This window comes from Staurois parvus, unplaced genomic scaffold, assembly GCF_062004578.1.
Source record: "Staurois parvus isolate SC_StPar_1 unplaced genomic scaffold, SC_StPar_1.0 ptg001076l, whole genome shotgun sequence".
Lineage (NCBI taxonomy): Eukaryota > Metazoa > Chordata > Amphibia > Anura > Ranidae > Staurois > Staurois parvus.
The window spans coordinates 185138-256133 of NW_028318872.1; the positions used below are offsets into that span (position 1 = coordinate 185138).

At 47.3% G+C, this 70996-nt stretch overlaps 3 protein-coding genes and 1 pseudogene across 4 annotated transcripts; 3 read left to right on the top strand and 1 right to left on the bottom strand.

Moving 5' to 3' along the window:
- Positions 1-9531: 9531 nt before the first annotated feature.
- LOC149440530 (uncharacterized) lies at positions 9532-12764 on the top strand. The gene has a single exon (XM_089658478.1). The coding sequence runs from the start codon at positions 10151-10153 to the stop codon at positions 11927-11929; it is 1779 nt and encodes a 592-aa protein (XP_089514604.1). The 5' UTR covers positions 9532-10150; the 3' UTR covers positions 11930-12764.
- An 11653-nt stretch (positions 12765-24417) lies between these two features.
- On the top strand, positions 24418-33388 carry LOC149440531 (NACHT, LRR and PYD domains-containing protein 3-like). Its single transcript, XM_089658481.1, has 4 exons — positions 24418-24466; positions 24554-24823; positions 28815-28850; positions 31674-33388. The coding sequence occupies exons 1-4, from the start codon at positions 24445-24447 to the stop codon at positions 33386-33388; spliced, it is 2043 nt and encodes a 680-aa protein (XP_089514607.1). The 5' UTR covers positions 24418-24444.
- A 94-nt stretch (positions 33389-33482) lies between these two features.
- On the top strand, positions 33483-46234 carry LOC149440532 (ribonuclease inhibitor-like). Of its 2 annotated transcripts, none has more exons than XM_089658479.1 (4): positions 33483-34949; positions 38436-38633; positions 44345-44427; positions 44531-46234. In XM_089658479.1, exons 1-3 carry the CDS (start codon positions 34726-34728, stop codon positions 44385-44387), a joined length of 465 nt encoding a protein of 154 aa, XP_089514605.1. In that variant the 5' UTR covers positions 33483-34725; the 3' UTR covers positions 44388-44427; positions 44531-46234. The 2 variants fall into 2 exon arrangements, with proteins under 2 accessions (XP_089514605.1, XP_089514606.1); XM_089658480.1 differs by having other exon boundaries at positions 44563-46234.
- Positions 46235-60470: 14236 nt separating this feature from the next.
- On the bottom strand, positions 60471-62882 carry LOC149440533 (E3 ubiquitin/ISG15 ligase TRIM25-like; annotated as a pseudogene).
- Positions 62883-70996: the final 8114 nt, after the last annotated feature.

The window sequence follows — 70996 nt, forward strand, 5'->3', positions numbered from 1 at the left end:
GAAGGTGGTCTGTACTGGGTGTTGGGTTGGGGGGGGTCTGTACTGGAGATGGTGGTTGTGCTGAGAAGGTGGTCTGTACTGGGTGTTGGGCTGGGGGGGTCTGTACTGGAGATGGTGGTTGTGCTGAGAAGGTGGTCTCTACTGGGTGTTGGGCCGGGTGGAGGTCTGTACTGGAGATGGGGGTTGTGCTGAGAAGGTGGTCTGTACTGGGTGTTGGGCTGGGGGGGTCTGTACTGGAGATGGGGGTTGTGCTGAGAAGGTGGTCTGTACTGGGTGTTGGGCCGGGAGGGGGTCTGTACTGGAGATGGGGGTTGTGCTGAGAAGGTGGTCTGTACTGGGTGTTGGGCTGGGGGGGGGTCTGTACTGGAGATGGGGGTTGTGCTGAGAAGGTGGTCTGTACTGGGTGTTGGGTTGGGGGGAGGTCTGTACTGGAGATGGGGGTTGTGCTGAGAAGTTGGTCTGTACTAGGATATTGGGCTGGGGGGGTCTGTACTGGAGATGGGGGTTGTGCTGAGAAGGTGGTCTGTACTGGCTGTTGGGCCGGGAGAAGGTCTGTACTGGAGATGGGGGTTGTGCTGAGAAGGTGGTCTGTACTGGGTGTTGGGCTGGAAGGGGGGTCTGTACTGGAGATGGGGGTTGTGCTGAGAAGGTGGTCTGTACTGGCTGTTGGGCCGGGAGAAGGTCTGTACTGGAGATGGGGGTTGTGCTGAGAAGGTGGTCTGTACTGGGTGTTGGGCTGGGGGGGGGGGGTCTGTACTGGAGATGGGGGTTGTGCTGAGAAGGTGGTCTGTACTGGGTGTTGGGTTGGGGGGGGTCTGTACTGGAGATGGGGGTTGTGCTGAGAAGGTGGTCTGTACTGGGTGTTGGGTTGGGGGGGGTCTGTACTGGAGATGGTGGTTGTGCTGAGAAGGTGGTCTGTACTGGGTGTTGGGCTGGGGGGGTCTGTACTGGAGATGGTGGTTGTGCTGAGAAGGTGGTCTCTACTGGGTGTTGGGCCGGGTGGAGGTCTGTACTGGAGATGGGGGTTGTGCTGAGAAGGTGGTCTGTACTGGGTGTTGGGCTGGGGGGGTCTGTACTGGAGATGGGGGTTGTGCTGAGAAGGTGGTCTGTACTGGGTGTTGGGCCGGGAGGGGGTCTGTACTGGAGATGGGGGTTGTGCTGAGAAGGTGGTCTGTACTGGGTGTTGGGCTGGGGGGGGGTCTGTACTGGAGATGGGGGTTGTGCTGAGGAGGTGGTCTGTACTGGGTGTTGGGCTGGGGGGGGGGGTCTGTACTGGAGATGGGGGTTGTGCTGAGAAGGTGGTCTGTACTGGGTGTTGGGCTGGTGGGGGGTCTGTACTGGAGATGGGGGTTGTACTGAGGAGGTGGTCTGTACTGGGTGTTGGGCTGGGGGGGGTCTGTACTGGAGATGGGGGTTGTGCTGAGAAGGTGGTCTGTACTGGGTGTTGGGTTGGGGGGGGGGTCTGTACTGGAGATGGGGGTTGTGCTGAGAAGGTGGTCTGTACTGGGTGTTGGGCCGGGAGGGGGGTCTGTACTGGAGATGGGGGTTGTGCTGAGAAGGTGGTCTGTACTGGGTGTTGGGCTGGGAGGGGGGTCTGTACTGGAGATGGCGGTTGTGCTGAGAAGGTGGTCTGTACTGGGTGTTGGGTTGGGGGGGGTCTGTACTGGAGATGGTGGTTGTGCTGAGAAGGTGGTCTGTACTGGGTGTTGGGCTGGAAGGGGGGTCTGTACTGGAGATGGGGGTTGAGCTGAGAAGGTGGTCTGTACTGGCTGTTGGGCCGGGAGAAGGTCTGTACTGGAGATGGGGGTTGTGCTGAGAAGGTGGTCTGTACTGGGTGTTGGGTTGGGGGGGGTCTGTACTGGAGATGGGGGTTGTGCTGAGAAGGTGGTCTGTACTGGGTGTTGGGCCGGGAGGGGGGTCTGTACTGGAGATGGGGGTTGTGCTGAGAAGGTGGTCTGTACTGGGTGTTGGGCTGGGAGGGGGGTCTGTACTGGAGATGGCGGTTGTGCTGAGAAGGTGGTCTGTACTGGGTGTTGGGTTAGGGGGGGTCTGTACTGGAGATGGTGGTTGTGCTGAGAAGGTGGTCTGTACTGGGTGTTGGGCTGGGGGGGTCTGTACTGGAGATGGTGGTTGTGCTGAGAAGGTGGTCTCTACTGGGTGTTGGGCCGGGTGGAGGTCTGTACTGGAGATGGGGGTTGTGCTGAGAAGGTGGTCTGTACTGGGTGTTGGGCTGGGGGGGTCTGTACTGGAGATGGGGGTTGTGCTGAGAAGGTGGTCTGTACTGGGTGTTGGGCCAGGAGGGGGTCTGTACTGGAGATGGGGGTTGTGCTGAGAAGGTGGTCTGTACTGGGTGTTGGGCTGGGGGGGGGTCTGTACTGGAGATGGGGGTTGTGCTGAGGAGGTGGTCTGTACTGGGTGTTGGGCTGGGGGGGGGTCTGTACTGGAGATGGGGGTTGTGCTGAGAAGGTGGTCTGTACTGGGTGTTGGGCTGGTGGGGGGTCTGTACTGGAGATGGGGGTTGTACTGAGGAGGTGGTCTGTACTGGGTGTTGGGCTGGGGGGGGGTCTGTACTGGAGATGGGGGTTGTGCTGAGAAGGTGGTCTGTACTGGGTGTTGGGTTGGGGGGGGGGTCTGTACTGGAGATGGGGGTTGTGCTGAGAAGGTGGTCTGTACTGGGTGTTGGGCCGGGAGGGGGGTCTGTACTGGAGATGGGGGTTGTGCTGAGAAGGTGGTCTGTACTGGGTGTTGGGCTGGGAGGGGGGTCTGTACTGGAGATAGCGGTTGTGCTGAGAAGGTGGTCTGTACTGGGTGTTGGGCTGGGGGGGGTCTGTACTGGAGATGGTGGTTGTGCTGAGAAGGTGGTCTCTACTGGGTGTTGGGCCGGGTGGAGGTCTGTACTGGAGATGGGGGTTGTGCTGAGAAGGTGGTCTGTACTAGGTGTTGGGCCGGGAGGGGGGTCTGTACTGGAGATGGGGGTTGTGCTGAGAAGGTGGTCTGTACTGGGTGTTGGGCTGGGGGGGGGGGGGTCTGTACTGCAGATGGAGGTTGTGCTGAGAAGGTGGTCTGTACTGGGTGTTGGGCTGGGTGGGGGGTCTGTACTGGAGATGGGGGTTGTACTGAGGAGGTGGTCTGTACTGGGTGTTGGGCTGGGGGGGGGGGGTCTTTACTGGAGATGGGGGTTGTGCTGAGAAGGTGGTCTGTACTGGGTGTTGGGCAGAGAGGGGGGTCTGTACTGGAGATGGGGGTTGTACTGGGGAGGTGGTCTGTACTGGGTGTTGGGCTGGGGGGGGGGTCTGTACTGGAGATGGGGGTTGTGCTGAGAAGGTGGTCTGTACTGGGTGTTGGGCAGGGAGGGGGTCTGTACTGGAGATGGGGGTTGTACTGAGGAGGTGGACTGGTAAGGGTGTCTGTGCTTAGGTGACTTTTAAGGCTGTGGGGGGGGGGGGGGGGGAATTTGTATTGAAAGGGGAACTGGGGCTGTTGGGGCAATTTTTACTGGGAGGTGTGGGTAAGATTTGCCTAATCATGACTCTTTACCCTCGTGTTTTTATCCACTGCCCTATCTGTGTTTTGCACTCCTGACCTCTGCACCTATGTTGGTTTTTTTATGGGGTCTCCACTAAAATCCATTCCAGAAATAGTTGGTGGGGTGGGGGGGTTCTCATGCTACTTTTTTTTACACTATTGCTGCTGTTTTACATTCAGCTGTCAGGTGAATATGGTTGTTAGGACTAGGGATGAACCAGGGGCAAACTGACAACTCATGGGGCCCCTGGGCAATAGGGGATCATGGGGCCCCTGTGTCCTCACCCACACTCAAACCTTACCCAAAAAAGCCTATGAAAGGTACCAGGGGCATCTCATGGGGCCCCCTAATGACCCTGGGCCCTTGGGCATTGCCCGAGTGCCCGAATGGTCAGTCCGCCCCTGGGATGAACTAAACTAATGGAATGACGTTTGGCTGTTTGGGCATTCAGATGAGCCTGGTATGGATTTTAAGGGGGTACCCCACACAAAGAACAGAAAATGTGTGATGCCCTTCGGAAATTCATACCAGACTTTATGAGTCTGTTATGGATCTTAAGGCGGATCTCATGCAAAAATAGTGCATGGGGGTCCCCCTAAAAATCCATACCAGACCCTTAATCTGAACATGCAGCCTGGCTGACCAGGAAAGGGGAGGAGGGAGCATGCATACCCCTCCTGGACCATACCAAGTTATATGCCCTCAACAAGGGGATGTACCTTGCCACCAGCCCACCAGTTTCAGTGTCACTAGACCAGCCTATGCTAGCAACAGTGTTCCTCATCACTTCCACACCAGTCATAGAGTCACCACTGCATGCCAGCGACAGTAGTTCATGATCACCACGGTACAAGGTCCCGTGTCACCAAACCAGTGGTCACCAGTAACTGTGTTTCTGACTGCTGCCACGCTAGTTCCCAGTGTCAGCAGACCAGTGCCACCAGTAACATTGTTCCTGATCGCTGCCTCACCAGTCATAGAGTCACCACGCCACTGCATGCCAGTGACAGTAGTTCATGATCACCACGGTACAAGTGCCCGTGTCACCAAACCAGTGTTCACCAGTAACTGTGTTTCTGACTGCTGCCACGCTAGTTCCCAGTGTCAGCAGACCAGTGCCACCAGTAACATCGTTCCTGATCGCTGCCTCACCAGAGCCAATAAAGCCCATTACAGTACATTGGTTTTGATTCAATTGGTTGGTCTGTTTGATACACGAGATACAATGTCCACTTCATAATCCTAGTCCAAACATGGAAACAATCCCTCACATGTGGTGTCCTCATACTCGGGAGGAGTAGCAGGATGTGTTTCAGGGTGAAATTCTAAGTATGAGCATGCCGTGTGTGAGAAATATCTTACTAAATTGGCAACTCTGTGTAAAAAAATTAATTTTTATTTTCTTTCTTTTTTTTCAAAAGCCTTGCGGCAAAAAAAATGAGGTTCTCAAAAGTCTCGCCATACCTATTTAAAAAAAAATACCTCGGGGTGTTTACTTTCCAAAATATTGTCATTTTGCGGGTGTTTCTGCTGTCCTGGTGCTCCAGGTACTCCAAAAAATGTGATTGGTAGGTCAGGAAATTAGTAACTTATGCCCCTGCAACACCTGAAGGTGCTCCTTGGATTTTAGGCCCCGTATGCACTTAGTCTGTGAAAATGTCCCACACATCTGGTATCCCCATACTTGGGGGAAGTAGCAGAATGTGTTTTTGGGTTTCAGTTTAAATATACCTATGAGGTATATTAGAAAGATCTTAAAGCGGAGCTCCACCCAAAAGGGGAAGTTCCACTTTAAACCTTTGTCCCCCGCTCCCCATTAAGGTGTCACGTACCTGGTGATGGAGGCCAATGGAGAGAGGGTTTCCCTTGCGGCTAAGTTCCGGACTCCCCTGAGAGTGGGACAGCGGGAGTCAGGCCCAAAGTTGCACAGGTCGCTGAAGGGAAATGTATGTCTTTTAGGTCTGTCATTTTGTTTTTCCCACTCCATTTTGTACTAACATGTTGATTAATTGTTTTGTATTATAACCAGAATGAGTTAATGAAAATATGCTATGTCAGTTATGTATTACAGAACTATACTCACAACATTCTTCTATTTTTTATCTTAGCTTAGCCTTGGTAGAGACGGTGATAGTATTCAACTATTTCTTTGTATTAACAAGCACCTGTTTCTGTTATGATACAATTAAATGTCAAATATTTCTGTTCCATGAGAAAATAATTGTTTGTTACTTATAACTAATTACAATGCCTGAGAAAGATCATGTTCATAGCCTTGAAAAGTATCTAGCGAGATTCTATTGTATGTAGCAGATAAGTTTTTATGTAATATTATAGACATTCCTTATTCTTGAAAACGTTAACACTATATTGTACTATAAAAGAGAGCTTTCGTTGTGGAATAAATTAGAAGTTTTTTGGTTACTGACAAGACGGTGTCATGTGTGATTACTTGTAACCAATGCTTCTCCAGGCCTGAGGAGACAGAACGAGTGACAGAGAATTAAGACCAGGGGTCTAAGGGTCAACAGAACCAACAGTTTTGGGGGCTCGCCCGGGATATCGGTATCATCCGCTCAGTGACCATCCACTTGTCCGGTAAGTAGAATTATTTTCTATATAACCTGTACAAGTTGGATACAAGGAAACTGGGAGGCTCTGATTAGTCCGATATCCATTTAAGCCAAAATGTGTTCAGGGAACACAACACTCCGGGAGTGTTAGAAAAATAGTCTCAGGGAGACTAAGAAATCTCAGGGAGATTGCCAATAAAGTGTTCAGGGAACACAACACTCCGGGAGTGTTAGAAAAATAGTCTCAGGGAGACTAAACAATCTCAGGGAGATTGCCTATAGTCACTCATTCTGTGTCTAAAGTTTATTATTTTCCACATATAGAAGTATAAGATAATTTGTTTTGTATGAGTAGTAAATCTGAGGTGGTAAGTGTACAGACCGAAATCACTGAAGACCTATTGTCAGAAGGTGTAAGACGCACCACCCTCTCAGCTAGACCTTATTGGTTGTTGACCTGAGAAAGGTGAACGCATGGTGACACCAACTGGGAGGTCTATGTAATGACATGTACATTGTGTAAATGTGGGTTGCTGATACATTATAAAGGTCGTGATAGTAATAATCACGTTATTGTAGATGTTGTAAATAGACCTTATAATCAAGGTGAAGTATATACCAGAAGGGGTCAGTTGTATAAAATTAATTGTCATATACCAGTGCCGCATATGTTTATAGGCCAAACGTTGGGACAATTAAGATCCTTTGAAAGAAGGTATTATCTGTAAATGACTTGTAAATATTGTGTCTGTGGGGTGATTTTTCAGAAAGACAGTCAGGGAAAGGACTCTGATCTCATTTTGACAGTATCCAACTTGAGAGATTGATTTTACCTATCACTGTGTGTATGTGTATGTCTGTTGTTTTTTCTGAGATGAAGTCAATCTCCCCGACGCGTCCGTACCTGAAACTGACTATAAAGACTGATAGCCAGGGGCTATGGACAACCTTTCATTGAGTCTCCGGGAGACTCAGATAAGGAAAGGTGATTTATGTAGACGGGGTCTACATTTGAAATACCTAGACAGGGTCTAGGTTAATTACAGAGTCTTAACTAGTCTGTTGGGGGTAATCAATTTTCTTTTCTTTGTTTCTATTATCAAATGTATAGAGTAATAAGATAATTTGTTTATGCAAATAAGTGAACCTGGTTGGTAAGTGAACGGGTCAAAGTTATTGAAATAGAGTCAATATTTAAGTTCTTATTGTCTATCTTTTGTTGAGAGTGATAAGTGGTTATGTGTCACTAGACCCGCTCCGTACTGTCAGCTCCGTACTGTCAGAATATATCCTTCCTTCTCCAAAGAGGATGTGAATTTTTTATTGCAGCACAGCAGCAAATCCAATCCACAGCCTCATCCACTGTCCCAGTCCAGGACGCTGTGGAAGATCAACCTAAACCCCCACCCAAGGAATTCCTGATTCCACACAGAATGAGGAAACTTTTTTTTTTTTCCTGCTGAAGGATTAAAAGAGATATCAGGGTCCTTATTAGTAGACTTGGCAAATAAAGCAGGAATAGATAAAATTTTCAGTCCTGGAAGGGCAGGTAGAACCAGATACAAACCAAGCAATATCCATTTCTCACTGTAGGAGACACATTAATAATTAAATGTTTAGAAATAGAGGACATTGACTGTGTTACAAAACATTGTTCTGTTGGTGTTTGACATTCTTTTTTTACAGCCATACCGTCTGATGTTTCAATAATTGATTTAGCAAATGCATTTTTTAGCGTCTTTATTGATGCAGAGACACAGCCCATTTTTGCTTTCTGTTTAATGCCTCAGGGTTTTTGTAGATTTTTCTGTAATCTACACAACTGTTCTCCAAGCCACTCTGAGGGAATGGACACCGGACTATGGGTCAGTCCTGCTGCAGTACGCAGATGTCATCTGTCTCTGCAGTCTCACTAAGGGGGCCGGCCTGAGGGATGGGGAGAGTTTGTTGAAATGTTTCTTTGAAAGTGAATAAGAAAAAAACTACAATGGTGTAAAATAAGTGTTGAATATCTGGGTTTTGTGTTTACAAAAGGAGGAAAGGAAAGTCAGTCCAAAGAGAGCTGTGGCTCTCCTGAAACTTGCCCGCCCACAAACCAAGAAAGACATGCTCACCTTTCTTGGAGCCATTGGTTACTGCCGCCAGTGGATATCTGACTGTTCCTATTATGATAAGTCACAACCCAGCAAATGTCAGAAATTGTTAAGTGGTCAGATGACATGGTTGATGCATATGTGTATTTGAAAAATGTAATGATAACTGCCCCAGGCCTTAGCCTTCCTGATTATGTAAATATGTTTCATGTGTATGCAAGGGACAATTGTAAGACCATGGCTGGTGTACTCGCCCAAGAGCATGGAGGCAGACTTCGCCCTGTAGTTTTTTTTCTCAAAAATGGTGCCAGTTCAGGTCCAAGGCATGCCTGCGTGTCTCAGAGTGTTGGCATTTTACATTATGACTGTGGAGATGTCTGTGTTATTCACCTTAGGACACCCCATGATATTGCACACTACACATAATGTAGCTATTTTATTAAGAAATATACACACTCAGCACATGTCCTCCCAACAATTCAGCGGATATGAGGTTATTTTGATGAGCAACCCCATGTTGCATATCAAGTATAACAACTCAGGTCCAGCCATGATCCTAAATGCACTGTTGGGTCTCAAATTGTCAAACGATCTGGGACCCAAGGCTCATGACTTCCTCAAATCCATTAAGGCTAATATTTCATCCAGACTAGATTTATTAAAGATTCCAATCCCAAATGCTGATGTTGTTTTCATAGATGGCTCCTGCATTAGGCCAAATGACCAATCTTTTTTCAATCAGCCCAGGCTGATGAATTGTTTTCACTAAAGCATGTGAACTGTACAAAGATCAGTCTGTCACTATTTACACGGATTCTAATATGCCTATGGAACAGTGTATGACCATGGTGTATTATGGTTTCTCAGAGGCTACATAGGAGCGGAAGGGAAAAAGATTGCCCATTCCCAACTATTAGCCAATTTGCTCAAGGTTCTCACACTTCCCAAGGAACTTGCTGTCATACACTGCAGAGCACATACCAAAGGGGACGATGATATAACAAAAGGTAACGCTCTAGCAGATTATGAAGAAAAAAGGTAGCTCAGTAATAATTTGTTTTACTGCAGATGCCCACTTTATGCCCCATCCTCCCAGATGATTTTTAATTGATCACAACTTTGTAGCAGTCAGTTTTCACAAAGGAGTTCGAAGACTGGTGCTACCCTATTTTACAGAAGAATCCAAGGACTGGATTAATCTGCAAAGAGGGGAACCATGCATCCCACGGTGCACACCCTGATATACATTGCACACCCTGATATACATTGCACACCCTGATATACATTGCACAATACCATGGGATAGGACATATAGGATGGAAGATTTTTTTATATCACAGAAGTGGTGGAGTTAGTACAAGATTTTGTGAAAAGATGCATCACATGTATCAGGAGTAACCCAAACAACCCAAATAAAGCCATGCATCAATACCTGCCTTACCCCACAACACTTTTTTACACATCTTCAAATTGACTTTACACACATACCCCAACAACAGGGAGGACAACAACCAGCTTGTGTGGTCACAGATGTGTGTTTCCCCAATGGCAAGAAATGTATCCCACAAAAAGAGAACGATGTTATCCGCAAGTTTCTGTTTTTTTTTACAGGAAAATACCCACCCATTCCAGGCCAGAAATCGTATTGTGGTGAAACAGCTGATGAGAAACAAGAAATAGCAGGAATTCGCCTATGGACCAGAAACTACGGTCGTAGCAGTAACCAGAACAGCAGTTCTCACTGAACATAGTTCCATCTGGATCCATGCTTCCAGAGCAAAGCTGGTCGAGAAAGGCCCAGGACCAGACCCAAGAAGCAAGCAAGGAGGTACTAACGGGGGCAGAAAGCCCTGACCTCGAACAGGACAAGGTGCTGTTTATTAAAGGAGGTGAAGCAGGTGATACAAATCCTCGAAGAGTGAGTGAAGCTGGTAACAAAGCCTCTGAAAATAATCAAGATGAGCATTCTATTAGCCAAGGACTCTGGCAAACTATGGATTCTGCTGGGAGTGATTACATTTTTAGTGTTTACCCCAATATGGACAGTGACTAACTGTATATACTCCCCAGAGGATTTGGGTGCTGTTCAGGTTATATGTGGTCACAACAACAATGATAAAAACACCTCAGAAAAACACATATTTGATAAAAACACCTCAGAAAACGCACACCCAATACACACTAGGACCAAAAGAGAAACCAATGTACCAGCACAGAAACCAAAGGTTGCTATTACCAGAGAGGGGAAGATTATTACATTGTGGTTTGACTCTTCTAATACCTATGTTGCTACCTTTTCTTTCACCTATGACGACCTGACAGAAAAAGGGGATGAAGAGAGTAGCAGGAAAAGGGCACATAAGAGGGAGGGAATAGGTTACATTTGTGTAACTGATGATTATTGGGGGAGTAACTGTGATTATTGGGGAGCAGTGGGATGGAACATAGGAACTGACTGGGGATACAAACCTGACACAGCCATAAATAAGAAGGACAAGAACGGAAAATCCCTCATAAACAGAATGACTCTTACCAAGCCCAATGCCAAATATACGCTTACCATAGAAAATCCCAGCCCTAGTGATTCGGGAATGTATGTATTTGGGTTATACTGGGGAGGAGGTATATCAGGCACAAGGGGGAAATTTAGGATACAAGACATGCATAATAACAATGATTACAATCCCCTGAAGCCACATATCAGTTCTATTAGGGATATGATTGCCATTGCTGATCCTTCTTTTGAAGATACCGTAGCAGCGGAGACGGGATTTTCAGATGTAAATCTTTGGTTAGAATGGATGAGGTACAGTGCCCTGCAGTACAACAAGTCTAATTGTTATGTCTGTGGAGCAGCCAGACCCCATGTGGGAACAGTGCCACTAAACCTTCCTGAAGATGTTGAAGAATGTTTTCTAAGTCTTTTTACAGGAGCACATGACAAGAATGCTTCCTGTGAAACCTGGAAAGCAAAGTATCCCATAATTACAAAAAACCCCAAACCAGGCGAAGGTTTGCAAATTTACCCAGGGAATTATACCTGCTATAGAGGAGTGGCAAGGAAAAGAAGTTTTGGAAATTTTACAAAAGGTTTTTGTCACACATACAGCAACATCTCATCTAGGCTTTTACAGAATCAGACACAATCTTTAGGTGATATCTACTGGATTTGTGGTGATGGTATGATCAGGTCTAGATTGGAGAAGGAGTGGTCTGGTGAGTGTGCTTTGGCCAAAGCTATTATGCCCCTACATATTTTTAGTGAAATTCCTTCTGAGATCCCTGAAGATGTAACAGGAGGTACTCAGAGGTACAAGAGGGAGGCCCCGATGGGTAGTTTTGACCCACATGTGTATATAGACGCCATAGGGGTTCCAAGAGGGGTCCCAGATGAGTTTAAGGCCAGGGACCAGGTCAAAGCAGGTTTTGAGTCAATCATTCCAATCATCACCGTCAACAAGAATGTTGATTGGATAAATTATATATATTACAATCAACAGAGGTTTGTCAACTACACCAGGGATGCATTGAAGGGGATAGCGGAGCAGTTGCAGGCTGATTCCACCATGACCTTTCAAAATCGTATGGTCTTAGATATGATGCTTGCAGAAAAGGGTGGTGTGTGTGCAATGATAGAAGGAACAGGTACTTGTTGTACCTACATCCCAGACAACACTGGGCCAAATGGCAAGGTCACTATGGCTATAAAAAACTGTCTGATCTGTCGGAAGAGTTGAAAAGGAATTCAGGGATCACTGATCCATGGGATCAATATTTTGGATGGCTCAAGGGATGGAAGCAGATGCTAGCACAAATAGGAGTGATTATTGTAGTCACCCTGATACTTCTAGCCCTGATAGTGTGCTGTGTGATTCCGTGTATTAAGAAGCTTATGAACAAAGGAATAGGTATGACTATGTATGAAGAAGTGATCCAAGAACAAACTGCCCCACTGAACCCAAAACCCAAAGAGTACAATAGTTATCTAGCCAAATACAGAGAGAAGCAGAAAAAGAACTATGTTGTATAAGGGAGAATAAAAATCATATATGTAAATAATGATTTTAAGAGGGGATTGAAGGGAAATGTATGTCTTTTAGGTCTGTCATTTTGTTTTCCCCACTCCATTTTGTACTAACATGTTGATTAATTGTTTTGTATTATAACCAGAATGAGTTAATGAAAATATGCTATGTCAGTTATGTATTACAGAACTATACTCACAACATTCTTCTATTTTTTATCTTAGCTTAGCCTTGGTAGAGACGGTGATAGTATTCAACTATTTCTTTGTATTAACAAGCACCTGTTTCTGTCATGATACAATTAAATGTCAAATATTTCTGTTCCATGAGAGAATAATTGTTTGTTACTTATAACTAATTACAATGCCTGAGAAAGATCATGTTCATAGCCTTGAAAAGTATCTAGCGAGATTCTATTGTATGTAGCAGATAAGTTTTTATGTAATATTATAGACATTCCTTATTCTTGAAAACGTTAACACTATATTGTACTATAAAAGAGAGCTTTCGTTGTGGAATAAATTAGAAGTTTTTTGGTTACTGACAAGACGGTGTCATGTGTGATTACTTGTAACCAATGCTTCTCCAGGCCTGAGGAGACAGAACGAGTGACAGAGAATTAAGACCAGGGGTCTAAAGGGTCAACAGAACCAACAGTCGCCTGTAGGAGTGCTGGTTGGTGGTCCACTCAGAAGCACAGCTGGTGCACAGAGATAGGTCTGCAGACAGGAGGCGCCTGTACGTGGTATGCAAGCCCTTCTGGGATTTAGATGTTTACTGGGTAGTCGGTTCAAGCCAAGGTCAGGTACCAGGTGGGAATCAGAGCAGACGTAGCCAGATGGGATAGCCAAGGTCATACACAGAGGGGTGAGAGAGAGAGAGTATCCGTAAGCCAGGCCGAGGTCAGATCAGGGATAAATCAGAGTAGACAGGTCCAGGAGCAAGCCGAGTCGGTAACAGGAAATAACGGGTCAAAGTCACAGGAAACAGGAACAGGGCACGGGGAGCTAGAGATCATCAAGCAACCAGAGGAAGTGATGAGCCTCCTTATAAAGGCCATCTGGCACCAAACTGAGGCTGATGTGTACTTCTGCGGCCATGCAGAGTACTGGCAGAAATGCCAGATCTTCCAGAACCTCTGCTGTGGACAGGACCCTGACATAAGGATTGGCACCTTTGGGGAGCGGGTACCTGAATTTGACAGGTACCCACTCCCACTTCTGCTGCGATCACCTAGGTGATCGGAAGTGGAAGTTGTCCTCCCCCCCTCCCTCCACGTAGTCTTCTGGGACACGTGATAGGTCCCAGAAGACTACGGGGCCATTCACAAAGCCACAAGCTGTCACAGCCGGTGCCCACACTGAAGATGCCATTGCCAGGGAGAAAAGACGGCCAGTGAAACCAGCTGTCAGGGATGCGGGTGTGACCAGAGGTGTGTGGACTGACACAGGGAAACGCAGGCTTCAGATATGGTATAAATAAGACAATTTATTAAGACTAACAATACAAACATAAACGCAGCGCACCAAACCCCAAGCTAACACAAATACATACAACAAGGTGAAACAAACCCAAACCTAAACTGATATAGATACACAGGAACATACACATATAGAGCACAACGTAGTCAGGCAGGCCGGGTCAATAACTATCGGGCAGGTAGGTACAGGAGGAGCAGGCAGAGAGAATGGTCGGGGTCACAATCCAGGGATTAAACAGGAGAAGTCAGCAGAGGTCAGGATCAGGCAGAGTCGGCAACAAGTCAGGCAGGAACAGGAACAGGAATGCAGGTTACAAGGTACAGGGGCCCATGGAAAAACACACACCAAGGCACAGGCTGCAGGTCTGGCCATCCCTTAAATACACCACCTGCAATCAGCCCCAGGTGATGGCTAATTGCCGAAGTGAACCTCTGGTTGTTGAGAGCACCCGCTGGCCAGCCCTGGTACTGCAGCCCACAAGGCAGGTGAGTCCCACCACTATTGGCAAGTCCATTCCTGACACCAGCCATGGTGAGGACACCGCTAGACCGAGGGAAAGGTAAGTGGCTGTATTTTAGTTTTTGTAGCTACTTCCTTTTCTTTTTTTTTTCTTTTTAGGTGGAACTCCACTTTAAGTGACAACTGTAAAAAAAATACATTTTCACTTCACATTTTCCAAAAACTTGTGGTAAAAAAGAAACTTTCGAAAAGAGTCATTATGTCTTTCAGAAAATACCTTGAAGTGTTTGCTTTTCAAAAAATGTGGACATTTGGGGGGTGTTTCAGGGCCTCCGAAACTAGAAATCAGATGTGTAATTTATGCTCCCTGAAAGCATAAAGGTGCTCCTTGGATTTTGGGCCTCTCTATGCATCTAGGCTATGAAGTCTCACACGTGGTATCCCCAAACCCGGGAGACGCAGCAGAATGTGTATCCATAGCTATGCCTGTGCTATGTGTGAGACCTAACCTGTTAAAATAACAACTCTGTGAAAAAAAAACACATTTTATCTCATTTCTATATTTTGCAAAAGATAATGACAAGAAAATTACAACTTCAAAACACCCTCCATGCTAAATACTAGTACGATAATTCCCTTGGACTGTCTACTTTCCAAAAAGGGTCATTTTGGGGGTGTTTGTTTCCAAAAGATCATTTGGGGGGGTATTTGTACTGTCTTTTTGGATTTATATCCCATAGTTTGTAGACTTTATAACTTTCCTACAGACTAAATAATATCATCTGATTTGGGTTATTTTTACCAAAGAAAGACATTTAACCGAAAATTATGAAGAAAGGTTATTTATTTGCAAAATTTTATAACAAAAACAAAGAAAAACTTGTTTTTTTTTCAAAGGTTTCAGTCTATTTCCTTTATGTAACAAAACCCCCAGCGGTGATTTATTACCACCAAAGGAAAGCTCTATATGTTTAAAAATTGTTTTTAAAAAGTTTCATTTAGGTACGGTGTTGCGTGACTGAGTAGTTGTCATTCAAAGTGTGACAGCGCTGAAATCTGAGAAATGGATTGGCCTGGAAGGGGGGTGTAGAGTTCTGGTTGAAGACTTTGACCTTTAGCCTAGAAAGTGGCCATTTTCTATTATATCTCCCATTGATTTACGCTTCTTTAAGGTTCCACATCAAAACTTCTTTCTGTTCAGACTGATCCCGGGGCAGTTTGGCTCCTCCCTACTCACCGGCAGATGTATAAATCCATGGGTGGTCCATATAGTGAACTTGGTGGTTCACTTTAAGGTCAATGTAAATGAGAAGGGGGCGCTCCCTGAGTCTGGAGGAAAGGCAGCGTAATCTCCGTACACAGGAAGACTTCTTCACTTTAGGTTCCTCCTTTCGATGTGTCGATTCTTAATTTTCAGAGTTCCCATATCAGTTGGTTGGTTTGCCGTGGTCGGTGTTTGCAGGCACCTTGTTGACGGTAAGTGGGTGAACCTCTCATGGGGTCTTCACAACAACACCGGGAGGATCTCAGACATTGGATGAGGGTAGTATATACATAAGGTAACCATTTGATACATCGAATCCTGGAGGGTTAACACATCGACCACAAGATTGGGACATACATGGTGTGCTTCTACGGGGAACACAGAATGAAGAACAATAATAGATTGCAACATTCTGTGCCAAGGGACCCAGCTTCATCTACAATCCAAAAATACACACATGGGTAAAATCTCTTCTGAGTCTGCAGGGTATGACCATGGTTGGACGTTAGAGTGTAAGCTCCTCTGGTACAGAGACTGATGGGACTGTGGGGGAGGGGACATTAGAGTGTAAGCTCCTCTGGTACAGAGACTGATGGGACTGTGTGGGAGGGGACATTAGAGTGTAAGCTCCTCTGGTACAGAGACTGATGGGACTGCGGGGGAGGGGACATTAGAGTGTAAGGTCCTCCGGTACAGAGACTGATGGGACTGTGGGGGAGGGGGCATTAGAGTGTAAGCTCCTCTGTACAGAGACTGATGGGACTGTGTGGGAGGGGACATTAGAGTGTAAGCTCCTCTGGTACAGAGACTGATGTGACTGTGGGGGAGGGGACATTAGAGTGTAAGCTCCTCTGGTACAGAGACTGATGGGACTGTGGGGGAGGGGACATTAGAGTGTAAGCTCCTCTGTACAGAGACTGATGGGACTGTGGGGGAGGGGACATTAGAGTGTAAGCTCCTTTGGTACAGAGACTGATGTGACTTGCTCAGTGATCTCTGTACAACACTGCGGTATATGTCAGATCTATATAAATGTATAATAATAACAATGTGTGACTGTGGGGGAGGGGACATTAGAGTGTAAGCTCCTCTGGTACGGAGACTGATGGGACTGTGGGGGAGGGGACATTAGAGTGTAAGCTCCTCTGGTACGGAGACTGATGGGACTGTGGGGGAGGGGACATTGGAGCGTAAGCTCCTATGGTACAGATACTGATGTGACTGTGGGGGGAGGGGACATTAGAGTGTAAGCTCCTCTGGTACAGAGACTGATGTGACTGTGGGGGAGGGGACATTAGAGTGTAAGCTCCTCTGGTACAGAGACTGATGGGATTGTGGGGGAGGGGACATTAGAGTGTAAGCTCCTCCGGTACAGAGACTGATGTGGCTGTGGGGGAGGGGACATTAGAGTGTAAGCTCCTCTGTACAGAGACTGATGTGACTGTGGGGGAGGGGACATTGGAGTGTAAGCTCCTCCGGTACAGAGACTGATGGGACTGTGGGGGAGGGGACATTAGAGTGTAAGCTCCTCTGGTACAGAGACTGATGTGGCTGTGGGGGAGGGGACATTAGAGTGTCAGCTCCTCCGGTACAGAGACTGATGTGGCTGTGGGGGAGGGGACATTAGAGTGTAAGCTCCTCCGGTACAGAGACTGATGTGGCTGGCTCAGTGTTCTTTGTACAGCGCTGCGGTATATGTCAGAGCTATATCAATGTATAATAACGTGTAACCTTTCCTTTGACATACCCGATGGGTGCTGACCATCATTTTAAATTTGAGGCTCTGATGTGCTACTTACCTGCACTTAGGTAAAGTAAGTTGCTCCATGAGCACCAGTGGAGGATTACCCATCGGCCCTACATTGCTGAAAGGGACAAAAAAGAACTGCTAGGAAAGGGTTTAGGATCTCCCACAACGCCTAGAGCAGGGGTGTCAAACTCAATTTCCCTGTGGGCCACATCAGCATTATGGTTGCCCTCTAAGGTCCAGTTGTATCTGTCAAACTAGATGTCAAGAGCCCAAGAAGAAGTTGGGGGCGTAGCTAGGAATCAGAAAGTTCAGGGTCTGGAGTAGGACCAGAGGAGTGCTGGAGTCAGCTACTGAAGTCTGCTGAATGCTGAGACCAGGGGAGGCGGAGATGAGGGGGTGCTGCGGTTGCACAGAGAGGCGCAGGATTTGTCAAAGGAGTTCCTTCCTCCTCTGTGCTGCCGACTGTTAAATCAAGGTGTGGGCAGAGACAAAGGGGGTGCTGCAGCTTTAAGAGAGGTCCTAGGGTCACATGATTTGGTCCGGCGGGCTGCTTTTGGCCCCTGGGCCTTGTGTTTGACACCTGTGACCTAGAGCAATGGATACAAGTGGATGAAATCATTGCTCTAGGAAAATGTGCCCCATTGTCAGCCCTCCACATCCCATAGATCAGTGGTCCTCAACCTTCCTAATGCCGCGACCCCGTAATACAGTTCCTCATGTTGTGGGGACCCCCAACCATGAAATTATTTTTGTTGCTACTTCATAACTGTAATTGTGCTACTATTATCAATCGTAATGTCAATATCTGATATGCAGGATGGATTCTCATTGTTACAAATTGAATAATCCCAAAAACTATATATAATTATATATTGTGAAATATTTATTTATAATTACAAATAATTACAATTTCTACACAGTAGCTGCTCTTTACACGCGTGTGACTGGTCCACATAAGTACATCATGGCGCCAACCCTGTCACATACACCTGTAATTGTACGGGGTGTATGTGATGGGGTTGGCGCGATGATGTCATCACGCCGGGTACTCGTATGTGGGCGTATCTGCATGTGGGAGGACCCGCCTGGAGATGGATAGAGGATCGCTGTCTCGGTTCCTAAGACCATCGAAAATATGTGTTTTCCGATGGTCTTAGGCGACCCCTGTGAAAGGGTCATCCAACCCCAAAGGGGCCGCAACCCACAGGTTGAGAACCACTGCCATAGAGGAACTGCGGATTTATGGTCATGTGACTGTATAGACAATGGTGGGAGGGGGGTGTCAGCATTTAAAAGGATGTGATTGTCACCTGAACTTCCACTTCATAAAATTCATAACAGCCACGGATGAAGGGATACATTTCCATGCACAGGAATTTGCTTTTCCACTTGTTTTTTGCACCACTTGTTTACCAATAAATAGATTATTTGGACCGTTTTGTGGTAAATTTCTGTAGCGCTACCCCCTTAGGAGCCGCTTGTATTTTTGCCCAGGTTTCCTCCTTTCTTTGCCCCGCAGCCAGGCACAGACAATTTCCTCAGCCAGGTACACACACACTTGCTCGTTGTCTTCAATGTCCAGTCTCGGGGAGGTTTGTTTTTGGAGTTTTTATTGCAGATCTGGGGATGGGGATGGGGATAGGGACTGGGGATAGGGGTGGGGATGGGGATAGGGACTGGGGATAGGGGTGGGGATGGGGATAGGGACTGGGGATCGGGATGGGGATAGGGACTGGGGATCAGGATGGGGATAGGGACTGGGGATCGGGATGGGGATAGGGACTGGGGATTGGGATGGGGAATGGGATGGGGATAGGGACTGGGGATTGGGATGGGGATCGGGATGGGGAATTTTAGTAGGATACTCCGACATTAGAACTCTTCACACTGAGGACATCTAGCTGACCTCAGAGCAGAAAGCAGATGGCAGACTTCTTTTTAAAGTGTAGCAACAACGAGGAGTGAGCAAAGTCCCTTTCAGCAGTAGTAGTAGTTGCAGGGCTGAGCTGCTCAGGTACAGGCCTGTTACTGTAGACTGTGGCAGTCCAAAGTGATAGAACTGAGCAGTCCTTTGCAGTATCAAGAGTTGGACAAGCTCTTCAGAACACCAATTCCCTTTCCTCAGACCTACGCTGACTATTAAGTACCAGAGGGGTAGCAACGCTCGCAGAGTCGCCAAGATCTCTCAGTGTCTGTACTCCAAAGGCCCGGACAGAATGGTTACATAGTTAGTCTGGCTGAAAAAAAGACAAAAGTCCATCCAGTTTAACCATTAAAAAAAAAAAAAAGTTATAATCTTACACCCACAGTTGATCCAGAGGAAGGCAGAAACCCAGCAATGCACGATCCAATTTGCTCCTGCAGGGGAAAAGTTCCTTCCTGACCCCCCGAGAGGCAATCGGATATTCCCTGGATCCACGTTCCCTATAAATGTTATATCCAGTTATATTCTGTGTATCCAAGAAAGGATCCAGGACTTTCCTACAGCAATCCACTGAGCTGGCCACAACCAACTCTGGAGGGAGTCTAATGCAGGCCATAGATGGGTCGAAAATCGGCCGATTTTTCGGCCGAAAATAAAATCGGCCGATTTTCGGATCATTAGTGGGCTATTTGTTTGGCCGTTTTTCTGTATTTTGGCCGTTTTTTTTTCGGTAAAGTTGGAAAAAAAATCGGCCGATTTTGCCGATCGGCCGATTTTCGCGGCAATAATGGGCAAATCGGCCGATTTTTTACCAATAAAAAATCTGCGCATGAGCAGTGACCTGCAAGGGGAAGACAAAAAGAAGAAGAAGAGGGTGAAGATGATGAAGAGAAAGAAGTAGAAGAGGAAGAAGAGGATGATGATGATGAAGAGGAAGAAGAAGTAGAAGAAGTAGAAGAAGAGGATGATGATGATAAAGAGGAAGAAGAAGTAGAAGAAGAAGAAGAGGATGATGATGATGAAGAGGAAGAAGAAGAAGAGGATGATGATGATGATGAAGAGGAAGAAGAAGTAGTAGTAGAAGAAGAAGAGGATGATGATGAAGAGGAAGAAGAAGTAGAAGAAGAAGAAGAGGATGAAGATGATGAAGAGGAAGAAGTAGAAGAAGAAGAAGAGGATGATGATGAAGAAGAAGAAGTAGAAGAAGAAGAAGAAGAGGATGATGAAGAGGAAGTAGAAGAAGAAGAAGAGGATGATGAAGAGGAAGAAGAAGAAGAAGAGGATGATGATAAAGAAGAAGAAGAAGAGGATGATGATGACGAAGAAGAAGAAGAGGATGATGAAGAAAAAGAAGAAGAAGAGGATGATGATGATGATGAAGCAGGAGAAGAAGAAGGATGAAAAATTAGAGGAATTCCAGTACGGCAAAAAGTGTCCCTGCAGAGAGCTCCGCTATTTCTTTGACAGTTCTTTGACATTTACAGCGGTTGCAACATTGTATCTATTTGTTTCCAAATAAAAACATCTGTATCCTAAATGGATACAAATAGATACAATGTTGCAACCGCTGTAAATGTCAAAGAACTGTCAAAGAAATAGCGGAGCTCTCTGCAGGGACACTTTTTGCCGGCTATAGAAGGGATGAAAATCGGCCGTTTTTTTTTACCATTGATGGTAACGTCGGCCGCTTGAACGACCGATTTTTCGTTTTTTAAAAGAAAAATCTGCCGTTTTTCTCCCCGTCTATGGCCTGCATAAGGGTTGCCTCCTTCCATTCTTCCAAGCGAAACCCTCCAGTGATACCAGAGAGATCTTTGGCAGACGGCTCCCCTCAGTCAGCGTACTGTAGAGCCAAGGTCACTCTCTCTAACTTCAGGCCCTCAGGTCGCCCACCTGAGGCCGCATGGCAGCAAGTGCCAGGTGAGGTAGCATGCCTCCAGCCTGACTTGGTGCAATCCTCTCCAGGGAAAGATACTGAACACATGCACTTACAGAACATAAATACCACTCCCAGCATGCAATGGGGCCACCCTCCCCTGCAATTGGCCAGGCCTGTATCCATATTCATGCTGTTCCTTTGCCTAGCCCCTCCCCATGATATGGAAGGTTCTCATAGCTTCCTGTAGGCAGGAGGAACTCAGACAAACTCAAACAGCGCCAGAGCATCATGAGCAGACCTGACTAATCAATCACAGCATTCTGTTAGGCAGACTATCACACCTACTTTACCTGACAGCCTCTCTGGTAAGCAGAGAAACACCGCTATACTTCTAACTATACAAATCCTAGGAGGGGCTACACTTCCATAACAGAAACCTTGTGCTTTGATGGAAAATGCCAACTGAATGGGCCAATGGGCTTTCACCTTTTAGCTAAAGGCCAATTTCAACAGTCTTTTGTGCACTTAGAACCGTTTCTCTTCCCTATACAAATCTATGGGAAGTCTGGATGTCTGATGTCTGTTGGTCGGTGGTGGCGGCAGGGCACCCTGCCTAGGGCAGCACATGAACTAAATACACCTCTGATGCCACCCACTCATGTTGTAGACTATTTGGATTAGGTGAATGTATTCCAGATATGTCACCCATGTCCTACAAAGGACCACCAGACAGGACACTCCTATGGTTCAAATGTCTACTCGATACGGGGCTCCTATGGTTCATAGGATCGCCATACCAATTTTCTTAAATGGTGGTGGTTCAGTGAACAGCCCACCCTACCAAACAGACTGCTGGAGTGCACCTCGCTGGATTGGACTTGCTGATCATTAAATACATTATTGTAGTTCAGAATTCTGGGAGATTCCCATTTTGACATGGCTTCATTTATGCAATATAAAAAATATAACAGGGAAGGCAGCTAAATTGCCCCTCCCACTCCCACCCCCAATTCAAAGTCTTCCATTTCCAAGAGCAAAAATACCTAGGGCGATTCTTCAAACAATGGATTCTTCATCTCAGGATGTACTTCATTAGGAAGCTGAATTCATCTGTCTTCTTCACCAGTTATTTTCCCTTCCTGAACTTCGCTTGTGCTGCACTTATTTTCTTACCCATCAGAAAAAAAGTTGCTAAAAAAATTGCTAAGGTCAAAAAATCCCCTCCCAGGCTCCTGCACCACAACCTTCCTGTCAGGAATGGACTTGCCAATAATGGTGGGACTCACCTGCCTTGAGGGCTGCAGTACCAGGGTTGGCCAGCGGGTGCTCTCAGCAATCAGAGACTCACCCCTGCAGTCAGCCAAACACCTGAAGCTGATTGCAGGGGTTGTATTTAAGGAATGGCCAGACCTGCAGTCGGTGCCTTGGTGTGTGTTTTTCCATGGGCCCCTGTATCTTGTAACCTGCATTCCTGTTCGTGTTCCTGTTCCTGCCTGACTTGTTGCCGACCCAGCCTGATCCTGACCTCTGCTGACTTCTCCTGTTCTGATCCCTGGCTTGTGACCCTGACCATTCTCTCCGCCTGCTCCTCTTGTACCTACCTGCCCGATAGTTATCAACCTGGCCTGCCTGACTACGTTGTGCTCTATATGTGTATGTACCGGTTTATCTATATCAGTTTAGGTTTGGGTTTGTTTCACCTTGTATGTATTTGTGTTAGCTTGGGGTTTGGTGCACTGCGCTTATGTTTGTATTGTTAGTCTCAATAAATTATATTATTTACTATATCTGAAGCCTGCGTTTCCCTGCGTCCGTCCACACACTTCTGGTCACACCCGCATCCCTGACACTTCCTCACTTCTCACACCTGAACTCTCCCACTGCTGAGCAGGCTCAGTCACTCTTAAGGGCTGTCCTCACCCCATGCCAAGCCTCCTGCTTGGGGATTGGTCAGGATCCCTTAAGAGTGCAAACCAGCTCCTCCCCACCCCACTGCTTCTAGAATCTTCTCCAAAATTCTAGAGCATGGGGAAGTATCAAGGAACTGGTCTGCAGAGCCTCCCAGCCCTGACCCAAATTTGACCCTGCTGGCTATTTCCCAAGGCTGGTAACCAGCCTCCTGACTACAAAATGATCAGCTAGCTCCCCCTAGCTAACTAGAAGGATGTTACATAGAGATGATGGATCCACTCATTGTACCTGGACATTAGGGATGTGCCGAACACACATGGGCTTCAGAGGTTTGGCAGAACATATGAAAAGTTCAGGTATTACATCTGAACCCCGTTAAAGTCAGTGAGAGCCCAATGTGTCAAAATAGTTGCTAAAAATGCTGCATACATAATCCCTCAAAAAATGAAAAACATTGACATAGAAATGTTTCCAATGTGAAATAGATAATAAAAAATATTATAATAATATAGCAAACAATATACACGATCGTCTTGAACTAATATAATCCATCTCCACAATGTGATCCTTTCATCCCAAAAGATTTATACCCTAAAAAAAAATCTTCCTTTTTTCATCTATGGCGCACCTTCACCAACAATGACACCGGTTGTGTTCTCACCTGAAATGTTTGACCTCGCAACTACGTTTGGTCAAAAAAATGGCTTGCGTCCTTTAAGTGGACATATATTGATGGTATGACTTCTACCAAGATTCTCCTTCACTGTTGACTCAGCTCCTTTCTTCTCCCACGTTCAAAAAAATACCCAGGCAAAGCCAATAGTGCTTTATCGTGTAAAAACTGGAATTTTATTAAAATATGAAAGAGCCACTCACATGACACAGGAGCTCCATGGCACCCAATATAGCACGCGTAAAAATATATATACACAACGTAGCTGACACCCTCTGGCTGTACAAGATCTCTCCGGACTCCTCTACGTGAACTTTCCCCGAAGCGGGTCAGTTGACTGTGAGCGTCGTGACGTCACCGAAGCCCCTCCCCTACTCGTTACGCCACAGGGTTACGTGGCTTCCTCAGGGAATTGTGATGGCAGAGAGAGCACCACTGGTGTCAGTGTTGGTGGAGGTGCACTATACATACCGATTTACGGTATAAACCTTTTGGGATGAAAGGATCACATTGTGGAGACGGACTATATCAGTTCATAACGATTGTGTATATTGTTTAATATATTATTGTATTTTTCTATGATCTATTTCACATTGGAATCATTTTTATGTCAATATTTTTTATGTCAGTGTTTTTCGTTTTTTAAGGGATTATGTATTTTTGAGAGAATCGCGGCACGGATATTGTATGATTTTTTGACATTTAGCACATTTGCATGAGTATGTGTAGGTGTGTGGGCGGATTTTCATTTTTAAATAGTTCAATTCGTTTTTTTGGGGGTAATTAATTATTGCTCACGGGGTTTCATATATATCTTTGCAAAAAAAGTGCTAATATTTTGCTTAATTTGCAGGTCTCTACATCCGATTTGCGGTGTGTATATGTCATGGCCGCCTCTGTCTCCTCAGGTAAGTTGTACTTGGATAAGTGTCTAAGACTTCAGTTCCTCAGTGCGGATGTATCCATAGGTTTCATCTTCCTGCATTGATATAAAGGTGAGAAGCACTTTGTGGATCACTACTGGGAGAAGCTCATCCAGCAGATCACGATGGTACATCCAGTGTTGGACCATCTACTACAAGAAGATCTTCTGACTCGAGAACAGTATGATATTGTGAAGGCTGAAAACACCAGCCAGGAGAAGATGAGGACATTGCTGACCTATACCAGAGGCTGGAATACATCTGACAAGGACACTCTTCTCAGAGCCCTGAAGACCAGCAACCCCGGGGTCTCTAAAAACCTTGGAGGAGCATCACTATTAGGTACCATCTTTCAATGACTTTCAAGACATGTATTGGACCTGAAAAGCTCTTGTCTTGGGAAGACCACAATCTAGTCTATGGGCTGTAACCAAGATTAGGTATTGGTGGCTCATGACTGACCATTTGGTTTATCTCAGCTGCTAATACTCAAACTTAGATAGATGTAGCACTACCCCAGTAGGAGTTTCTGAAGATTTGAGTCCCCCAATAGTCCTGCACAGCCAGACAACACACATTTTCAACAGATTTGCATTCCAGGGACAATAAAACAGTCCTTGAGATTGTTTTTTTTTTTTGTGTGTGTATTTTATTAGTGGGATTGAACTTGGATGGGGTAAGGGGTATTGAGGACAACTTCCTGGTAACTATGTCCAAGTCTTTACACAGAAAAATTCTTCTTGGAGAGCTCTCCAGCCTCTCCTGATGTACCACCCCAGACTTTAGGTAAATCCACCTTTTATCCAGCTGCTTGAGGGAATCCCTGGGCAAGGGATTCCATGCCTGCCACTTTAGGATGAAACAGTCCTGGGTAAGGAGCTAATCAGGTTTCCCTCCAGAGTGCTCTTTTCCTCTTAACTGGCTCAGGGGGTGTAGGATTACTCACTCTCTATCCTGTGAGCTGCTTTAGGTAGGTGGCTTCCTTCAGGCCTTCCACTGGGCAGCTCCTTTCCTGATTCGACAGGTGGTCCTTACTCTGGGGGCCAATGTGGACTGAGTGATCCTCCATTCCAGCAACATTACCTGGAGGTAGGCCCCTTCCTAAGCGGCCTACTCCTAGGCTCCTGCACCACAGCCTTCCTCACTTCTCCCACCTGAACTCTCCTGCTGCTGAGCAGGCTCAGTCACTCTTAAGGGCTCCTGCTTGGGGATTGGTCAGGATCACTTAAGAGTGCAAACCAGCTCCTCCTCACCCCACTGCTTCTAGAATCTTCTAAAATTCTAGAGCATGGGGCGGTATCAAGGAACTGGTCTGCAGAGCCTCCCAGCCCTGACCCAAATTTGATCCTGCTGACTATTTCCCCAGACTGCTAACCAGCCTCCTGACTACAAAATGATCAGCTAGCTTCCCCTAGCTAACTAGAAGGATGCTACATAGAGATGATGGATCCACTCATTGTACCTGGGCATTAGGGATGTTCCGAACACACATGGGCTTCATTTCTCAGAGGTTTGGCAGAACATTTGAAAAGTTCAGGTATTGAATCTGAACCTCATTAAAATCAATGAGAGCCCAATCTGTCAAATCAGTGTTCTCAAATTTAAAACCTAATAGCCAAGGGATTGGTAAAAAGTGTATGTGGGGATTGGGGGGAAGAGAACCAATGCAAGAAAAAAGCAGTATTGCAAAACTGAAATTTACAAAGAATACAAAAATAGTATTTGGGGGTTCCCAGTGCGTTATATACAAAATAAAGTAAGCTTGAAGAAAAAAAGGCAATTAACAGTCTTTTTCCTATATGTTACTATGGGTATGCAAAAAAACAAAATGATACAGGGTCCCTCCCAAAATCAAAACCAGACCCTTTGGAGATGGTGTGAATTTTAGAGAGCTTCTCATGCAAAAAAAAAAAATTACATTGGACTCCTCAAAATCCATGCAAGACCCTTTGGAGCTGGTGTGGATTTTAGAGAGCTCTCCAATCACAAAAAAAAAAAAAAAAATTACATGGGGTTCCCCAAAATCCATACAAGACCCTTCGGATCTGGTACAGGTTTTAAGTACAAGCTAGAGTAAAAAGAGTGGTGTGGGGTCCCTCTGAAATCCATAGCAGACTCTTAATCCAAGCATGCAGCCTTCCTAATCCTACCAGGACTCATCCCCTTAGCACGGGGAGGGGGCCCATATTGACATGGGCAAGGGACTCTTTCCAACCAACCCGGTCCAGTGAATGTGGGGGTGCAGGGGGACTTGAAGGATTCTAGATGCCCTCTTTAGGCTACAGGGCCCCCAGATATCCAGTAATACCTGGCTGTGCAAGTAAATAGGGCTGGTGATGTCACTGTTTGTTTAGGGCTTGGTGATGTCTTCTCCTATCGGTATCCCTGACAGAAGGAGGCTTCCATGTACAAGAGCAGTAGTAATGATGTGGCTGGACATTCAGTTTGATTCTTACTGAACAGGTAAATGTGCCTTCATCTGAACGTGTGAACAGCCAAGGTTTAGTCCGAATACAACCTCAAGCTCATCCATAATGGGCACTGCCCGAGGGCCCAGGGTCAGTAGGGGCCCCTGGTACCTTTCATAGGCTTTTTTGGGTGTGGTTTGAGTGTGGGCAAGGACACAGGGGCCCCATGATTTCTTATTGCCCGGGGTCCCCATGAGTTGTCAGTCCGCCCCTGATAATGGGAGATCATGATATACATGGGCTTTAGATTTACCAGGTCTCCAGATTTCACTAATAATCGGGTGCTTTTCTATGTTTTGCTGAAGGTCTGGGAAGTAGTATTAAAAACAAATCTCCAGATATGTTGAATTATGAACTGAGCCATCCATACTTTCTGTCCATGGCTCCCCCATCTCCTGATCTTTGGGTTTGCATAGTCCATCTTGGCAGTAAACTCAAAACGTTAAATAGTTACATAGTTAGTCTGGCTAAAAAAAAGACAAAAGTCAACCATAAAAAAAAAAAAGCTATAATCCTACACCCACAGTTGATCCAGAGGAAGGCAAAAAACCCAGCAAAGCACGATCCAATCTGCTCCTGCAGGGGAAAATATTCCTTCCTGATCCCCCGAGAGGCAATCGGATATTCCCTGGATCAACTTTCCCTATAAATGTTCTATCCAGTTATATTCTGTGTATCCAAGAAAGAATCCAGGACTTTCCTACAGCAATCCACTGAGCTGGCCACAACCAACTCTGGAGGGAGTCTATTCCCGTCTTCTTAATAGGAGAATCTTGAAATTTGGTTTGCTGTGACAATGCATATCGTGCTCTAAATGCAGTTTTTCCAGATGACTTATAGAGGCACCAAAAGTATTGCAAAGTGTCAAGATGCTCTCATTTAATGAAGCACAGGTCCATGCATCCATGTAATTGGTGATTCTGGCCATGTGACTTGCTTAAGATTCATTCAGGTCTCCAAACCCAAAGTAACTAATGAATGATAGTGTTAGGAATGGACTGGCCAGCAATTGTGGGACTCACCTGCCTTTTGATCTGCAGTACCAGGGCTGGCCAGCGGGTGCTCCCAGCAATCAGAGACTCAACCTTTCAGCCAGCTAACACCTGGAACTGATGATACTGGTGTATTTAAGGGATGGCCAGACTTGCAGACTCTGCCTTGGTGTTGTGTTTGTCCTGGGCCCTGTATCTGTCCTGCATCCTGTTTCTGTTCCTTTGCTGACTTCTCCTGCTCTGATCCTGGCTTGTGACCCTGACCATCCCTCTGTCTGACCCTCTGTACTACGCTGCTTGCTACCTGTTCTGATCCCTGGCTTGTGACCCGGACCATCCCTCTGCCTGACCCTCTGTACTATGCTGCTTGCTACCTGCTGAACCTGGCCTGTGACCCCGACCATTCTCCGCTTGCTCCCCCTGTACCTACCTGCCCAATTGATATTGACCCGGCCTGCCTGACGACGCTTGCTTGTATGTACTGTTATCTGTGGGTGGTTTGGTTTGGTTTGTTTGCACTGTGTTATGTTTTAGTATTGCACTGCGTTTATGTTTGTACTGTTAGTGTTAATAAATTATATTGTTTATAACATATCTGAGGTCTGCGTTTCCCTGCGTCAGTCACACACCTCTGGTCATACCTGGGAGCCCTGACAGATAGTCAGTCGGAGGGGTTCCTTATATTTGGCAGCACTTCTGGCAGTTCGTAATCTGATCTGTCATATTACTAATGCAGAAGGACTCTTCACGTTCAGTAGTTCCCTCATCCCCAGATTTGACTTCGCTGACATGATTTCATTGACCTAACATTTTTAAAGCATAAATCAAATATTATTTTTTTTTCTCCTGTCTGTGAAAATCGTCTTTATTTAGAGAAACTGAAGACTGAATCTGATGGGCAAATGAAAGGTGTGTATAATATACAGTATTCAGATAGGTTGGCAATGCAATGACATGTCTGTGAAGCAGACTTAGTGGTAGGAGAGGAGACCTTAGTCATGGAGTCGTAGAATAATATAGTTGTCACGATGTGGCCGCTGTCCCTGCTCGCTCCTTCCTCCCTCCCCCTTCGCCGCACCCTCTCATCCTGCACACAACCTTTGAAGCAGGCTGTGCGGGATGGGGGGAGGGGACCCCTGCAGCGAGGATCACAGCACCCCCCAGCAATCTATCCGGAGGAGCTGTGATTCCCCCCCCCGCCTGGAGGTCTCCGTGCGCCCCCGGCTGACGCAGCGCGGGCATAGGGCTTCCCGCGCTCTGCGACCACCAGTGGCAAAGGCCGCGCTCACGAGAGCGCAGCCCGAGTCAAGGGGCCGTACCTCGTTGCCCCGGCAACACGGCGCGGGGCCGTACCTCGTTGCCCCGGCAACACGGCGCTGGGCCGGCCATTGCCGGGGCAACCCGGAAGCGTCCTGCGTGGCTTTAAAAGGCCGTCGCGGGACCAGGCCGGTCTCTTCCTTGTGTGTATCTGCTGTTCGCCGCTGCTGGACTTGCAAGCCGCTGGGAGGTCCGGGTGGGGGGACCGGGCCTCCACAGCCATCCCCGCCGAACACTCTGCAGGAGACCCCCCCCAAAGGTCAGGACTATTATCCGCTGCCACTCTGCTCAATATCCCCAGGGTCGGGAGTACCCGCTGCCCCTCTGCTAAATACCCCAGGACCGAGAGTACCCACATCCCCTCTGCTAATACTCCAGGGTTGGGAGTACCCGCTGCCCCTCTGCTAATACTTCAGGGCTGGGAGTATCCGCTGACCCCATAGCCAAGGTCCCGCTGAGTCCCCGTGAGCCTGATGTTGTCCCTAGAAAGCTGTGTGGGTGGTGTGCTAAGGTCAGACCCCATAGCCAAGGTCCTGCTGAGTCCCCGTGAGCCTGATGTTGTCCCTAGAGAACTGTGTGGGAGCTGTGCTGAGGTCAGACCCCATAGCCAAGGTCCCGTTGAGTCCCCATGAGCCTGATGTTGTCCCTAGAAAGCTGTGTGGGTGGTGTGCTAAGGTCAGACCCCATAGCCAAGGTCCTGCTGAGTCCCCGTGAGCCTGATGTTGTCCCTAGAGAACTGTGTGGGAGCTGTGCTGAGGTCAGACCCCATAGCCAAGGTCCCGTTGAGTCCCCATGAGCCTGATGTTGTCCCTAGAGAGCTGTGTGAGGGTTGTGCTGAGGTCAGACCCCATAGCCAAGGTCCCATTGAGTCCCCATGAGCCCGTTTACCGTGAGTGTCCCTACAAGCCGCATGTTGCGGAGTGCCAAGAGCTGCCCCGATTGAGTGCCTTCCATAGTTCAATAAAGCTTTGTGTGTTTACCATCTTCTTTGTGTGTTCTGTCCTGCCTACGCTTCTGTCACAATAGTCATCGTTTTTTTGCTTCTTTTATATTTCATATCATGCTACAATGCATTTTAGCACCCTCCCAGATAGGCCACTAGATAGGTTAGGTACATTTAGTTCTTTTTGGCTCCCCTTAATCAGTGTAGCAGTTTGTGATTACTTTGGCCTGTTGTGTGTTTCACTGGTAGCGGGTTTGACTACTTCCCCTTGCCTTCTGGAGGATTCTGGAATAGGCTGAAAATTCACAACCTGAATATTTATGTGGTCTCATCCAATTCCTGGGGGAGGGTCCCCAGTAGATGGCTGAGGAGTGCATAAATAGTGTGAGGCCTGGGATAGCTTGGTTCTTGTCAAGGAGGAGAAGTCCTCAGCCTGAAGGGTTGCTATCCTTCTGGGCAGTCCAGCTGTACCTCTCCATGTGCTTGAGGTCCCAGCTATGCTACAATTAGAGGGGGGGCTGTTCTTGTGCTCTTCAAGGTCCCAGCTGTGCTAGAACTGGGGGGCCTGTTCTACAGAATCTTGCTGGAACTGACTAAGGGATTTCATTGAGGATATGGTCTGAAGAGTTCACAGGAGACATGCCTGGCTGATATTGGAAGGAGGCATCCAAGTATCCAGGAGTGCAGACCTGAGTGTAGGATCCTAATGACTGTGTGCTGCTACTATCCCTTGTGCATCAGTGCCAGTGCTTGCTCAAGTCAAGGACATTTTCTGTGGTGTCTAAGTGTTGCTCAGTTCCTTAGTTGCTGTTGTAGGGACTGTACTGAGAAGCTTTGAGAAAGCGAGAAGTTTCCTTGTGTTTCTATACTGTGCTACTGGAGTATCCCACAGCCTCCCTGCACCTTGACCAAGTTCAACTTATAATAAAGCATCACAATAGGATACCCCTAGACTGTTCACTTAGCCAGAAGAGTGCTTGACACTGTGTGCCTGGCTGCTGATACGCTAGTTTGGGAAAAGAACTCGGGGCAAAAGTAGGTCCTTTCGAGGATGAGCGCTACACATCAGAAGCGTCCCTAGGGTTGGTGTCACCCGGTGCGGTAACACGTGGTGTCACCCCTCCGGAGAGGAAGGAGCGGTGCCCTGAAGCAACTGCGCATGGGCCGGTTTCAGGCCGGAAAAAAGCCAATCTCCGACTTTAGCACAGAGCCGGCGATCGGCTTCTTCAGTTTCTTCAGGGGATACTCATTTTACTGCTACACCAGGGCGGGGGCAGCTGTCACTGTGCTGGCATCCTGCTCCTACACCCCCCTGTGGTGGTGTCACCCGGTGCGTCCCGCACCTCCCTAGGGTTGCCCCAGCTACACATTAATCCACCCAAAGATGAGAAAATATGAGATATTTCTGTAAACATATTTGTGTGCGTTTCTTATATACTTTTTTCTGATATGTTGCGAATTTCTAATTTTAGACTCAAGAATGAAATACATGATGTCTACAAGACAGAGATACCAACGTTTCAAGGCATATAACTCTTGTAGAGGGGAGTATGTTAATCTAGACAAAATATATACACAACTCTTACTGATAGAAGACAATAAACATAAACAAGAGAGAGAGCACGAAATACAATATTTGGGTAGAAGACATCTTCAGCTACTGAATTACAGATCTTCTGGTGGGCACTCTCCAACCACAGCTCAGGCTCTGTTTGATTCTGATGAAGATGGCATTACTCCTAAGGCTGTGGTTGTAGAAGGACCTGCTGGGATTGGGAAAACGATGACCTGCCGGAAGATCATGCTGGACTGGGCCTCTGGGAATCTCTACCAGGACAGGTTTTGTTTAGTGTTTTATCTGAGCTGTAGAGAACTCAACAACGTAACTGGATGCATAAGCCTGGCTAGGCTTTTATCCAGAATCTGTAGACTGCCGTATGAAGAGGAAATGATGAAGGCAGTTTTAGATGATTCTGAAAACTTGCTCTTCATCATTGATGGTCTAGATGAGCTCAAATGGTCTTTGGAGGATCCGTCTGAGGTTTGTGAAGACCCTTTTCAGGAAACTCATCTAAAAGTCATTCTGAGAGGTTTACTGAAAAAACAAGTCCTGTCTGAAGCATCTCTGATTATCACCACAAGATCATTCGTGTTAGAGAAATTGGATGAACTTATTGGAGATGCACGCTATGTAGAAGCTTTAGGATTCAAAAGGAAGGATAGGGAAAAATACGTCTACAGATTCTTCAAAGATAAAAATGTTGCAGAGAAAGTTCTTGGAATAATTAAAGAGAATGACATTGTATTTACTATGTGTGCCATCCCCATCATGTGCTGGATTGTGTGTACTGTGATGGAACAAGAAATAAAAAAGGACTTGGATCTAACTCAGTGTAGAACAACCACCTCCATCTACATCCTCTACCTGAAGGGTTTAATAAAATATCACAGCAGGAAGCAGCCAGTGGTGACCTGTCTAAGAAAGGTGTGCGCTTTAGCCAACGAAGGGGTTTTTAGTAAGAAAATTCTATTTGAGGAGTCAGATCTGAAAAGACATGGACTCTCTATGACAGAGATGGAGTCTGTATTTCTGAACGAGAGTATTATTCACCAGGACATTGAAATAAGCACCTGCTACAGCTTCATCCATCTGACTATCCAGGAGTTCTTTGCCGCTTTACATTACGTGCTGGGAGAGGAACCATCAAATGGAAAGGGGACCCCTGGAGCCGACATGGTTCTTTCCCATCCTGACAAGTATTTTGGTAAATCTATGACTGAAATGTGTATTAATAAACCCCATTTACCATTAATGGTTCAGTTTCTGTATGGACTTACAGACAATAACCAGGGGAAGGAACTGTCAAAAATCACAGGATGTGTCATTTCGTTCCGAGCTACGCCTGCCATGAGGAGCTGGCTCGTTCGTGATGACGTATGCTTCTATAATGAGCTCATCTGCAGCTTGTACGAGATGCAAGATGAGGACTTTGTTAGGACGCTGATGTCTCGCAGCAGAAGTTTGACATTTCGGCTCCTGGGAAGAGTGAACTGTATTCGGCAAGTGGCCTACTGCTTAAAAACCAGAAACGATTTTCACAAAATATCATTTATGTGCTGGAAGATGGAACATGAGGACCTCCAGGTATTATCTCCATTCCTGCAATCGTGCTCAGTTCTTCAGTAAGTATTTATTTTAAAACCAATTAATTAACCTAGACCTTCCCAGCAATAATGGGGGACCTGCATTTGGTTTACATACTCAGGTGTGAAGATTACTTCCGTCCTTTGTCGTAACTGCCGTGGTATTTGTTTCATGGTATTTGTAACAAGCAGAAGTGTAGTTAAGGAAGAAGCCAAAGGTCGGTAACAAGTGGTTGCAGGTTGGGAACAATAAGAAGCATAGTCGAGGAACAATCCAAAGGTCAGTAACAAGTGGTTGCAGGTTGGGATCAAGCAGAAGTGTAGTTGAAGAACAATCCAAAGGTCGGTAACAAGTGGTTGCAGGTAGGGATCAAGCAGGAGAGTAGTTGAGGAACAAGCAAAAGGTCGATAGCAAGTGGTTGCAGGTTGGGAACAAGAAGAAGCGTAGTCAAGGAAAAAGCCAAAGGTCGGTAATAAGTTGTTGCAGGTTGAGATCAAGTAGAAGAGTAGTTGAGGAACAAGCTAAAGGTTGATAGCAAGTGGTTGCAGGTTGGGATCAAGCGGAAGTGTAGTCAAGGAAGAAGACAAAGGTTGGTAACCAGTGGTTGCAGGTTGGGAACAAGCAGAAATGTGGTCGAGGAAGAAGCCAAAGGTCAGTAATGAATGGTCCAGGTAGGGATCAAGCAGAAGAGTAGTTGAGGAACAAGCCAAAGGTTGGTAACAAGTGGTTTGTAGGTTGGGAGCAAGCAGAAGACTAGTTGAGGAACAAGCTAAAAGGTCAATAACAAGTGGTTGCAGGTTGGGATCAAGCAGAAGCATAATCAAGGAAGAAGCAAAAGGTCAGTAATGAATGGTTGCAGGTTGGGATCAAGCAGAAGAGTAGTTGAGGAACAAGCCAAAGGTTGGTAACAAGTGGTTGCAAGTTGGGATCAAGCAGAAGTATAGTTGAGGTAGACGCCAAAGGTTGGTAACAAGTAGTTGCAGGTTGGGATCAAGCAGAAGAACAGTTAAGGAACAAGCCAAAGGTTGGTAACAAGTAGCTGCAGGCTGGGATCAAGCATAAGAGCAGTTAAGTAACGAGCTAAAGGTTGGTATTGAGCAGTAGCAGAAGTACAGATGGCAGCAGGAGTGACAAGAGCGAGATATTGACTGGTAGGAACACAATAATCTTCCAAATAGGAAGTGCAAAAGTGTGGATCTAATAGGAAGGTTATGGGAGGAGCAAAGGGTTCAAGGTTCAAGAGAAACAAGTTACAAGGCAAGGTGGTCTAAGGAGCCAAGCAGGGAGCTGGTTAGCATCTCAGGTGGCTCAGCAAGAAAGAGGTACTGCCAGACACAGCAGACGTTGTAGGTCCAGATCCCGACAGATAGGCTCCGGGGATGATGGAGTTGGAATACAAAGCAATGAAGTTGTGTTTGTTGTCTCTTTACAGGTTTTCTTGTTATGAGAAAAACTCCTTGTCATGTGAGGGGCTCCGTTCTCTGATTGTTACACACAGCTCTTTAAAAAGTCTGGTCATACTTTCGCCCCGTCTGCAGGATTCCGATGTGACCCTCCTGTGTGAGGGACTCCGACACCCAGACTGTACTCTGCAGGAGCTGAGGTGAGAATGATCTTTGGAAGAGCGAAGGGCCACTTAAGTGATTTGGTGTCGCGGGCCTCAATGAAAGGAAACGGTTCAGAATTTCACATTTTTTCATTTTGAATCGCATAATGAGCATTTTCCACCTGCAGCCTCTGAATGTCGGCGGGAGGGAGAGGAGGAGAAGCCGGCTTTCAGCGGTTGCAGGAGGAAAATGGAGAGGATCGGTTCCTGTATATGATGCCCCCTCCTGTCCAAGTGTGAACAGAATGTGACAGGGAGGCCACACGGGCTCCCTGGAGCATGGCACAGGGTCACCATTGCGACCCCTGATCCATCATCAGTGGGTGCGGGTGGGGGGGGCCTATAAGTACGTCCAAACTATGGGGTTTTACTGTCCCCCAACCACAAATGTAAATGGGCCTTTACTTTCCTGAGCCCCCTATAAGGCTGCTTTCACATTGGTGTGCTGCGGGTTACCCAAATTGCAGGTGCTTGTGGGCTTCTTGTGGGTTAGCTGCGCTTTACCATAGACGTCTACTATATCTTGAGGGTGCGGGACACGTTCACCAAACCCACAGGATATAATAGAAGTGCACTTCCCTGGTTTGAGGCTGAGGACCACATCAGAGGGCTCCGAGGGCCACATGTGGCCCCTGGTTGAGGGAGAGATAATATGTAGAACTCTGGCAAGATCCTTCTGTGTGAGGGACTCTGCAGGAGCTGAGAATTATACTACAAATTGGGAAGTTGGAGGAACCTCCAGCACTGAGTGTATGTAATAGCAAGGGGGGCTGGGGTGTGATGGAGGGTCTAGTTTTGTAGGTTTCTGGGGGATCTATTGTATAAAGGGAGGTGTGTTGTTGCCGGGGGAGGTCAGTTGTTGCTGGGAGGGATACTAAGAGGATGTCTGTTTCTGGAAGGTCTATTGATGTTGGCTGCTAGGAGATCTATTGGTCATGTCGGGGTCTTGTTGCTGGAAGGTCTATTGTTGTTGGTGAGGGTTCTACTGCAGTAGGGAGATCTATTGTTGCTGGTGGGGTCTATTCTTGCTGGAGAGAGGAAACTATTGTTGATTGAGGGATATTTTGCTGCAGGAGGGTCTATTGTTGCTGGAGTGGGATCTATTGTTGCTGGAGGGAGGCCTAGTGTTGCTCATGGTGTATTATGCTGCAGAGGGGGCTATCATTGCTGGAGTTGGATCTGTTATTGCTGGAAGGGGGCCTATTATTGCTTGGGGGTAGTTTGCTGTAAGAGGATCTATTGTTTTGGCAAGGGTCTACTGTTTCTGGGAGATCTATTGTTGCTGGCAGAGTCTATTCTTGCTGGAGAGGGGCTATTGTTGTTCAAGGGGTATTTTGCTGCAGGAAGGTCTATTGTTGCTGGATTTGGGTCTATTGTTGCTGGAGGGGGGCCTAGTGTTGCTCCTAGGGTATTTTGCTGCAGAAGAGTCTATTGTTACTGGAGTTGGATCTATTGTTGCTGGCAGTAGGCCTATCAATGCTCAAGGGGTATTTTGTTGCAAAAAAAGTCCACTGTTACTAGAATGGGCTCTGTTGTGGCTGGAGGGGGACCTATTGTTGCTTGGGGGGTAATTTGCTGTAGGAGGGTTCATTGTTGCTGAATTGGGATCTATTGTTGCTGGGGGATTAATGTTGTTGGCAAGGCTTCTACTGTTGCTGGGAGATCTAGTGTTGCTGATGGGGTCTTTTCTTGCTGGAGGAGTCCTTTGTTGCTCAAGGGGTATTTTGCTGCAGTAGGGTCCGTTGTTCCTTGAGTGGGGCCTATTGTTGCTGGAGGGGGACCTAGTGTTTTTTCATGGGGTATTTTGCTGCAGAAGAGTCTATTAATGCAGTATTTGGATCTATTGTTGCTGATGGGGGCGTTATTAATGAATGAGGGGTATTTTGTTGCAGAAGGGGCTATCGTTACTGAAATTCGATCTGGTGTCATTAGGTGCAGGCAGGTCTACTGTTGCTGGAGAGGGATCTATTGTTGCTTGGGGAGTGTTTTACTGCAGGGAGTTCTCTTGTTGCTGGAGGGGGATCTATTGTTGTTGGTCAGGTCTTTTGTTGCTGATTGCACGATCTATTGTACTGCTTTTCTTGTTATCATTAACTAATTCCATACAAATTACTTAACACGGCGAATATATACTTGGTTCTGTATTTTATAAAAGGGGCGGTACTGGGCGCTGGGTAGGGGGAGGAATCAAAGGATGGTGCTCGGAGGTGGATAGGGGAGGGATCAAGGGATGGTGCTTGGATGTGTGTAGGGGGAGGGATCAAGGGACAGTGCTCGAAGGTGCATAGATGGAGGGATCAATGGACGGTGCTCAGAGGTGGGTAGAGGGAGGGATCAAGGGACGGTGCTCGGAGGTGGGAAGGGGGAGGGATCAAGGAACAGTGCTCGGAGGTGCATACGGGGAGGGATCAAGGGACGGTGCTCAGAGGTGGACAGGGGTAGGGAAAAAAGGACAGTGCTCGGAGGTGGGTAGGGGAGGGATCAAGGGACGGTGCTTGGAGGTGGGTAGAGGGAAGGATTAAGGGACGGTGCTTGGAGGTGGGTAGGGGAGGGATCAAGGGACGGTGCTTGGAGGTGAGTAGAGGGAAGGATCAAGGGATGGTGCTCAGAGGTGGGCAGGGGAACGATCAAGGGACAGTTCTAGGAGGTGGGTGAAGGGAAGTATCAAGGGACGGTGCTCGAAGGTGAGTAGGGGAAGGGATCAAGGGATGGTGCTCGGAGATGGGTAGAGGGAAGGATCAAGGGACAGTGCTTGGTGTTGGTTAGGGATCAAGGGATGGTGCTCGGAGGTGGGTAGAGGGAGGGATCAAGGGACTGTGCTTGGAGGTGGGTAGATTGAAGGATCAAGGGACAGTTCTAGGAGGTGGGTGGAGGGAAGTATCAAGGGACAGTGCTCGGAGATGGGTAGAGGGAAGGATCAAGGGACAGTGCTTGGAGTTGGGTAGGGGGAGGGATCAAGGGACGGTGCTCAGAGGTGGGTAGGGGAAGCGATCAAGGGACAGTGCTTGGAGGTGGGTAGAGGAAAGGATCAAGGGACGGTGCTTGGAGGTGGATAGAGGGAGAGATCAAGGGACGGTGCTTGGAGGTGGGTAGAGGGAGAGATCAAGGGACTGTGCTTGGAGGTGGGTGGGGGGAAGTATAAAGGGACGGTGCTCGGACATGGGTAGAGGGAAGGATCTAGGGACAGTGCTTGGAGTTGGGTAGGGATCAAGGGATGGTGCTCGGAGGTGGGTAGAGGGAGAGATCAAGGGACTGTGCTTGGAGGTGGGTAGAGGGAAGGATCAAGGGACGGTGCTCAGAGGTGGGTAGGGGGGACAGAGACAAGGGGGGTACCAGCACCTATTCTCTGAGAACAGCCATGCTATCAATGATGTACTAGTTTGCAGGACTCGGGGGCTCCCACATTTGGGCTGTACCCTGTAGAAATGAAGATATGGTGGCTGGAGATGGGTCCGAAGATTCAGGTTGTGTCTCTCTGTTCAGGTTCACCTGCAGCCTAACCCAGGCAACCTGCAAGGACCTCCATGACCTCATTACAAGTCAACCAGAGACCAAGCTGGATGTGATGTGTCACGTTGAGGAGGAGACGTCAATCCCAGACGTGCATCGGTTGTTTGGATCCCTTCGTCTACCGGGCTGCCATTGGAATGACCCTTTGGTCAACATCCGGGGAACAATCAAGTGAGAACAAAATCCTATATTCCCTGTTTTGTAATGAAGGATGATGAAGGGAAAGGGGACAGGCGGTGTCTGGGGAACGCACACATGGGGCCAAGATCTGGAGTCTGAACAAGGCACCGAGCACTCCTAGGCGGCATTGGCAGACTCTCCCACGAAAAGAGGACATCTAAGTCCCTTCAGTCTCTTTTGAACAGATTAGATCGGCCATTCCCACCTTCAACACAGAGGAACCCTTGTAGCCACTTCCCAATCTCAGGGAACCCCGGATAAAACTTTCCACAAGTCGCATTAGTGTGATCAGGGCCAGGACAAGGGGTGGGCCGGAGGGGCGGCTGCCCTGGGCACAGTGGTATCATGTGAGGTGGGGAGCACCACAAGGAGATTGGGGGGGGAGACTTGTGTTGGGAGGGGGAGGCAAGGGGTAAGAATTTTTTTAAGAAGGGAAATTTAGGAAGGTGTGCTAGGAGTGGGGAATTGGGGAGATTTGTGTTGGGAGGGGAATTTTTTTTTTGGGGGGGGAATTTGTATTAGTAGGGATAATTGGGGGCTATGTGTGCTAAGAGAGGAAATTGTGTGTGTGTGCTGGGGGTGGGGATTTGGAGTGGGGGGAGAGGATTTGTGCTCGGAGGGGAAAATATTTTTTTTTGTGGGGGGGAATTTGGGGGGTATCTGTGTTAAGAGGGGAAATTTGGGGGGTATGTGTGATAAAATAGGGGATTGGGGGAGGGAATTTGTGCAGGGGTTGGATTTGGAGTGGGGAGAGAGGATTTGTGATTGGAGGGGAAATTTGAGGGGTAGAGGATTTGCACAAGGATGGGGATTTGTACTAGTAGGGATAATTGGAAGGTATCTGTGTTAGGAGGGGAAATTTGGTGTTTGTGTGTGATAGGATAGGGGATTGGGGGAGGGAAATTTGTGCTGGGGGGGGATTTGGAGTGGGGAGGGAGGATTTGTGCTTGAAGGGGGAATTTTTTTTCTTGGGGTGGGATTTGTACTAGTAGGGATAATTGGGGGGTATTTGTGTTAGGAGGGGAAATTTGGTGTGTGTGTGTGTGTGATAGGATAGGGGATTGGGGAAGAGGAATTTGTGCTGGGGGGGATTTGGAGTGGCGAGAGAGGATTTGATCTTGGAGGAGGGTTTTTTTTCTTTGGGGGGGGGGGGATTTGTACTAGTCAGGATAATTGAGAGGGGATTTGTGTTAGGAGGGGAAATTTGGTGTGTGTGTGTGATAGGATAGGGGATTGGGAAAGGGGAATTTGTGCTGGGGGGGTTGGAGTGGGGAGAGAGGATTTGTGCTTGGAGGAGGAATTTTTTTCTTTGGGGGGGGTGGATTGGTACTAGTAGGGCCAATTGGGGGGTATTTGTGTTAGGAGGGGAAATTTGGGGGAGAGGGGATGTGTGATAGGACAGGGGATTGAGGAAGGGGAATTTGTGCTGCCGGGGGGGGGGGGGAGATTTGGAGTGGGGAGACAGGATTTGTGCTCAGAGGGGAAATTTGAGTGGTAGAGGATTTGTGCTTGGAGGTTAAAAATTTTTTTTGGGGGGGAGGGGATTTGTACTAGTAGGGCTAATTGGGGGGCATTTGTGTTAGGAAGTGAAATTTGGGGGAGGAGGGATGTATGATAGGATGGGGGATTGGAGGAGGGGAATTTGTGCTAGGGGAGATTTGGAGTGGGGGAGGATTTGTGCTCAGAGGGTAAATTTGAGGGGTAGAGGATTTGTGCAAGAAGGAGGATTATTTTTTGGGGGGGGGGATATGTGCTGGGGCACCCAGATGTGACAGCTTGCGGCTTCAGAGCTGGGTGGCCACTGTGCATGCGCGAGCAGCACTGCGCTTTCTGAATATTCCCGTTGTGCTTTGGGACCTGACGCGTGTCCCAGACTACGGGGAGGGAGGGGGAAGGACAACGTCTGTTTCCAATCGCATAGGCCGATCGCAGCGGAGGTGGGAGCGGGTACCTGTCAATTTCGGTGCCAATCCTTAAAGGGGAGTGGGGGACCAGTCCTCAAAGCGGAACGTCCCCTTTTGGGTGGAGCTCCGCTTTAATTTATTACCCACTTGACCCCCGGAAAATTCCCCCCCCTTCCTCAGCGGGACATTTCCTGAGATGTGTACAAACCTGGGGGCCAACTCCAGGAAACGTCTGACCTCTGTGATTGCCAACAAGGGATTGGCCACCAAGTACTAAGTCATGTTTTGTGAAGGGGATCAAATCCTTCTTTCCCTCATGAACATGCAGATCAGTCATCACCTTGGAGTTGGAGGCATTCGCCAGAGCCAACTGTCTTATCTTCTCCATGCTGGCCTTTATTTACCAGAAACTGCCCGCATCCTCCACCATATGTAACAGGGTTCGCTCGGCAGCGGGTGTGTGTGACCCCCTGGATGGGTGCACACAGGCACAGCACAACAACAGTGGAGGTGAAAAAACAAAAAGGTGCAGTTTATTTACACTATTTACAGGAAAACGTCAAATCAAAAAGAAACATCAAATAAAATCCTGGCCAACTTGGCTACTTACTGTACAAATGGCTTCCCTAGCTATCCCCTAGGTACTGCCTAATGCTATACCTAGTTTCTGGTAGTTGGAGGCTGGCCACACAGGCTTTTGTCTCCCTGCACTCAGATAGGATGGTGCTCCCCAGTCTACCCAGGCACAGATCTGGTTCCAGGTTGGAGCCACTCCCTAAGCATGCTGGGAAGTTTTATCAAGGCCTTAATGAGCTGACTACCTTCAGCTGGGCTCATTACCTCAGTGCTGAAGGGCTCAGCACTTCCCCCTAGTGGAACAAATCCCCATAGAGCAGTGGTTCTCAACCTTTCTAACGCCGCGACCCCTTAATACAGTTCCTCATGTTGTGGTGACCCCCAACCATAAAATTATTTTCGTTGCTACTTCAGAACTGTAATTTTGCAGTGGGAGGAATAGTGCCCCATCATTGGTGTCAGTGGGAGGAATAGTGCCCCATCATTGGTGTCAGTGGGGGGAATAGTGCCCCATCATTGGTGTCAGTGGGAGGAATAGTGCCCCATCATTGGTGTCAGTGGGAGGAATAGTGCCCCATCGTTGGTATCAGTGGGAGGAATAGTGTCCCGCCATTGGTGTCAGTGGGAGGAATAGTGCCCCATCATTGGTGTCAGTGGGAGGAATAGTGCCCCATCATTGGTATCAGTGGGAGGAATAGTGCCCCATCATTGGTGTCAGTGGGAGGAATAGTGCCCCATCATTGGTGTCAGTGGGGGGAATAGTGCCCCATCATTGGTGTCAGTGGGAGGAATAGTGCCCCATCATTGGTGTCAGTGGGAGGAATAGTGCCCCATCGTTGGTATCAGTGGGAGGAATAGTGTCCCGCCATTGGTGTCAGTGGGAGGAATAGTGCCCCATCATTGGTGTCAGTGGGAGGAATAGTGCCCCATCATTGGTATCAGTGGGAGGAATAGTGCCCCATCATTGGTGTCAGTGGGAGGAATAGTGCCCCATCATTGGTGTCAGTGGGAGGAATAGTGCCCCATCACTGGTGTCAGTGGGAGGAATAGTGTCCCATCGTTGGTATCAGTGGGAGGAATAGTGTCCCGCCATTGGTGTCAGTGGGAGGAATAGTGCCCCATCATTGGTGTCAGTGGGAGGAATAGTGCCCCATCATTGGTATCAGTGGGAGGAATAGTGCCCCATCATTGGTGTCAGTGGGAGGAATAGTGCCCCATCATTGGTATCAGTGGGAGGAATAGTGCCCCATCATTGGTGTCAGTGGGAGGAATAGTGCCCCATCATTGGTATCAGTGGGAGGACTAGCGCCCCATCACTGATGTCAGTGGGAGGAATAGTGTCCCATCGTTGGTATCAGTGGGAGGAATAGTGCCCCATCATTGGTGTCAGTGGGAGGAATAGTGCCCCATCATTGGTGTCAGTGGGAGGAATAGTGCCCCATCATTGGTGTCAGTGGGAGGAATAGTGCCCCATCATTGGTATCAGTGGGAGGAATAGTGCCCCATCATTGGTGTCAGTGGGAGGAATAGTGCCCCATCATTGGTATCAGTGGGAGGAATAGTGCCTCATCATTGGTATCAGTGGGAGGAATAGTGCCTCATCATTGGTATCAGTGGGAGGAATAGTGCCCCATCATTGGTGTCAGTGGGAGGAATAGTGCCTATCATTGGTGTCAGTGGGGGGAGGAATAGTGCCCCATCGTTGGTGTCAGTGGGGGGAGGAATAGTGCCTATCATTGGTGTCAGTGGGGGGGAGGAATAGTGCCCCATCGTTGGTGTCAGTGGGAGGAGGAATAGTGCCCCATCGTTGGTGTCAGTGGGGGGAGGAGTAGTGCCCCATCGTTGGTGTCAGTGGGGGGAGGAATAGTGCCCCATCGTTGGTGTCAGTGGGGGGAGGAATAGTGCCCCATCGTTGGTGTCAGTGGGGGGAGGAATAGTGCCCCATCGTTGGTGTCAGTGGGGGGAGGAATAGTGCCCCATCGTTGGTGTCAGTGGGGGGAGGAATAGTGCCTATCGTTGGTGTCAGTGGGGGGAGGAATAGTGCCCCATCATTGGTGTCAGTGGGAGGAATAGTGCCCCATCATTGGTGTCAGTGGGAGGAATAGTGCCCCATCATTGGTGTCAGTGGGAGGAATAGTGCCCCATCGTTGGTGTCAGTGGGAGGAATAGTGCCGCATCGTTGGTGTCAGTGGGGGGAGGAATAGTGCCTATCATTGGTGTCAGTGGGGGGAGGAATAGTGCCCCATCGTTGGTGTCAGTGGGGGGAGGAATAGTGCCCCATCGTTGGTGTCAGTGGGGGGAGGAATAGTGCCCCATCGTTGGTGTCAGTGGGGGGAGGAATAGTGCCCCATCGTTGGTGTCAGTGGGAGGAATAGTGCTCCATCATTGGTGTCAGTGGGAGGAATAGTGTCCCATCATTGGTGTCAGTGGGAGGAATAGTGCCCCATCATTGGTGTCAGTGGGAGGAATAGTGCCCCTTCATTGGTGTCAGTGGGAGGAATAGTGCCCCATCATTGGTGTCAGTGGGGGGAGGAATAGTGCCCCATCGTTGGTATTAGTGACACAAATGATGGGGCACTATTCCTCCCACTGACACCAATGATACTTACCTTGCTGACCCCTGCTCCAGCCTGGGCTCGCTCTCTCCCTCTCCCATCTACAGCCTGCAGAAGCAAAATTTGCACTTACCTGTCAGCTGTCTTCCTTCTCTGGCCTCTCTCCTCTTCACTCGGTCCTGCAGCTCCCTCGATCTTCTTCGATCTGCGCGTTCTGCCGCTCGGCTCCTCCTCTCCAAGCTCCACCTCCTCGCCGGTGATTGGCCGCCTGTGTGCCTCTCCTGAGCTACAGTTCCGGTGGCCAATCAGCGACGAGGAGGCGGAGCTGTTGAGTGATCCCGGAGGTGTGGCCAGGTTACAGGGGCAGCATATCATCCCGCCCACAGATCGCGAGACAGAGCAGCGGTGGCTCGGTTCCTAAGACCATCGGAAATATGTTTTCCGATGGTCTTAGGCGACCCCTGGGAAATGGTCGTTCGACCCCCAAAGGGGTCGCGACCCCCAGGTTGAGAACCGCTGCCATAGAGTCTGAACCTTGGACAAATGTATCGTCCATCCAGGACACAACCAGGTGATTTCACCTGCCTACTGTCACAGTATGTACAGTATATCTATGTATGTGTGTATCCTGAGGATAACGTCTCCTTCTTCTTCCATGTAACTCCAGTGAATACATTGGACTAGAGTACAGCCCAACGAGGACTACATGAGCAGATCCCAATGAAGAGGTCCTACACAGAAACATTGGATGTAAGTGTCTTTCATTGCCCATGAATTGGTTTTTGGCAATTTTGCCGCTTCAAGTTTAGAGAAGTGATTGTTCAGTAAAAAAGAAGTCTTACTTGTTTCTTAGAAATGGTTTACTTATCCTTCCCCCTCCACAAGATCCATAACTTCCAGAACAGAATGCCCAAAGGATAGAACCCCCGCCAGGAAGAAGAGTTGGGTTGGACACGTCTTCTAGAAATCAAACCACACAGGGGTTTCCACCATCCACACGAACATAAATGATGTCCAGCCTCCTGGCTCTCTCCTGGACTATTGCCTTGGTCCTCCAGACCATGTAACCCAGTAGACCCAGTGAACTCAGCGCACTCAGCCAACTCAGCCAACCCAGCCAACCCAGGCAACTCAGCCAACTCAGCCAACCCAGGCAACTCAGCCAACCCAGGCAACTCAGCCAACCCAGGCAACTCAGCCAACCCAGGCAACTCAGCCAACCCAGGCAACTCAGCCAACCCAGGCAACTCAGCCAACCCAGGCAACTCAGCCAACCCAGCCAACGCAGCCAACGCAGCCAACGCAGCCAACTCAGCCAACTCAGCGAACCCAGCCAACTCAGCCAACCCAGCCAACCCAGTACACGGTCAATTCTGTGACATGATTGGACAAGACGTGATAGAAGAACGATAGCGAATATATTTGGAGATACATTGGTTTCCTCTGCTTATTGGACAGCTCTGGGATTGATTGTAAATGGGGAACCAATCAGTAAGCAGCGTGCATATCTCCCTGGACCTCAGATTCACATGATTCCGGCTGGACACAATCTGGTGATAGGGGGATGATTTACTGATGAGAGGTGGCTGGTCACTGAAAGGCCATCTCCAGTGGAACATTCTATTCTATTCGATTCTATTCCAGTCATAAAATTTCACCGTGCGAATATTTCAGCATTTACTTGAAAATCATGAGCAATTCTTGCAATGTTTGTAAAAATGTCCATTTCTATTTGTTGCTTTTCATGTTTTTTTTCTTTATTGTGCAAAACCCAAATGATAGAAAGGTATGACGCCAACATATAAACACCTTCACCCCTCCAAGGTGTCACCGGGACCCCCCACTTCATGGTCTTTATTTATTTCTAGTATAATATTACAGGTACTGATAGAGTGCCCGTCTATTTAGGGTGCACTGTACATATATATTGTACATTCACATCAGTTCCCGCCCCCGAGGAGCGTACAGTCTAAAGTATTGTTAGGAATGGACTTGCCAGTAATGGTGGGACTCACCTGCCTTGTGGGCTGCAGTACCAGGGCTGGCCAGCGGGTGCTCTCAGCAATCAGAGACTCAACCCTGCAGCCAGCCAAACACCTGAAACTGCTTAGGCAGGTGTATTTAAGTGATGGCCAGACCTGCAGTCTTTGCCTTGGTGTGTGTGTTTTTCCTGGGCCCTGTATCTTGTAATCCTGCATTCTTGTTCCTGTTCCTGTTAGTACGTTTCCTTGTTGCCAATCTCTGCCTGTTCTGATTACGCTGACCCTCTCCTGCTCTGACCCCGGCTCGTTCCTGACCATCCCTCTGCCTGACCCTCTGTACCACGCTGCCCGCTACCTGCTGAACCTGGCTTGTGACCCCGACCATTCTCCGCTTGCTCCTCCTGTTCCTACCTGCCCGACTGATATTGACCCGGCCTGCCTGACGACGCTTGCATTGTATGTACTGTTATCTGTGGGTGGTTGGTTTGGTTTGTTTGCACTGTATTATGTTTTAGTATTGCACTGCGTTTATGTTTGTATTGTTAGTGTTAATAAATTATATTGTTTATAACATATCTGAAGTCTGCGTTTCCCTGCGTCAGTCACACACCTCTGGTCATACCCGGGAGCCCTGACAGGTATCTTCCCGCCAAAAGTCCCGGATTATATTTTGGGGGTTCAAGGACATGTGACCACAAAGAAAGGACTAGATAAAAGAAACGTTAATGTGCCCCCCCCCCACGATGGAATACCGATCCAGCAAGAGGGTATGGAGGAGGCACAAGCGCTATGCGTCTGAAGAGGGTCCCTGGCTGAAACTTGGGTGGAACGTTACAAAATGTTGTGAACGGAGGTAAAGTCCTTTAAAATGACTGCATTGGGGGGGAGAGAGAAACATCCCTGTCCCTTTAAGAATGCTAGACTGCAGATGAAAGGTTAAAAATGAAAAATATATCCAGTATGTATAATAGTATGTAATTAGACTGTATTATAATAATATACTGTCAATAAAAGAAAAAAAATTATAAAAAAATATAAACGGTATATATGATGTAAAAGCATGTAAGTAGTGTATATTATAATAATATACTGCAAAGGAAAGGTTAGAAAAAAAAAATATATCCAGTATGCAGGCCTTGAAATTTCCACTCTGTCAGAGCCTGGGATCGAACCTGGTCCTTCTGCAGTGGGAGGCAATGTCTCTTCTCACTGAACCACCTGGAATGCTGGACAACGCCCTTGACAATTCTTGGACAATCCTACCTTGTGCCTTGATTTCTCTTGAACCTTGAACTCCTTGCTCCTCCCATGAACTTCTTTATAAAAGCCATGTCCATGCACTTCCTCCTTGCCAGATTATTGTGCCTTACCAGCCAATATCCCGCTTACTGGTCCTGCTGCCGGCTTCATCTACGTTACCGACCTTTGGCTTGCTACTGACTAGGATTCTGCCTCATCTTATCTACTACCATTGGTGACCAACCCTTGGCTTGTGACTGACTCCGCTTCTGTTTGATCCCTGAACTGTTTGATCCGCTTTTGGTTTCCAGCCTACTCATTCCCTGGTGGGGTGATCCTGAGATCTGCGACCTGGCATTCACACGCAGCCAAATCCATCTCCACCATTAGGAGCTCTGGGGAAGACCGGTGGATACTTAGACCCCGCACCTCAGGTGAGCCTGCGTCATTCCCAGGGTGGGCCGCTGGTGTACCTACCCTGCTGGTTTCAGGTAAGCCTTACAACTGCTGTAGCAACTGGTCTCTGAACCTGACCTTATATCGTGACACACTCGCCTGCTCGCATTTGGCGAGTGGAAATAATGTGGGGGCGAGTGTGTGCTGACACCAGGGGCGGACTGACCATTGGGGAACTCGGGCACCGCCCGAGGGCCCGGGGTCAGTAGGGGGCCCCATGAGATGTCCCTGGTACCTTTCATAGGCTTTTTTGGGTGTGATTTGATTGTGGGCAAGGACACGGGCCCCATGATCCCCCTATTGCCCGGGGGCCCTATGAGTTGTCAGTCCGCCCCTGGCTGACACTCTGCACAAGACAGGAGACAGGCAGCGGCACGCTGGGCTGTATATTATTCCTGTCAATATCCTACCTTTCCTCAGAGATTGTGTTGCTCCATGTGCTGGCATCCATCTTAAGTTCTTGCAAGGTGCGCTGTGCGTGCCAGCAGAGCCTGCAACGCCTGAGCGAACTGATCCAACAAGAGGTTCTGTTGATCAAGTCTGGCGAGTAACATAGGGAGCGAAGGCGTACCTGCACCGTCAGGATTCATGGCATTCGTGTAATAAATAAAAGAGTTATTCAGAAATTCACTTCCCATACTACAGGAAAAAGATACAATATAAAAAAAGTATTACGTGTTGGACTGCCTATGTAATGTATTTGTTGGAGTGCCCATGCAGGCTGCAGTATGCAGGACAAACCACTAGACCCCATACAAGAGATTAAGGGAGCATGTGGCTAATATTAAAAAAGGCAAAAAAGACCACTGCTTGTCCAGACATTTTAGAGATTTTCACAATTGTGATCCGAGATTACTCAGATTTTGTAGTATAGACAACATAGAATCACATTTCTAAATATGTAAGATTAATATGTGAAATATCCTAGAGGATAGGGCTGAACAATACAGATTTTGTGCAAAAATATTTAAAAAAATGAATTTTAAATCAAAGTAACTTCTGCTATTTAAATACATAATACATTTGTTTTACATTTTTATGTATCTTTAAGAGGTTATTAGTTATTATTGATTTTAAAGGTAACCTAGAGAAAGCATTCAGAAGAATAGGTTTGGCTATGTCCTCTTATGCCACTAGAGGGCAGGGTTGGAGAAATTTGAATGTAATCTGAGCACTTGACACTTAAATATTAATTTTCGTTTAATAAGTATAATAAGTATTTATTTGTAATAAAAATGTTATGTAGGGTTAATTGGTAATGATATGATTTTAGCAGGTCGCTTTTATTATATATATACTCGTTTAAATATCTATTTATTATCATGTCCGTCCCCCACATAATTTTGTGTATTCAGATAATATAATAGAGCGTCTATGAATTCCAATTTATGTAGAGATAGAAAAATAGAGTGCCTACGGAGGTTAAGAGGTTGTATATGGAGTAATGACAGAGCAAGGAAGTAAACATGTGGACTAGTACTGTTTCCATAAATAAAAATGGCGGCGGAGGACTCGCAATTAAGAATCCGGACCGAGATATATTGCGGCCGCCTCTCCAACGGACACACCCCTTATGAGGAAGTCAAGGAAGTGACGAAACACGTCAAGGGACGTGATGTTGAACGTTGCCCGAGAAACCGGAAGTAGCAGAGCGGCCATTTTAACTGTGGGAATAGTGTTTGGCGTTCCTGGAGGATGCTGCATGGTGGAGTCATGGGATCTTTTATGCTGGTTATTGGCATTTTATGTAAGAATACTAAATAAAACATGGAGTTATTATATTTCTATACTACACTCTATGGATCTGCTTTCTCTTTATGGATGGATGTATTAGAGTACTAAGGAGGTGAAAGGAGTATTGGGGGATCAGAAGGTACCCACGAGGTCCCAGCAGATCCGTATCTGTATCCTGCCTTGGATATATATATAAAGGCTGGCTGATTACTCCATTGGGTAAGGGTATACAATTCATCCACATGAGATGTACACGGAGAGTTCACTAAGTACTATATATAGTAAGAATACACAGAGCGGGTCACTATCACGTGTTTCATGGGTTTTTACGTTTTATGCATTTTTGCATGAAATTTATAAAGATTTTTTTTGGCATAACCAATTTTGGGATTTGGATGAATTTATATTATGAGGCTAATACACTATTTGTCACACTCAGGGGTCCGGCTCGAAGACCAGTTGCTATAGTAGTGGAAAGGCTCACCTGAACCAGCAGGATAGGTACACAGGCAGGTCACCGTGGCGGAGGAGTGGGCTCACCCGAGGTGCGGAGTCTAAGTACCAACCGGTGTTCATCTGAGCTCCTGATGGTGGAGATGGATTTGGCTGCATTTTAGCACCAGGTCACAGTTCTCAGGATCACCCCACCAGGAGGTAAGTGGAGGTCCAGTAGTGTATAAGCAGGTAAGGATCAAACAGAAGCGTGGTCAGTAAACAAGCCAAGGTCGGTAATGAGCAGTCGCAGGTTGGGATCAGGCAGAAGCGCAATTGAGAACAAGCCAATGTCGTTAAAGAGCAGTCGCAGGTTGGGATCAGGCAGAAGCGTAGTTGAGAACAAGCCAAGGTCGGTAATGAGCAGTCGCAGGTTGGGATCAGGCAGAAGCGTAGTCGAGAACAAGCCAAGGTCAGTAATGAACAGTCGCAGGTTGGGATCAGGCAGAAGCGTAGTCGAGAACAAGGCAAGGGCTGTAATGAGCAGTCGCAGGTTGGGATCAGGCAGAAGCGTAGTCGAGAACAAGGCAAGGGCTGTAATGAGCAGTCGCAGGTTGGGATCAGGCAGAAGCGTAGTCGAGAACAAGCCAAGGTCGGTAATGAGCAGCTGCAGGTTGGGATCAGGCAGAAGCGTAGTCGAGAACAAGCCAAGGTCGGTAATGAGCAGTCACAGGTTGGGATCAGGCAGAAGCGTAGTCGAGAACAAGCCAAGGTCCGTAATGAGCAGTTGCAGGTTGGGATCAGGCAGAAGCGTAGTCGAGAACAAGCCAAGGTCGGTAATGAGCAGTCACAGGTTGGGATCAGGCAGAAGCATAGTCGAGAACAAGCCAAGGTCAGTAATGAACAGTCGCAGGTTGGGATCAGGCAGAAGCGTAGTCGAGAACAAGGCAAGGGCTGTAATGAGCAGTCGCAGGTTGGGATCAGGCAGAAGCGTAGTCGAGAACAAACCAAGGTCAGTAATGAGCAGTCGCAGGTTGGGATCAGGCAGAAGCGTAGTCGAGAACAAGGCAAGGGCTGTAATGAGCAGTCGCAGGTTGGGATCAGGCAGAAGCGTAGTCGAGAACAAGCCAAGGTCGGTAATGAGCAGCTGCAGGTTGGGATCAGGCAGAAGCGTAGTCGAGAACAAGCCAAGGTTGGTAATTAGCAGTCACAGGTTGGGATCAGGCAGAAGCGTAGTCGAGAACAAGCCAAGGTCGGTAATGAGCAGCTGCATGTTGGGATCAGGCAGAAGCGTAGTCGAGAACAAGCCAAGGTCGGTAATGAGCAGTTGCATGTTGGGATCAGGCAGAAGCGTAGTCGAGAACAAGCCAAGGTCGGTAATGAGCAGGTGCAGGTTGGGATCAGGCAGAAGCATAGTCGAGAACAAGCCAAGGTTGGTAATGAGCAGTCACAGGTTGGGATCAGGCAGAAGCGTAGTCGAGAACAAGCCAAGGTCAGTAATGAGCAGTCGCAGGTTGGGATCAGGCAGAAGCGTAGTCGAGAACAAGGCAAGGGCTGTAATGAGCAGTCGCAGGTTGGGATCAGGCAGAAGCGTAGTCGAGAACAAGCCAAGGTCGGTAATGAGCAGCTGCAGGTTGGGATCAGGCAGAAGCGTAGTCGAGAACAAGCCAAGGTCGGTAATGAGCAGTCACAGGTTGGGATCAGGCAGAAGCGTAGTCGAGAACAAGCCAAGGTCGGTAATGAGCAGCTGCATGTTGGGATCAGGCAGAAGCGTAGTCGAGAACAAGCCAAGGTCGGTAATGAGCAGTTGCATGTTGGGATCAGGCAGAAGCGTAGTCGAGAACAAGCCAAGGTTGGTAATGAGCAGGTGCAGGTTGGGATCAGGCAGAAGCATAGTCAAGAACAAGCCAAGGTTGGTAATGAGCAGTCACAGGTTGGGATCAGGCAGAAGCGTAGTCGAGAACAAGCCAAGGTTGGTAATGAGCAGTCACAGGTTGGGATCAGGCAGAAGCGTAGTCGAGAACAAGCCAAGGTCAGTAATGAGCAGTCACAAGTTGAAGATCAGGCAGAAGCGTAGTCAAGAACAAGACAAGGTCAATAATGAGCAGTTGCAGATTGGGATCAGGCAGAAGCGTAGTCGAGAACAAGCCAAGGTTGGTAATGAGCAGTCACAGGTTGGGATCAGGCAGAAGCGTAGTCGAGAACAAGCCAAGGTCAGTAATGAGCAGTCACAAGTTGAAGATCAGGCAGAAGCGTAGTCAAGAACAAGACAAGGTCAATAATGAGCAGTTGCAGATTGGGATCAGGCAGAAGCGTAGTCGAGAACAAGCCAAGGGTCAATAATGAGTGATAGCAAAATATGAATAATAACAGAGAAGGCAAGGAGCAAAATACTGGCTGGAGAGCACAATTATCTGGCAAACAGGAAGTGCAGAGACATGGCTTATATCAGGAAGTTCGTGGGAGGAGCAAGGGGTTCAAGGTTCATGAAAAACAAGGTGAAGATAGGATCATCCAAATAGTTGTCAAGGGAGCTGTCCAGCATTCCAGGTGGCTCAGCAAGAAGAAACATTGCCTTTCACTGCAGAAGGCCCAGGTTTGGACCCAGGCTCTGACACTATTGAGCTTTCTTTCATTTTGAGGTACACGGCACTTATTGGATTATACGGCGAGTTTTTGGAAGAAAAGATTTATGGACTTTATTGTGGTTTTTGTTATAATTCTATGGACACTAAGAAGGGTTTTTGACAATTAATTCATTTATACTTTCAAGGGTGAAAGTGAGACTTTTCTTTAGTGATTTTTCACAGGGTTTATAAGAATTTTTTTTGACACCGATTTACCTGTATCAAGGTATGCAGAATACCATCTCTGAAAGCACAGCATGTCCAACCTTGAAGTAGATGGGCTACAGCAGCAGAAGACCACACCGAGTGCCGGATACCCCGAGGTTAAATGTTGTCATTGGTGTACCCCAAGGTTCAGTGTGATTATTGGGGTACCCCAAGGTTCAGTGTGATTAGTGGGGTACCCCAAAATTCAGTGTCATTAGTGGTGTACCCCAGGGTTCAGTGTGATTAGTGGGGTACCCCAAGGTTCAGTGTTGTTAGTGGGGTACCCCAAGGTTCAGTGTCATTAGTGGTGTACCCCAAGGTTCAGTGTTATTAGCGGGGTACCCCAAGGTTCAGTTTCATTAGTGGTGTACCCCAAGGTTCAGTGTTATTAGTGGTGTACCCCAAAGTTCAGTGATAGTGGGGGACCCCAAAGTTTGGTGTCATTAGTGGTCTACCCCAAGGTTCAGTGTGATTAGCGGGGGACCCCAAGGTTCAGTGTCAGTGGTGTACCTCAAAGTTCAGTGTTGTTAGTGGGGTACCCCAAGGTTCAGTGTTGGGACCCTTACTCTGTAATCTATATATACAATATGGTGTCGGGGATCTCAGTTTGCAGATGACACCAAGCTGTGCCGGGGAATAAAGTCCTTACAGGATGTCTCCAACTTACAAGCCGACCTCAATGCTCTGTGTAATTGGGGGACTATGGGGCCAATGAGGTTTAATGTTTATAAATGTAAGGTTCTGCATTTGGGGGCTAAGAATATGCATGCATCATACATACTAGGGGGGGTACAACTGGGGGGTCAATGGTGGAGAAGGATCTGGGAGGTCATGGGGGAAAAGGATCTGGGGGGGTCAATGGTGGAATGGTGAAGGATCTGGGGGGTCAATGGTGGAGAAGGATCTGGGAAGGTCAATGGTGGAGAAGGATCTGGGAAGGTCAATGGTGGAGAAGGATCTGGGGGGGGTCAATGGTGGAGAAGGATCTGGGGGGGGTCAATGGTGGCGGGCTAGACAGTGGCTGATCTAGCAACAGCCAATCAGAGGCTATCACGGCAGTCGGGCGATCGGGAACCAGTTCTCCACCCCCTGAACTAACAAAAAAGAAGAAAACGAATGCAGCCACCACCTAAGCACTGCAATGTATTACATTTTGTGGGGCATTTAGATACAATTTAATAGTAAAAAGACCAAGTCTGTGTGTGTGTGTTTGTGGAGATCCTCTATATGCCACCAAGACAGAAAGTGATGGAAAATCCCTTCCTAGAATGGGGAAAAAAGGGCGTTCTTCCAATGGGATTTTCAAACTTGTAGCGCCACTTGAAGCCGGGCAATGCGGGAATAACGCCGCCGGTACACGGGGGATGGGAGCAGGTGTCCCGGAGCTAATTCAGAAGTGCTAATGATGAAAGAAGATGGACGCCGACTCAACCAGCCTAGTTAGAATAATGATGTTGGCCTTAGTTGCCGCTCCAGTCACACCCACTGACGCGTTTCAGAGTCATATCGGGCCCAGTTCCAGACTACCCCCAGCCTCCCAGAGGCCTTCTTCAAGATGTTTGCGCACAAGTTGTCCTTAGCATGTCGCTGGTGGCTGGAAGGGGAGAAGGCAACCTCCTCTGAGCAGATCATCCAGGCCATCCTGAAGGAACAGTTAGTTCCTTTTCAAGTGCCACCCCCTGAGCTACGACAGTGGGTGCGTGAACGGAAACCTGCCACCCTCGAAGAAGCTGAGGCCTTAGTGGATGAGGCTCTCCTAATTACCACAATGGAAGAAGCCTGCTGTTGTCAAGGCACCCCAAGCTGCCAGGATGCCGAGCCCTGTACCGGTGCCCTACACGCCTCTCCTTCGCTGGATTGGCCCCCAAACAGTGCCAGCTCCATGGCCCCTGCTCCCATTTCATCCAGCCACTTCGCAGCGGGCCCCCAGGTGTTGTTTTGGCTGTGGGCAGACTGGCCACTATCAGGTCAGCTGCCCCACCAAGATACAGAGTCTTGGACGTAGCTTGCCCAAGACAGTACACTATGTGGATCTGTACCATGCTCTCAAGGACTTACATCCACCACCGTCAGACTGGAGTCCCGCTCCCACTGACAAGGACATCCCTCAAGGAGTCTTTGGCCTACAGCCTGTGGGAGCCCCTACCCCGAGTCTCCAGGCATCCATCTCCTTCGATTCTTCCAATGAGAACACTTGTTCTGGTGATCCTAAAGCTAGGTTGATACCTGTGTGGGTTGGTTGCCGCTTTGGGATCCACATCTGTTCTCACAGTCGCAGCCACCCGCACAGTGAAGTGCAGGAGATGTGGGAAGGTGCTATTAATTCTAACTTGACCAATCAAAAGCTGTCTAACCTGTACTGTCATCCCTGCACTGAGAGGAGGGAAAGCCACGTGGACTTCAAAGCCCCAGCCTTGGGATTGGTGTGGGGAGGTTTCCCGCACTGCTCCTGTGGAAGCTCAGGCTATGACAAGCCCAAACAGGAGCAGTGAGGAAACCGCATGTGAATCGCACCACATTCCTGCTCAAATTACATTTTGTATTGACGCAAATCTCACCACAAAGTATCGGTCCTCGTACTCGCCAAACAAAGACGGTATGGCTGCATCCCAACCAAATGTCCATCGTTAGTGTAGAAGGTCGTCCTGTTCTTGTATTTCTTTGTACCGGGGCTCCAGGTGATCTATTGGAACACATTGGGGAAGGGGGATCACAGATCAAGGAATACAGGATGGGGGGCTGTCACAGAGCTAGTCCCCCCCCACCCCCCTGGTTGCTGCTTGCCACCCTCCCCCCAGCATCCCCTCACTCTGCTGCCGCCGGAAGTCTGCCCCCCCTGCTGAGGTGGCATCCTGCTCCCCTGGCCGAGCGCCAGCAAGTCTGCCCCCCCCTTCTGTGCCTGCATGTGGATTTGCCACATGCAGGCTCCACTCCTGTCGCCCTCCTCCTTCTCTCCATGGGCACAGCGCAATCCTGCTCTCCCGCACTCCGTGCCCGCCAGAGACAAAGGCCGCGCTCCCTGTGCGGTGCCCGTTGCCATGGTAACTCGACGCCAAGTCTCGGGTTATCACAGCAACAGAACATGCCATATAATGCTGGAGCGGGCCCCGGTCCCAGGTGTTCTTGGTTGCTCCCCCTGCCTACTGTGAGCAAGGTCTGTGCTGCGGCCAGACCCCACTGATCCCCACCCCCCATCCTCCTTTACTGCAAGCCCGCTACGGACCACCCAGCCCTCTCCCTCCTCCAGGCTCTCCACTGCTAGCTGGGGAGTGAGTAAACCCCACCGTGCCCGGATCTCTGCCCTGTGTGGACTGTAACCCTCTCTGCCCTGATCTGCATCCAGTGATTGGATTAACACCGCTGTGCCCAGATCTCTGCCCTGTATGGACTGTATGGAATCCCTTGCCCGTGGACTCCAACCCCCCTCCGCTCTGTCTTATTGAACCCTGTGGACTATCAGCCCCCCTGCTGTCCCATATTGCAACCCAGAGAACCCTACTATATCGCTGAGTCTTGTGTTGTTCTCTGGACTAACTGTTGTCTAAACCTCAAAAAAACTCCCCAATAAACGCCCGCACGTCGGGTTCCGGTCTCTGCGCTCCTAGTTCATCACAGGGCTATTTACTAAAACTCGAGAGTGCAAAATCTGGTGAAGCACATGGAAACCAATCAGCTTCCAGGTTTTATTGCCAAAGCTCATTGAACAAGCTGAAGCTAGAAGCTCATTGGCTACCGTGCACAGCTACCCAAGATCCTGAGTGCTCCAGTTTTAGTAAATTTCCCCCAAATGACTCTTTTATGGACAGTAACTTTTAACATTATTATTGTTCATACCAAACTGAAGTGTACAGTTGCAAGAAAAAGTATGTGAACCCCTTGGGATTACGTGGAGTTTTGCATGAATTGGGCATAAAATGTGCTCTGAACGTCATCTAAGTCACAACAACAGAAGAACACAGTCTGCTGAACATAATACTACACAAACATTAGATGTTGCCATGGTTTAATTGCACATAACATGTAAACATTCACAGTGCAGGGAGGAAAAAGTATGTGAACCTTTGGACTTAATAACTGGTTGACCCTCCTTTGGCAGCAATAACCTCAACCAAACGTTTCCTGTAGTTGCAGATCAGACCTGCACAATGATCTGGAGTCATTTTGGACCACTCCTCTTCACAAAACTGTTTCAGTGTAGCAATATTCTTGGGATGTCTGGTGTGAATCGCTCTCTTAAGGTCATGCCACAGCATTTCAATGGGGTTGAGGTCAGGACTCTGACTGGGCCACTCCAGAAGGCGTATTCTGTGCTGTTGCAGCCATTGTTTTGTTGAATTACTTGTATGCTTTGGGTCATCATTGTCCTGTTGCATCACCCATCCTCTGCGGAGCTTCAGTTGGCGGACAGATGGTCGTACGTTTTCCTGCAAAATGTCTTGATAAACTCTGGAATTCATTTTCCCATCAATGACAACAATCCGTCCAGCCCTGAGGCAGCAAAGCAGCCCTAAACCATGATGCTCCCTCCGCCATGTTTCACAGTGGGGATGAGGTTTTGATGTTGGTGTGCTGGGCCTTTTTTTCTCCACACATAGTGTTGTGTGTTCTTCCCAAACAACTCCATCTTGGTGTCATCTGTCCGCAGTATATTCTGCCAGTAGTGCTGTGGAACATCCAGGTGCTCTTTTGCAAACTTCAAACGTGCTGCAATCTTCTTTTTGGACAGCAATGGCTTCCTCCGTGGTGTCCTCCCATGTACTCCATTCTTGTTTAATGTTTTCCTTATTGTAGATGTGTCAACAAAAATGTTAGCATGTGCCAGAGATTTCTGTAGGTCTTTAGCTGACACTCTGGGTTTCTACTTTACCTCATGCAGCATTCTGCGCTGTGCTCTTGCAGTCATTTTTACAGGACGACCACGCCTAGGGAGAGTAGCAACAGTGCTAAACTTTCTCCATTTGTAGACAGTCTGTCTTACCGTGGACACATGAACATCAAGGCTCAAGGAGATACTTTTGTAACCCTTTCCAGTTTCATGCAAGTCAACAATTCTTGATCGTAAGTCTTCTGAGAGCTCTTTTCTGAGAGGCATGGTTCACATCAGACAGTGCTTCTTGAAACCAGTAAACCCAAAACAGGTGTGTGTTTTTTAAGGCCAGGACAGCTGTCAGCAACACATCCAATATCATCACACTGATTGGAGTCAAGGTTGGCTCACTCCTGGCTCCAATTAGCTCTGGGAGAAGTCATTAAGCTAGGGCCTCACATACCTTTTCCTCCCTGCACTGTGAATGTTTACATGTTATGTGCAATTAAACCATGGCAACATCTAATGTTTGTGTAGTATTATGTTCAGCAGACTGTGTTCTTCTATTGTTGTGACTTAGATGACGTTCAGAGCACATTTTATACCCAATTCATGCAAAACTCCACGTAATCCCAAGGGGTTCACATACTTTTTCTTGCCACTGTATATATGTTGTATTTAGGGATGTGTCTTTGTCATATATAAAATGTGACCTCTGTAGGACAATCCTGACCACAGGAAGCCTTGTGTGTCCCCATAAAATGATGGAGGTGTTCCATCGGTGTCACAAAGTTCTTGTGGAATGTGATGAGGAAACAACAACCTCTGATGACGGGGAAGGTTCTGGAAGTTTATTGAGAAGAGAAGAGTTACAAAGTAAAAGTCAAGATTAGAAAGTAGAGAGATGAAGGTGTGCGGAGATCCTTAGACATGGCAGGTGGACCAAGGATCTGACCTCTTCATCCAACCGGAGGCTTTTCCCCTCCAATCCTGGACAGTTGTCATGGAGGACCATCCCAAACATCCACATTTTACAGATGAAATCATTCAGTGAAGAATTTGTACAAGCAGCTCATCATTCATCACAAGAGACATTCATTTGTGTTCTCTCTGAACACCTGATCAGCTTGTCCCACCTCCAGACTCCCAAATCCCTCATTGTAGAAGAAGGAGACCAACTGTCTCTATGTTCCACAACAAGACCTTCCAAGGATCCGGAGATCAGCAATTTGTTCTAATAACATCTTTCTGTAAAGTCATGACTAATGCACCATAGATAGGCTTGTCCACTCCTACTTCCACCATTACCTATCCATACCCCCCCCTCCACACCCCCCTTAACCAAATAAACTTTACAAAAAACATGACACCATTTGGAGAAAATGGCCAACATGGCCTTTTATTAACAACTTCACATTTTAACATACATCAACCGTTCCTTAAGGGAAACCAAAGAATTGTTGTTGGTCTTCAAAGGCACCCACAAACGATCCAAAATGCACCTGCGGACAACCCTATACACTAGGCCTCCAGCCGCAACCAACCAGCTCGGAGACAACCATACCGTCCGCAGTGCAGCACCACCACCTTCCAGTTAAACCTTGGTTAACTGGGAATATCCACCGGGCCCCCCATACCACGGATGGGGTCCCACACCATTGTTTTACCTTCCAAGATGAGAACCGCCTCCAAAGACCAACAACCGCCCACGAACCAACAGAAAAACCCCACCTCTCCAACTGGTGTCTTTTTTTTTTTTTTTTATTTTCTTGCTCACCTGCCCCCGGACGAGACCCTATACCCAACCAAACAGGGAGGGCGGGAGGGAAGCTCTGGTCCTTGCACATGTCCAGCTCCACTGACGCCCCTTCCGCAGAACCCCCACCCTAAGGTGCCAAAGACCCCTCCTACACTCCACATCTGCCAATCCAGTAATTCCCCAACCAATTCCCCACCCCCTGGAGCTAAATTTAACCCATTTCGTTCCCTACCACTCTGGGCCTAGTCATGTATGCCCTGCGCTATTTCCATTCTTCCCTATTCGCTACGGGCATTTCTTTCTAGACAGAGAAGCTGTTATTATAGACAGAACCGAACATTAGCATATAAGCACTTAGTCCTGTCATTCCATCATTAGTAATCACATCAGAATGATTTCTCTTTATCAAATAAAAAATCATTTTTTTTTATACAAATGATAATTTTTCTTCATTGCATATCCTTCTATTTTTTTTAATATATTGTTTAAGTTTCACAGTTTGTGTTTATACCGGTCTTTGTTGTCACAAAGGGCCAGACACCAGTGTTGCTGTTGATGATATGGGTGAGCAGTGATCTGGGATATAAGTAAATCTGACCCTCTGATCCATCAGTTTGGTGTGCTGCCTCTCTGTCATCATTGGATCTCTATGGTCCCCCTGTTTGTGTACCCACCCATTCGGCAAGGTGTCATTGGACGTTGCTGAAAAATGGTACGGCATACTTCCCCACATGGAAGAAAAATATATTTCAAATATAATTTTAAAATATTCTTCCCAAATATATTAACATATATTTGAAGTACTACAATTTTGGTCATCTTCAATATATTAAAAAAAAAAAAAAAACACACACACACACACACATATATATATATACACTGCATGTTGAAATGCTTTTTTATATATTACAAAATATATGAAAAAAATGTTTTCAATATATTTTTCTGATTTTTTTTTAACATATAAAAAAGTCATTTTAACATATACTCTTACATGCATTCCAAAAGATTAAATGTATTTCTAAAGACATACAGTATATTTGAAAATGTATTTTTAAAAATATTTTTCCTATATTTTGTAATAAAAACGCATATATATATATATATTTGTGTATATTTTGAAATATATTGAATATGGCCCAAATTGTAGCATTTCAAATATATGTCAATATATTTGGGAAGAATATTTTTAAAATATATTTCAAATGTATTTTTTTTCCATGTGGGTCAGAAAGAAAATCTGCCTGGGGTTCTGGCCTTCCCCTGCTCTACTATAGACAAGCACTTTGATTTCTGTATATATATATATACTGCATGTTGAAATGCTTTTTTATATATTACATAATGTATAAACATTTTTTTTTAAATATATTTTTCAGATTTTTTTTAAACATATAAAATAGTAATTTTTAACATATATTCTTACATATATTTGTAAATGCATTCCAAAAGATTAAATGTATTTTTAAAGACATACAGTATATTTGAAAATGTATTTTTCATATATTTTGTAATAAAAAGGCATTTATATATATATATATATATATATATATATAATTTTTTTTTTTTATATATTGAATATGGCCAAAATTGTAGCATTTCAAATATATTTTTCTTCCATGTGGGTCAGAAAGAAAACCTGCTTGGGGTTCTGGCCTTCCCCCTCTCTACAGTAGAAAAACACTTTGATTTCTGTCTTTGTCGCTGTTGGAAAGTCACTTTCATTTCCTGTCTGGTAAATCGTTGTCTCCAGGACAGGAAGTAGAGGGAAATCTCTCCAATGGAGCCCCAGATAGATGTGAAACCTGACAGGGGTTCTAATTCTTTCCCACTCTGTTCAAAACTGAAAAAAAAATGTTTTGGCTGTAAATGCAGGTGCAGGTTCTAGGGCTGCTACTCCAATCCTGACTACGCTACGTTGTGTTCCACCGACCCAGAACAAGCATGCAGCCAGTGAAGCCTGAATGCTCTGACCTCCTGCATGCTTGTTCCTGGTGGTCACACATGTAGTGAAGTGAGGTTTAGGATGACAATGAAGACCTCCTAAAGCCTGCACCCCCCCCCCCCCCAAAAAAAGGTAATGTTGTTTTGTTTCCACTGCTTTCCCCTATTGGCTGAGCATTTTATAAATCACATTCTCCACCCTGTGATGTCACCAGGCTCGGGGCAGATTTCTCACTTCTGGCTCCTCCCACATATCTTTATACAGCCATCCCATACACCTACCCCGACATGGAGGGGCTGAGTGAAGGTGGTGGTGAAGGTGTGGAGGTGTCGGATCGGGTCACACAGTTCATAGAAGGTGATCCGCCCGGCCTCATAATCCAGATCTATCCTGACTCTGGTACTGGAGACACCGCCGGGTAATGGGGTCTTATTACTGTCATGTATCGCTGAGCACTGAGTCCCCCCCCACCTCCTCTGCAAACTCCAGGACTTCTTATTATTTCCAATCCATGACTGATCTCCTCTCCTGTCTATATTGGGGTAACACACCCCGACTCTCCAGAACAGCGACCTCCCGACATCCACTTCCCAGTAATGTCTCCCGAAGGAGAAACTCTGAATGCTCATCACCTGAGCAAAATGAAATTGCTCTGGTGTTTCTGGGCAATTCTGAGGTGATGATGAGAAGGAGGCAGTTTTCCCGTCATCTGATATATGTAGATCATTACCAGCTGTCCTCACATCCAGTAATATACCTGTAACCCCCGACACCCCCCATGTTTGCTCTACAGCCCCAATATTTGGTCCCCCAGCCTGGCGGCGTGAGTGTTGTATGGTGGAGAAGAGTTGGGTTGGCCTGGATGGTGGAGCATTGATGGGACCTTTGCCCTTTGTAGTAGACTGTGGAGAGACATGTGTGCCTGTACATTTCTGTACATTGAACCCAGACATGATATCAGATAAACCCGTGTGTAATGTGTGTGAGATCCCCCCATCCACATCCCCTCCATCATGGAGGAGGTTCTCATGTCTCTCTCTGTCCTCATCATCTCCATCCTCAGTATCACACAAGTCACCTGTGTCTGATTCCTGTAGGACAGTCAGTGGATCCGTCATGTTACACAGCTCCTCAATGTCCCTCATCTTCCTGGACAGCTCCTCCTTCTTTATTTCCAGATCCCGAATATAATCCAACATGGGACAGGAGACCTGTTCTGCCCACCCAGAGATGTCCCTCAGGACTCTCTTCTCCAGGTCTTCCAGACGTCTCCTGAGGTCTCTGAACAGGGCAGTGACTCTCTTGGTTTCATCATCTGCTTTTCCTTGTACTTTCCTCCTGTGTTCCTGCAGACTCTGGACTCTTTTCTCCATCTCCTCTCTCTCTGTCATCAGTTTCTGCAGAACATTCCTCAGTTTCTTCTTCTTCTTCTCAGAGGCCTCCTCCAGAGTCTCCATCTGGTGTCCCCAATGTTCTCCATCCAGCCTGCAGGACATACAGATACAGGTGGAGTCCCCGGTGCAGTAATACTCCAGGATCTTCTTATGGATGGAGCATTTCCTGTCCTTCAGGGAAGTGGTGGGGTCACATAGGACGTGTTCTGGTGACTTGCTGTGGACTCTCAGGTGGTTGTCACACAGAGAAGCTTCACAATGCAGACAGGATTTCACAGCCGGTACAGGAATGTGGATACAGTAAGTACAGAAGACCCCGCTTTTGTCCTGAGCACCCTGTGTGGTCTGGAGGGTCTCCACTATCTTACACAGAGTATTGTTCTTCTGAAGGACGGGGCGTTTCTTGAAGACTTCTGTGCATTCAGGACAGGAATAACCTCCAGACCCCTCCTGTGTATCCAGCACACGGCCAATACAGACCCGGCAGAAGTTGTGTCCACATTTCAGGGTTACTGGATCTGAAAAAATGTTTTGACAGACGGAACATTTCAGATCATCTCTCAGATCGGCAGACGCCATCGCTGACAGCAGAAGGAAATGACAGAAAAATACTCTGCCACGTATTACCCAGTGTGGCCAGTTCTGCACATTCCTACACAAGGCGAGGCCGAGACTCATAGTTATAGGTCCATAGTTAAGTGTTCAGATAGCCTTTGGAACATTCCAGCTCCTCCTTCAGGTGAGAAGATGCCATTGCTGACAGCAGAAGGAAATGACAGAAAAATACTCTGCCACGTATTACCCTGTGTGGCCAGTTCTGCACATTCCTACACAAGGCGAGGCCGAGACTCATAGTTATAGGTCCATAGTTAAGTGTTCAGATCGCTTTTGGAACATTCCAGCTCCTCCTTCAGGTGAGAAGATGCCATTGCTGACAGCAGAAGAGTAAAGTGAGAAGATGAAACTCTGTCAGCTTATTTATTTAGATAGAAAACAATGTACAATGTCCAGTAATCCATAAAGCCGGATCTGTCTGCTCTGCGGGGGATCTGTCAGCTGACCCTTACTGAGCATGCGGATGACAGGTCTCCATGTTTGTGCAGAGCGGACACGGACACAGCTTCTGTTCTCTATAGGCCAGTCGGATGCAAATGAACCACCTGTCCGTTTACATCCGACCATCATCAGATCCACTAGACAGATGGGGAACGGATCCGTGATCCATTTGTTTTTAGTGGATTGGATCAGATTCAGGCTAGTGTAAATGGATAACCGGTCCATTTACATCTACCTCCCCATAGAGAGCAATGGATGGTCCAATCAGGTTGGCTTGAAAAATGGACAGGTGGACCCGATCGGGCCACCCATGAGAAAGAGGTCTAACAGTCATGCAATTAAAGTTACAGTGTGATTGGTTGATGGGTTTACTGTACTTTGCATATGTAGCACTACCCCCTTAGGAGTTGCTGAGTTTTGGGTCCCCCTAAGCTCTGCACAGCCAGGAAAAATGCATTTTCTTGCACACTTTTCACACAGGTGTCACTAAACAGTTCTTGGGCTTGGTTTTTTGTGATTTTATTAAGGGGTTTAGAACTTGGATGGGGTCTAGGAGTATAGGGGATGCTGGAGGAACTGCAGAACTTTGAGGACAAACTCCTTAGCAACTATGTACAAAAATGTGGATAGCAACAGTCTTTTTCCTTGAAGAGCACCAAAGACCCTTTGGTGTACCTCCTCAGACCCCAGATGAATCCTCCTCTTCACCCAGCTGCCTTGAGGGTATCCCTGGTCAAGGGGGCCCAAGAGCTCTAGACTTAAAATGGTCCCAGATGAGGATTAGTTGGGTATTGCACCTGACCACCCTCTCCCCTTATCTGGCCCAGGGGGTACTCACTCTGTCTTTCCCCATTTGCTTAGTGGGTTGGTGGCTGCCTTCAGGACTCTTACGCTGGGCTGGCTCCTTCCCTGCTCCACCCAAGGAGACAATGGGACAGAATCCTGCCTTCAGGTGGGATCCTCTTCTTGGGACCCCCTCCCAGGCTCCTCACTCCAGTCTTCTACCTGACACTCACTGCCCACTGTGGCACAGGGTATGCCACTTTTAAAGGTTGCCTTGGTCACCATGCCCAGCCTCCTGCCAGAAGATTGGCCAAGGTTCCTCAAACATGCAGATCTGGGCCTCCTCCACCCCTCTTCCAGAAATTGTTCTAAGTTTCTGGAAGGGTGGGAGGGCTCCAGAAGCATTGGCCTGTTAGACAATATATAATAAGAACCTCCTGCGCTCAGAAACCTAATTAAAAACTAGTTAGGGCTGCTAACACCTTGTTACCTAAAAGTGAAAAAAATGCTAGAAATAAAAAAAAAGGGTGTAGTGCTCTAATAAATAAATATATAATTAATAGATACTAAAATAGTGAACCGATCCCTATTGGGATATACAAGTGAAAAAATAGTGAATAAATAAATGGTCTACAACCGACCTAATGTGATCCAACAATCCAGTGCTGGATAATCCAGATCTCAGAAGTGAAAAAAACTCAAAACAATACAAAACTCAAAACTCAATACATTATGTCAATAAATAGTGAAACACACTTGTGATCCCAGCACTGGGGGGGAGGTAACTACAAAGAGTGAAAAAAGTGCTCAGTGTTGCAAAACACTCCAAACAACATATATATACTGTATATGTGATATTGATATTAGTGACAAATAATAACATGTAAATCCCCTATGAAAATTCAATCTGATTCATATTACACGAAAAAATGAATAGTAATAATTTTAGTGACAAATAGACAGAAATAAACATATAAATCCCCTATGAAAAAATCATAAACGCAAGTCCAACCAAATAATGTGTGACACCGATGTCCACAAACATACAAAAACATGCAGGTGATCTTGTGCATTGCAGCCTCTGGTGATCAATCCACACACAGCTAAATTGGCTCCTCACCTCCTTACCGTGACCCTAAAAGGGCCTACAAGCCTTTTGGATCCCTCCTGGACCCTCCAAGACCAGATTCCCTTTAGTAATATCCTAATTAGAGCCAACTAAAGGGGAATATCGAGCTGATCTTGACCTGGAAGGCTCCTACGCTTTTACCTGATGTGAGATTGTTTGGAGGATATTATTAAAAGGAATCCGGTCTTAAAGTGATTGTAAACCAGCCCTGATTCTCCTCTTCTTGGGTCCCCTGCCAGGGCACCTGGCTCCCCCACCACCAAGTGCCCTCCATAGCAAGCCACTTTCTATGGAGGTGTTCGTGCGTGCTCTCTCCCGAGCTGGCTCTGTGTGTCTATAGATTCATTGCCCACTTTGCCTAAGGCAGAGGAGACATACATTTACTTGCCTGATCCCCCACTCCCCTGGTAGAGGGCGCTCCCCCATGCTAGGGCAGCAGATGGTACTTGTCATCAGTGCTGTAGATCTTGCTTTGGTCTTGATGACCTCAGGACCTTAGACTGAACATGGAGTAGAAGATGCTGCGGTTACCAATCTAGCAGTGGAGGAAGAAGTAAAGCTTCTTTTATTATTCCCCAGGACCTAAATGTATCAATAACCCTTCAAGGCATAATGCTTTAGTGACCCGGAGTTGGACCCTAAAGTGCATCAATAGGGGCCCAAAGTCATTTGATAGCTGTTGGACTGTACTCAGTGGTGCAATTGAAGCAGTTAGGGATAGTACGAGGTGGCATCAACATGTTTTGAGACTAGTTTTGTAGCAGGCTAACAAATGTCACAGTCACAGGAAGCACCCACCTTCATAAGTCAATGTGCCAAAAGACATTGTCTTGTGTACATCGGGAACTGTGAAACTGGTGCTCTTATGACCACGTGCGTTACCACGTCTGCTTTTTCATCATGGACAGCAAGTTAGATAAAGAGCAAACGTGAGATTATGTTTTGAAACCGGGCAAATCGCGGGATCTCTGTAGTGTTGCCAAAATGGCGACCTTTGAGCTGAGACCTTCAAGAAGAGGGCATTTTCAGGGGGCTGAGCCTGTTGCAGGTCTTCCTGATCTCTTGTTGTCTTGCTGTCTCCCAGTGAAGTTCTTCCCCACATGGAAGAAAAATATATTTTAAAAATATTCTTTCCAAATATATTAACATATATTAAATATTTGAAATACTACAATTTTGGCCGTATTATATATATATATATATATATATATATATATATATATATTGTAACAGGGTTAGCTCGGCAGCGGGTGTGTGTGACCCCCTGGATGGGTGCACAATACAAAAAAAAATAGGCACAGCACAACAATAGTGGAGGTGAAAACAAACAGGTGCAATTTATTTACAATATTTAAAGAAAAAATGATAAACAAAAAGAAACATCAAAATAAATCCTGGCCAACTTGGCTACTTACTGCAACAACAGCTTCTCCCTAGCTACCCACTAGGTACAGCCTGCTGCTATACCTAGTTGCTAGTACTTGGAGGCTAGCCACACAGGCTTTGGTCTCTCTGCACACAGGTAACAGGTCAGCTCCCCAGACAGTTCAGGCACAGATCTGGTTCCAGGGTGGAGCAACTCCCTAAGCACTCTGGGAGGTTTTATAGAGGTGTTTAATGAGCCCACTACCTTCAGCTGGGCTCATTACCTCAGTGCTGAAGGACTCAGCACTTCCCTCTAGTGGTACAAATCCCCATAAAGCCTGAACCTCGGACAAATATATCGTCCATCCAGGACGCAACCAGGTGATTTCACCTGCCTACTGTCACATACCCCCCCCTCTTGTTTCAACCTTGGGGTTGTAACACCAGTAGCCAGGCAGGCCTGTACCCGGGATAAAGCATCCACATTTCCCATCTGAACACCAGGGCGATGCTTCACCGTGAAGGTAAATTCCTGTAGGGCCAGAAACCACCTATTTACCCTTCTATTGGTCTCCTTATTTTGAGCCATCCATTTCAAGGGAGCGTGATCTGTGATCAGGTCAAAATGTCTGCCCAGCAGATAGTACCGAAGGGAATCTAGGGCCCACTTTACCCCTAAACACTCCTTCTCAATCGTGGCGTAATTTTCCTCGTGAGACTTTAGCTTTCGGCTGAGATAGATTACTGGGTGCTCCTCCCCCTGCCAAACCTGGGACAGCACTGCTCCTAAGCCAACATTGGATGCATCCGTCTGGACCACAAAGTCTTTTGAGAAGTCTGGTGAGTATAGGACTGGCTGGCTACATAAGGCCCTTTTTAAAGACTGGAAGGCTGCTTCAGCATCAGGGGACCACTTAACCATGACAGGCTCCTTCCCTTTTGTCAGGTTGGTCAGGGGTACTGCCATAGAAGCAAAATGGGGAATGAATCGCCGATAGTAGCCAGCAATTCCTAGAAAAGCCCGTACCTGCTTTTTGTTATTTGGGCGTGGCCAATTCTGTATTGCTTCCACTTTGTTTATCTGAGGTTTTATTACCCCTCTCCCAATAGTGTACCCCAGGTACCTGGCCTCCTCCTGTCCAATCGTACACTTCTTTGGGTTGGCCGTAAACCCAGCTTTCCGTATTGAGTCTAGCACAGCCTGAACTTTTGGCAAATGTGAGGCCCAGTCTGCGCTATGGATAATCACATCGTCCAAGTACGCTGCAGCATACTTCTGATGGGGACGAAGAATCTGATCCATTTTTCGCTGAAAGGTGGCCGGTGCATTCTGTAACCCGAACGGCATTCTTTTATACTGGAATGACCCTTCTGGGGTTACAAATGCAGTCTTCTCCTTTGCCGACTTAGCTAGGGGAATTTGCCAATAACCTTTTGTCAAGTCTAGCGTTGTCATGTACCGGGCTGCTCCCAGTCGGTCGATTAGTTCATCTATCCTTGGCATGGGGTAGGTGTCAAATTTTGTAACTTTATTCAACTGTCGAAAGTCGTTACAAAATCGCCAGCTCCCATCTGGTTTGGGCACCAACACTATGGGGCTGGACCAGTCACTTTGGGACTCCTCTATCACCCCCAAATCTAGCATTCTCTGTACTTCCCCACGTATTGCCTCCCGTCGAGCCTCTGGGATTCTATAGGGTTTCAGTTTTACTCTTTCACCCGGTGGGATGATAATGTCATGCTCCACCCCCGAGGTTTGTCCCGGCAGCTCAGAAAAAACATCTGTGTTGCGGAGCACAAACTCTTTAGCCTCCTGTTTTTGAACTGTAGACAGCGTGACTGCTGTTCCAACCTCCGGAACCAAGCAGTCAGATGGCGCTGGTGACAAACCCTCAGCAACTAGGGATTCCCTGTCCCTCCAGGCCTTTAGCAGATTAATGTGGTAGATCTGCTCTGGTTTCCGCCTTCCTGGTTGTCTGACCCTGTAATTCACCTCACTCACTTTCTCAATCACCTCGTAGGGGCCATGCCATTTGGCCAGGAATTTGCTTTCAACCGTAGGGATTAGCACTAGCACTCTATCTCCTTCAGCAAATGACCTGGTCCGGGCCCCCCGATTGTACACCCTCTGCTGCGCTAACTGTGCTTGGGACAAATGTTCCTTTACGATAGGCATGACCTGGGCAATTCTATCTTGCATTTGGGCGACGTGCTCAATCACACTCCGGTGGGGAGAACTCTCACTTTCCCAAGTTTCCTTGGCGATATCTAACAGCCCCCTTGGGTGTCTCCCATAGAGCAACTCAAATGGTGAAAACCCTGTGGAGGACTGGGGTACCTCCCGGATGGCAAACATCAAATAGGGTACTAAATAATCCCAACCCTTTCCATCCTTATCTACCACCTTCCTTAGCATTTGTTTCAGGGTTTTGTTGAACCTTTCCACCAACCCGTCAGTTTGGGGATGATACACAGAGGTGCACAACTGTTTGACCTTGAACAGTTTGCACAGCTCTTTCATCACCCGGGACATAAAGGGGGTTCCCTGGTCCGTCAGCAGTTCCTTTGAAATACCCACTCGGCTGAAAACAAGGAATAGCTCCATAGCTATTGTCTTGGCAGAGGTATTTCGGAGTGGAATTGCTTCTGGATAGCGGGTGGCATAGTCGAGTATGACCAACAGGTACTGATGCCCCCTAGCGGATTTCACCAGCGGACCTACCAAATCCATGGCAATCCTTTCAAAGGGGACCTCAATGATGGGAAGAGGTACCAGTGGACTACGGAAATGGGGCATAGGGGCCGACTTCTGACACACAGGGCAAGAGGAACAGTAATTTTCCACCTCCTTAATGACCCCAGGCCAATAGAACCGCTGCAGTACTCTTTCCCGTGTTTTCTCCGCCCCCAAATGACCCCCAAGGATGTGTCCATGGGCCAACTCCAACACCAACTTCCTGTAAGGTCTGGGCACCACCAGTTGCTCAATGGTTTCTTCTGCCCCTTGAGCAACTCGATAGAGTAGGTCCCTTTCCACAAGGAAGTATGGATAAGCAGCAGTTTTCTCAGGACTCACTAGTTGACCATCTACTTTTACTACATTTTCCCGGGCTTTTATCAGTGTGGGGTCTTTCAGCTGTTCGGTTGCAAAATTTTCCCTATGCACCTCTAAGTCCGAGAACTCCACAACCGGCAGATTTTCATCTGAGGAGGCGGGCTCCTCCTCAGTTCCTTGGGTCTCCCCAGCTAGTACCGACAAGGGGAACTTGGGAGAGACCTCACCACACTCAGACGCTTTCTGGGATTCACCTTCCTGGTCTGCAGGGGAGACAGTGGGGGGGTCAGAACAATCCCAGAGTTCCCAGAATTTTGGAAAATCCCTCCCCACAATGGCATCATGTGGTAAATGAGGTACCAATCCTACCTGATGAGACAGGTTACCTTTGGGGGTCTCAAAAAACACAGTAGCCACGGGATACTCCCTAGTGTCCCCATGCACACAAATCACTGCCACCTTTTTATGCCCAGAGACCTTTGTAGTGACCATCTCCTCTCTTATCAAGGTTACCAGGCTACCTGAATCCAGCAACCCCACAATATTATTTCCATTAACAGTCATTTTGCACAAATGTTTCTCAGTGCCCGGGCTGGCCGTGCATACCACTGTCGCAAACAGCGACTGACGTCTATTGCTCAGAAAGTCACACTGCATAGGCTCATCCACCACTGGGCAATTGGCTGCAATGTGTCCCTCTTGCCGGCAGCGGTAACAGACAATTTTTTTCACCGCTTCTTGCAGCCTTGGCCTTCCTGGCCGCTCTTGCCAGACATTGGGTAATACTCCCACCCTCTCACTCTCTCCACCCTCACCCCTTGTAGTCATCTTACCCGCCGCTGGGGATGGTCTGGTCTTAGGGTGGAAAGTCCGTAAGTCTCTGGAAGAAGAGGTCAGGTTCTCAGTAGCCAAGTATCTCTCCACTAGATCCACCAGCTTGTCTGCAGTTTCTGGGTCTCCATGGCTGACCCACTTTTGAATAGTAGTAGGCAGAGACCTTAGGAACCGATCCATGACGACACGTTCCACAATTTTTGGGGCGGTCAAAGTCTCTGGCTGCAGCCACTTCCTGCTCAGGTGAATGAGATCATACATCTGTGACCTGGGAGGTTTCCCAAGCCGAAAAGTCCAATTATGTACCCGCTGAGCACGGACAGCGAGGGTAACACCCAACCGGGCCAAAATTTCGACTTTTAGCACATCATAGTTTTTGGCTTGGTCCGGCTCCAGGTCATAGTAAGCTTTTTGCGACTCTCCAGTTAATAATGGGGCCATCAATCCAGCCCACTGTTCTTTAGGCCACTTTTCCCTTTCAGCAGTCCTTTCAAAGGTGGTTAGAAACACCTCCG

Bases quoted from the DNA above. Each gene is read 5' to 3' on its own strand.
- LOC149440531 (XM_089658481.1), top strand. From the start codon at position 24,445: ATGGCCGCCTCTGTCTCCTCAG. The intron at 24,467-24,553 runs GTAAGTTGTACT...ATTGATATAAAG, and splicing joins GGCCGCCTCTGTCTCCTCAG to GTGAGAAGCACTTTGTGGAT. The intron at 28,851-31,673 runs GTGTGTATAATA...TTCTAATTTTAG, and splicing joins ATCTGATGGGCAAATGAAAG to ACTCAAGAATGAAATACATG.
- LOC149440532 (XM_089658479.1), top strand. From the start codon at position 34,726: ATGATGGAGTTGGAATACAAAGCAATGAAGTTGTGTTTGTTGTCTCTT. The intron at 34,950-38,435 runs GTGAGAATGATC...CTCTCTGTTCAG, and splicing joins TGTACTCTGCAGGAGCTGAG to GTTCACCTGCAGCCTAACCC. The intron at 38,634-44,344 runs GTGAGAACAAAA...ATGTAACTCCAG, and splicing joins AACATCCGGGGAACAATCAA to TGAATACATTGGACTAGAGT.
- LOC149440530 (XM_089658478.1), top strand. From the start codon at position 10,151: ATGAGCATTCTATTAGCCAAGGACTCTGGCAAACTATGGATTCTGCTG.